The sequence below is a fragment of the Muscardinus avellanarius genome (genome assembly GCF_963383645.1).
Source record: "Muscardinus avellanarius genome assembly, chromosome: 20".
Classification (NCBI taxonomy): Eukaryota; Metazoa; Chordata; class Mammalia; order Rodentia; family Gliridae; genus Muscardinus; species Muscardinus avellanarius.
Window position 1 is genome coordinate 19,386,243 of NC_137806.1, and position 72,089 is coordinate 19,458,331.

The following is a 72,089-nucleotide window of genomic DNA, read 5'->3' on the forward strand; positions in this document are numbered from 1 at the left end:
GCAATTCTGTTCAAAATTAAACTTACCGGAAGTAATAGCCTGTTTTTCACAGCCGCCTCCCCACCATGTCTCTGTAGGCATCGTTTACATCTGACTCCGCATTTCCCATGCTCTGCACTGCAGAACTTTCTAGAGTTCTACCTCAAACTTGAATTATTCAACTGACTAGACAAAGACCACATACTGAGGAAAGTTTTATCCTTGCTCAGAGGATAATCTTCTTATTTGAAGATGTGTGGTCCAACCTTCTTAATTTTTATAACAGAATATTGTCTTTGTTGCTCACACAGATGTGTATTATCCTTCAAACAAGGCAGTAGTCACTTTAAACAACACAGTAGGACCCTCCATCTTGTTTTCTTAACTGACATTTACAAAGGAGAGCCCATACAAGTTTAGTGTTGGTGGTTTTAATTAACCATAAGAATGTTCAACATGCTTCTTCTCTGTTTTGCTTTTTTTTTTTTACCCTGAGCCCTTTTTATTTTGCTTTTTTAAATTTTAATATAATTAACTTATTAAATTTTTTTATTGGTGTACTGTATTCATACATCATAATGGGGTAAAAGACTTGTGTGGACATATATACACACATCACCCATCTAGCCCCCATCTTCTCTGGTTTTGCTGGATTAATGGCTATAATATAAATCTTATATATATGAGTTAGCTCTCCCCCTTGATTATAGATCCATGTTATTTAAAGGGAAAAATTGCTATATAAAACATTTTTTTTTTGGTGGTACTGGGGGTGGAACCCAGAGGCTTTCTACCTATGGGCTATACTCCCAGACCCATTTTATATTTTATTTGGAAACAGGGTCTCACTAAGTTGCTGAGAGCCTCACTGAGTACCTGAGGCTGGCTTCAAACCTGCGCGATCCTCCTGTCTCAGCCTCCCAAGCGCGGGGATTACAAGCGTGCGCCACCACGCCCGGCTATATAAAACATTTTTAAATTGGATTGTTTCTTATTAAGTTTTAAGAGTTCTTAATATATTTTATATGCAGCCTTTTATCAGATGTATCCTGTAAAGATTTTTCTCCCAGGATATGGCTTTAATTTTTATAAAAGTGTCAAGTCTATGCCTCGATTCTTATTTTTTTGCATGTGTATGACCAGTTGTGCCAGGACCATTTATTGAAACTCCCTTCTCCGTTGAATCGCATTTGTTCTTTTGTCAAAGATTAGTTAACTGTATTAGTGTAGGTTCTCTTTTCTGCATTCTGTTATATTTGTGAGAAGCAGAGAAAGCGGTGCTGAGAAGGAAATTTGTAGTACTGAATGTTTATATAGAAGAAAATATCTAAATCAGCAGGTTTCCATTTAGAAACTAGAAAAAAGAAAGAAAAAAACGAAGTGCAAAATAAGCAGAAGAGAAATAAAAAGGAAAGCAATGAAACTGAAACCAGGAATTCAGTTTAGGGATTGAACCTGGGGCCTCAGGATGCTCGGCAACTCTACCAATGACATGTCCAGCCCCAGGCTGATGTCTTGCCAGGGCCACACTGTCTAAATGTCCACCAACAGAAGAACAGATACAGAAAATGTGATAATGATGGAATATTATTCAGCCTTAAGAAATACATTGCCATATGTAACGATATGGATGAACCTTGAGGACATTTTGCTAAGTGAAATAAGCCGGTCACAGAAAGACAAGTACTTATATAAAGTATCTAAAGTAGTCGTTCACAGCAGCACAAGGTAGAGTGGGGGCTGCCAGGGCTGGGAGAGGGGGAGAAGGGGAATTGCTGTTCAGTGGCTATAGGGTATTGGTCATACAAGATAAAAAAATTCTAGAGATCTGCCAGAAATGATGTGCATATAGCTAATCTGCTGTACTGTAGACCTATGAATCTGTTAAGGGGAAAGACATCAGCCGGGCGTGGTGGCACACGCTTGTAATCCCCGCGCTTGGGAGGCGGGGACAGGAGGATCGTGCAGATTCGAAGCCAGCTGCATTGGTTTAAGAGACCCTGTTTCCAAATAAAATAAATATAAAAATAGGTCTGGGAGTGTAGCCCAGAGGTAGAAGGGTTTCCAGGAACCCCAGTACCACCAAAAAAAAAAAAAAAAAAAAAAAAGAGGGAAGACATCATGCTATGTGTTTTCATCCAACACGTACAAGATTTCGGAGGAGTGATTGACTGACAACATGGAGTAAAGCCTTTGAAGACATATCACACTAAAGGGATCAGACATACACAGCTTACACATAGTTTACTAAACTTTTTGACTGTCTTAAAACAACAGCCCTAATGTTTTTTGAAATATACAGAACATTTGTTACAGCTACTGCTTTGTGTCATAGACCAGTAAAGCTTATTCCTTCTAACTGAAACTCTGTCCCCCTGATCAGCAGCTCCCCTCACTCATCCTCCTTCCCACCTGCTGGTAACCCCCATGCTACTCTCAACGTCTGCATTCAGCCTTTTCAGTGAGATCATGTGGTATTTGTCTTTCTGTCTACTCATTTGACTTAACATGATGTCCTCCAGGTTTGTCCATTTTTGTCTCAGATGATAGATTTCCCCCTTTTTAAATCAGAATAGGATTTCTTTTTCTTTTTCTTTTTTTTTTTTGTGGTACTGGGGTTCCTGGAAGCCCTCTACCTCCGGGCTACACTCCCAGACCCATTTTTACATTTTTATTTGGAAACAGGGTCTCCTAAGCCAGCGTGTGGGGCTGGCTTCAGACCTGCGCGATCCTCCTGTCTCCGCCTCCCAAGCGCGGGGATTACAAGCGTGCGCCACCACGCCCGGCAGAATAGGATTTCATTGTGTGTGTACACCATATTTCCTTTGTCCAGTCATCTAGTGATGGGCACCTAGCTTCTGCCCTATCTTAGCCACGGTGAATAATGCTGCATTGAACACAGGACACAGGTATCTCTTTGACATTTTTAAAGTAACCATACGGAACCTGCCTTCATTTGTAATCCATTATCAAGCAAATGATTAAGTCACAAGCTTAACAAACCCACTTGTGTTGTGATTTCAGAGTCTGCACCTGCTGGATGCTCTTACTTGGATAAAGTAAAAGGATGTCCACACTAACTTAAGTGTGAGACCATTTAGTTTGCTTCTTTGTTTAGAATACTATAGAAATCAGTTTTCTCCAGTCTAAAATGGAGAAAACATTTATACTAGAATCTATAAATAAAAAATTAAAAGAAAACTGTTATCGTAATTTTAGAATATCTTTAACAAACATTCTCCCTTGAGTGTATTGTGAAGAATCTTTTAATCCAAATGTGTGTGTATGGAGTATTCTCTTGACATGAGGATAAAACTGTTCGGGGGGCATGAAGGTAACTAATTTGTTATCAGTTAACAGTAGAGTCAGTTGGCATGAATGAACTCTTGACTCATATTATATGCACATACAAGTATACATGCATATACGTACAAATGTGCATAACTAAGTTTGTCTAGGAGAGATCTTATGATAAAAACAAAGGGGCTCTCTTTCTCTTATATTTTTAGGACCTGATGCATACAAATATTATTTACTTTTATGGCTCATTTAGTACTATTTAGTGTGAAATATGGCAAATCCTTATCTATTCACATTCTTAGTAAGAGCAAGTTCGAACTTAAACATATACTGGTTTCTATGAAAGACACTTGCTCATATTTATCAAAGTAATAAACATCTCTTACAAGTGTTGAGCTTATGTTAAACTTAATGAGCTTAATACAGAAAATGCATGCTATGAAATTAGCCAATCATATATGAACAATGTAAAAGATTTATCAGCAAAATTTTATTCTGCAATACTACTTTTTGTGATTATGAGGATATAATTTGGTCTGGGAAAAAAACGGTTTTTCTTTTTAGAAATGAACAACGCTTTGCTGTACACGGCCATTATCTACAGTACAATGAGAGAATGAAGATGACTTCTCAACTGTGAGTGGCTATGAGAAATCCAGGGAAATTAACGTCATGTATGCCAAACATTTTTCAGTTTTCTTGATATTAACTGAAAGCTCAATGCCCAGATGAAAAGAGCCATATCGTAACTTTGCTACAATTACTGCTGCTGCAATAAAACTACAACATATGCAAAAATGTATAATTGAAAAGATGTGTTTTAAATGGAGGAGAAAAGATACCCTATAATTTACTTAAAAGCTACCTCAAAACATTTTTCCTGATCAAACCTGTGACTGCTTCATTTTTCCCCTGCCTCCTTCAAAGGTTCTTAAAATGTATCAGTCAGGTTTCTTCCATGTAATTCCATGAGCTCTGTCCCATGATGTCCCATGTGGATGAGCTGCGTGAACCCTGTAGTTACTCCAATAAATGGAACATAAAACCACTTAATTTATTGCCAGAGGGCGGTAGTTGAGGATTCTACTTTGTGCGTGCATGGAAACCCACAGGTGTTCTACTTAGCATAGATACATTTTTCTTTCTCCTAAAATAAATAGAAGGAGGCAAAACACTTGAGCGAGAACAAATAAGACAACAGCACAAGTTGTGGAGGAAAAACCTGATGTTTACCAACAGTTCTCGGGGAGGGGAGGCATTAATACTTAAATGATGCAGTCCATCACATGGATCTGTAAGGTGTCCATGTCAGGAAGAACTTCTCCGCATTTGGGGCAAGAGTGAATCGGAATACTCGGTGGTTGCTGTTGCCGCCAGCTCCTGTCCTCAGCTCCTAGGAATAAGCAGGAAATGAAATGTTCCATGAGCTCCTTCTTGCAAGCACCTCGACTCGATTTTAAAACATGATTAATGTGAACATCTGTTAAACTTTATAAGCAACACCCAGTGGGATACAGAAGTTTGGGTCTGTAATGGAAGTTATCACTGTGTGCAGACACATCTTCACAAGTAGCACTTGCTTCCCTGTAATCTCAGGATTTAAACCATATTTTGAGATCAAGGTCTTTGAAAATACATAGTTTCCGTTCTAAGTGCAGGATGATACATGTCCAGTAAAAACTAGAACAGGTGAGAGAAGCGATAGGGATGGAGCCTATATTGCTTGTTAATAAGAGCTGTATTAATTGCTAGTAAGAATAAGCTTTCATACTTAGGCAAAACAATGAAATCATTTTCTCTGCCTCTAAGCTGTCAACTAAGAGCTGCAGCCAGTATTGACCTCGGTCAGCTAAAAGTTAGCTGTTAGCCCAGCTAAACATGGAATGTTAAAACAAAGACTAAATTCTCAAGGTAGTTTAAAGTTAAGGGAACCCTATATTAATTATCAAGTACACAAAAGAGTTATAGCCCACAGCCTCCATACTTTAAAGACAAGTTTTCAACATAATAAATAACTTCTAAGCTGGGCATGGTGGCACATGCTTCTAATCCCAGCATTCGGGAGGCTGAGACAGGAGAATCGTGGTTTGAGGACAGCTTCAGCTACTTAGGCCCTTTGCAACTCAGTGAGACCCTGTTTCAAAATAAAGAATAAAAACTAGGGCAGGGGGTGTAGAATGCCCCTTGGTTTCATCCCCAGTACTGCAAAACAAAAACAAAAATAACTTCTAGCAGACAGAGACAAAAAAAGGCTAAAAACTCAAGGACATGGGTGGATGGTACAAGCCTTCCCCAAAGTGAGCACCTACCATGACCTTGTTAGCCAAGTAACACTTCTTGGTCATAAACCTAACAAGAAAGGCTTGCACCACGGATATGACTGGTTCACCTGTGCCTTCATTGGGTCAAGGGAGGCAAAAAGACAATTGGCTAAGCAGGATGGGAGGAAGGAGATGACGAATCCTTATAAAAACTGTTTTGTGTTCAAAACCTTCAGTGTCTTTCAAGGCACTCCACTGTCTCCCTCTGATGCAGTGCTTTGATGGTCTCTCCCTTCTTTCTACCTTTATAATAATAAATTTGCTTGAGCTTGCAGAAGTATAGTTCTGGATATTTTTTCTAAACTAGCTAAGAACATGAACCCTTTTAGACATCTCAAACTGTTACAAGAAGGATAAGGATATAAGCAGAAGCGGGAGAGACTGGAGGAGGAATCAGGTGCCGGGGAACAGTCTCCTGTAACTCAGAAGCAGGTGGCGCTCATGTGCTCAGCGGATCCTGTGAGCCCTCCGGGGGCAAGGGGCTCTGCCGTGCGGACGCTGAGGCGAGCACCAGCGAGAAGTGGCGGTGGGTGCGGTGAGCATAGTGTTAGTGCTGGGGATTCGGTGGGAATAAAAGGAGGGTCTGTGCCTGCGGCCTCGGTCTAGAAACCCTCCTGCACTAGGCCAGCTGCCCCTGAGGGCAGCCCCAGAAGGAGCAGGAGTTACCCAGGCAGAGCCAGTGAGGAGACATAACTAAACCACAGGTTCTGCCATCTCCCCCAAGTTTGGAGTTAAGCGGAGGCTGAAGCCTAGTCAGAATGTTCAGAATAAGCTCTGACTCTGGGTAGGCCCTACATCAATACTAACTGACTTGTCTTCTGCCTCCTAGGAATCTGTCTGACCTGACTCTTGGACCAGAGCAAAAGCATTGTGGTTTTTCAGAATCTCTGCCTAGAGTTGGTTCAGCCCCCAAACTTCACTTGGAGATTTTATTAAAGGTAACTTTTTTTTCCTACTGGGGATTGAACCTAGGGGCATTCTGCCTCTGAGCTACACCAGCAGGCCTTTTTACTTTTTATTTTGAAACAAGATCTCACAAAGTTGCTGAGGCTGGCCTTGAACCTGTGATCCTTCTGTCTCTGCCTCCCAAGTGAGGATCACAGGTGTGCACTACCACACCCAGCTTGAAAATAATCTGCTTTTTTTTGCTTTAAAGTACATTATTTGAATTTAATAATATGCACAACTGCTAGAAATAGTTGTGTTCCACAAACTAAAAGAGTTTTTTTTTTCTTTTTTGCAGTGCCAGGAATTGAACCCATGGCCTCGTGCTTGCCAGGCAAGCACTCGATTACTGAGCTTTACCTCCAGCCCAAGAAGCATTCTGAATAGGCATAGTCATCATAAAGCATGATTTCTGAAGCAGGGGACTTTCTAATTGTCCCATTGCTTGAGATTAGGGGTCCACAAACATTTTCTGTAAAGAGAAAAAAATATATAGGCTCTGCAAGTCATAAAATTTCTGCCACTGTGGCATGAAAACAGCCACAGATGATACGACTTACAAAAACCAATAAAACTTTATAAAAACAGCGACAGGCCAAGTTTTGCTGTGGGCTGTGGTGTGCGAAACCCCGTTCCAGGAGACATCCAGAGACACCAGCGCCATTGACTCTCCACCGAATGTTGCTGCTTGGACCTGGGCTCTTCTTTTTGTCCTGGAGCAGGTTGCAAGACCCACGCAGAGAGAGGCTGCACTGCCCTCTGCTCCTGCCTCCCCACTCTAAAAGGATGTAGCTTCGCAAGGCCAGCCCATCACGCTGACTTCCCTGGCCCTTTTACGAAGTCCTTATCTAAATCCTGGCCCCAGGCTTTCCTCCACTCACTGGGCCTTAGCGTTTCCACACTCTTATTACTTACCTGCTGTTTTGCACCGTGGATTCATCTTTTTACGTGCACATCCTGCCTCCCGCCAGGGCTCGCCCGTGCCTACGTGCCTACACCTTTCTCTTCCCTGTCCCTCTGCCGAGCGCCTGGCACACAGCGGCCAGATGGCTGCTGCTGACCACACTGAGGGCGCTATCAGGAGAGATGGTTGTTTACAGCGGCTTTGGGAGGAAACTAAGAAATCTCCAGCCAGTCCTCTGGAATGTCCACATAGCAATGAGTACTGAAATGGAACTGCAGTTTTATCAGCAGCAAGGGAACAGTACTAACAGAGTGAACTATTACGTCTTGGGGAATTTTTCTGAATACATTTTGTTTTTCCCCTCATCAATGGGGATGGAACCCAGGGGCATTCTGAGCTACACTCTCAGCCTATTTTTATTCTTTATTTTATTTATTTATTTATTTATTTATTTTTTGCGGGTCTGGGGATGGAACCCAGGGGCATTTGACCTCCGGGCTACACCCCCTGCCCTATTTTTTATTCTTTATTTTGAAACCGGGTCTCACTGAGTTGCAGAGGGCCTCACTAAGTAGCTGAGGCTGTCCGCGAACCGCGATCCTCCAGGTCTCAGCCTCCCGAATGCTGGGATTACATATTCTTTATTTTAAAACAGGGTCTCACAAAGTTGCGAAGGGCCTAAGTAGCTGAGGCTGGCCATGAACCTGCAATCCTCCTGTCTCAGCCTCCCAAGAACCAGGATTCCAAGTGTGTGCCACCACACCTAGCTCCTAATTTTTTTTTTTTTTTTTTTGCGGTACTGGGTATGGAACCCAGGGGCATTCTCCCTCTGAGCTACAACCCCAGCCCTAGTTTTTATTCTTTTATTTTGAAACAGGGTTTCACTGAGTTGCAAAGGGCCTCACTAAGTAGCTGAGGCTGTCCGCGAACCACGATCCTCCCGTGTCAGCCTCCCGAATGCTGGGATTACAAGCATGCGCCATCTCACCTGGCTCTAAATACATTTTTTTGTCTTCCATTTTTCTCCTTTCTCTACTTACTAAAGTTCTCTTGGAGGGAGGAAGAGAGGTCAGAGTAAATAGTAGAGACAGTGATTCAGGTTAAAAATAAGCACAGTATTATTCCTGGGGCATATGCAGAAGAGGTAGCAGGTGGCCCAACATAAACATTAGCCTTGGACATTTTTCAGCATCAGTGGTAAAGCTGTGGTTTTCTCTGAAAGCTGCATCCCCATAGAGAGTGATGCGGACCTTTTTCTCTAACCTGATCTTAAATATCCTAATACCTGTATACCTGATTTCTTGCTTTATTTATTTCCTTATCTTTTTGCAGTATGGGGGAATCAGACCCAAGGGCCCTCTACCCCTGATCTACATCCCCAGCCTTATTTGTTTGTTTGTTTGTTTGTTTATTTAGCGGTACTGGGGATTGAGCATAGGGGCGTTCTACATCCAAGCTACACCCTCAATCCTACTTTTTATTTTTATTTTGAAACAGGGTCTCATAGGTTGATGAGAGTCTCACTACTTGCTGATGCTGTCCTCAAATTTGTGATCCTCCAATCTCAGGCCTCCAAGTACTGGGATTACAAACTTGTGCCACCTCTACACTCTGCCCATCCCTTTTTTTTTTTTTTTTTTGCGATAGGGTCACACAAAGTTGCCCAAGCTGGCCTTAAACTTGGGATCCTCTGTCCCACCCTCCCCACGTTCCTGGGACTACAGGCATGTACCTTTGCCCCAGCTATATGCCCTATAAGACTGTCTTGGGTCTAAAGGTCAGTTTCTTGCATCTAGATTTATTTACTTATTTATGTATTTATTTCCTTCCATCCTTCTTTCTCCTCACCCGCCCTTTGGTTTTTAAATGCTTTACCAGTTAAGGAACCAGTTTTCTGTGATACTTAGGATGGCATCTAACTAAAGGTGGCATAAACCTGTAATCCCAGTATTGGGAGGCTGAGATAAGAGGGCACAGATCTGAGAAAAGCCTCAGCATCTTACTGAGCCTCATAGCAACCGAGCAAGATCCTGTCTTACAACAAAAAGTAAAAGGGGCTTAGAGTATAATTCAAAGGTAGAATGCCTCTGGGTTCAATTCCCAGTAAAAAACGACAACAATTAAAAAAAAAGGTGTCCTAAATCTAAACTCTTCTTAGTGATAATGGTATTAGCTTTTATTTGAGTTTTATTATTTTCATGTCTAGAATCAAGGACAGTATTTTCATTTCAGTGATTTGATATATATATATATATATATATATATATATATATATATATAGGTACTAGGAGTGGAACCCAGAGGCTTTCTACCTCCCTGCTATCCTCCCAGACCTATTTTATATTTTATTTGGAAACAGGGTCTCACTAAGTAGCTGAGGCTGACTTCGAACCTGCGCGATCCTCCTGTCTCAGCCTCCCAAGCGCGGGGATTACAAGCGTGCGCCACCACGCCCGCCTTTCAGTGATTTCTTATAAATTACAGAACATTAGTACAGTACTTAGACCCTGTTTCAAAATACAAAGGGCTGGGGGTGTAGCTTAAAGGTAGAATGCCCCTGTGTTCAGTCCCCCACACCAAAAAAAAAAAAAAAAAAAAAAAAAAAAAAGTGTGTTCACAGTTCCCCGGAAAGAGACCACAAGAAGACAGGGAAATGCAAAAGGGAAGGGCACCTGCATGCGGACACCAGGATGAGGTGGGGGGATGATGCAGTGGGTGACGGGTGGAGACTTGAGTACTGAGGAAGTAAGACTGAGGGTGCTGTATTTTTCGTAGCTTGATTTGGAATCCGTTCTATAGAATGCAGTGGAGTTTTTGTTCAAGCATTTTCTTTGTGGGATACTGTTACCCCCTAAAACCTCGACACACGGGACTCACCTCTCGGAAGGAGGTGAGCCTGCTGGTCTGGGCCGCTCGCTCTCGCCCCGTGCCGGCTCTGCATTTCCATCAAGGACTGCCTACGGGGAGGAAAGCAGCACTGTGTGATGTTCTACAACCCCACAGGACGACACCCAGCAGGCAGTCGGCAGAAGTGTGAGCAGAAGAGTCGAACTGCAACGTCGAGGCTCAAAAAAACCAGGATCTGAGCCCAATTTGATGTTTAAATATTACTGGACACTATGTAATAGGAGTAAATATGATTTAAAAAAATCAACTAGGAAATAAAACTGTTAACTGATAGGAGAATGGATTAGGAAACAATGGCATATTTGTACATCAAGATATGACACAGAAATTAAGTACAATGAATTCAATCTGCATGTGTTCAGAGTCCAGAATCACAGTGTTGTATAAATCAAGTCGCAGGGCAATGTCTACATGCCTGCTCTGTGACAGGTACAGAGAAATCAATATATTATCTTCTTTTAAGATACTATATAAAGGTGTGTGTGCGGATGGATTTGTGTGTAAAAGTATAATACTGATGGGGAGGCTGCCCACCCAATCCTTGTTCTATGAGGTAAGGGGAAAGGGATACAATGAGAGATGGCGAAGGAAAGGACACTTCACCTTTTCTGTAACTTTGTTTCCTTCTTTAAGCAGATAAATGTTAACTATCAATTCAGAATTGTACACATATTGCTGAAGGTTACTTTATTCTCAGTATTTTTCTATATTTTAAAACGTTCTCCAAATGACATATCAGAAGTAGTTTTAGAAGGATTTCCTTTTAAAACATACTTGAAAGTTTCAAGTGTTAGGAATATTTCATTTGGGGCAGTGGTGGGTAGAACGGGGGACACACTGGAGTTATGTCTTCACAGCTTATCTCAAAGCAAAGACCTCAAGCAGGTTGCCACACGTCTGCCAGGTTGTTGGGAGCTTCCCACGTGCAGGACACGCCAAGCCTTCCCTGCGGCTCCCCTAGTCTGAGGCCGTCCCTTCTGCCTCTCCCGCTGCCACACGCTACGCCTTCCTCTTGCTTCCCCTTACCTGCCTTCATCCTCAAAAACATTGTTCTCTTTCAGCAAGATTGCCAGCTGCAGGGCCAGTTGCTCCTTTTCTTCATGAATCTTCTCTCTTGCTGCTCTTTCAGCATGGAAATCAGAACAGTAAACTTCCATCTGTTAGAGGAAAACCGTAAAGAAGTCACTACTGAGATGAGCGTGGACTTTGCAGCTCACCTGCTGACGAGGTCAGGAGACAGTGCTGCGCCTTTGACAGGCTTCTGATTGACAAGTACATATTTCTGCTAGCAACTGGTACACTAACCTGACTCCAGCGACATTCACAGGGTAAAGCTGTGTGTACACGCGTGCTTTAAATAACCAGAAACCTGCAGTTGCACGGATACAGGTGGTTTAAGGCATGCGTGTAGCATTGATTTGAGAAAATACTTTAGCCCTGTCTTTAAAAAAATAATACTTGGGGCTGGATATGGTGGCACATGTCTATAATCCTTGTATTTGGGAGGCTGAAATAAAGTCAGCTTCAGCAACTCAGCGAGGCCCTCAGCAACCTAAGTGAGACAAACAGATAAACAAACAAACCATCCAGATAAAACAGGGCCGCAGGTGTAGCTCAGAGGTCGAACTTTCCTGGGTTCAATCCCTAGTACCACCCCTCCCCCAACATACACTAATATTTGGGATTAACTTAATACACTAACTGCTTTATCTACTTTGCCAGACATATTTAAGAATGCCGATCTTAACCTATATATATATTTTAAATATTAATAAGCCAGGCATGGTGGTGCAATCCCAGTACTTGGGAGGCTGAGACAGGAGGACTGCAGCTTTAAGAATAGCCTCAGCAAATAATGAGACCCTCGGCAACCTAGCGAGACCCTGCTTCAAAATAGGAATCAAATAGGGCTGGCAGTATAGCTCAGAAGCAGAGTGCCCCTGGATTCAATCCTCAGTGCCACACACACACACTAAGAATGAACAGAGGCTGCTAACTGAATTCTAAATATGTGTGAATTCTCTATGTTGGGTACTTATTTCACCTTATCAAAAATCCCGGGGTTTAGAATCTTTATCCTCATCATACAAATAAGTTCAATAGCTCTTAGTCTGGGGAAAATCTGCCAAACTGGCATTTGAATCCAAAGTACAGTCCATTTACCATGGACTCGTTTATTTGCCAAAGGATGGCCCCTGTGGCCACCGGCCTCCAAGGTGGCTCCGTAGCCTTCGCCTCTTGGACCCACACCCTCTGTGTCCCCACCACGCGCAGGGCCAGCTGTGTGGCACCAGGTGTTAGAAGTCACGGCGTTGGCTTCTGAAGCGAGCCCAGAGAGACGCCGGCTCCTGCGGTCCTCTGGATCCCTTGCTCTTCCTCTGGATCCCTTGCTCTGGGGAGGCCACGCCGTGCCTTTGCTCCGGTAACTCATGGTATTGCATTCTTGTCTCTACTGTAGCTACATTTTTTTTTTTTTTGCTACATTTTGTACACAGATGTTTGTCTTGGAGGATACTCAGTTCATTCACTTGGCAACTCTCTTTGAGCACCTATCATGGGTCAGATCTTGTTCCCCCTGGTAGGCATACAGGACTAGACAGAACAAAGACCCTGCTTTTATGCTTTCAAACAAACAACTAATAATAATTTAAAAAAAGTAAAGCTGGGCATGGTGGTGCACGCCTGTAATCCCAGTCCTTAAGAGGCTGAGGCAGGAGGATCGAAGGTTCAAAGCCAGCTTCAGCAACTTAGTGAGGCTCTTGGCAATCTAGTGAGACCCTGTTTCCAAATAAATAAAATCAGGCTGGGGGTGTAGCAGAGAGAGGCAGAATGCTCCTAGATTCAATTCCTAGAACCCAAAATAAATAAATAAAAGAAGGATTTTTACTAAATGATACCAAGTCAACTGAATATTCAAATTGGAAAAATATGAATTTATCTTATTTCATACATGAAAGCCAAGTTTAGATGGTCTGTAGATGTGTGTGTGTGTGTGTGTGTGTGTGTGTGTGTGTGTGTGTGTGTGGTGCTGGGGATTGAACCCAGCTACACCCCCAGCTCTATATTTTGAAACAGGGTCTCACTAAGTTGCGGAGGCCTCACTAAGTGGCCGAGGCTGGGTGAACCTGCGATCCTCCTGTCTCAGCCTCCTAAGTACTGGGATTACAAGCATGCGCCACCACGCCTGGCTGATGGTCTGTAGATCTTAATGTAAAAGGTAAAACAAAAAAGTTTTTAGAAGACAACACAGGAAAATATATTTATGGCTTTGGAGTAGTAAAGCTTTTCAAATAGGACATAACAGGCTTTAATCCTAAGTGGAAAGTCTGAGGACGACCTTAAAGTTAAGACCTTTTTTTTGAGTGTGAACATTGGTATGATCACTTTGGAAAACCGTTAAGCTCTTAAGCTGCGTAACACGCACGGCCTACGAGCCAGCGACTCCACTCTCGGGCGACTCGCCAGCAGGAAGGAGCACACGCGTAAACAGAGACAGACACGGAAGTGTCACAGCGACGTGGATCATAGTGTCACAGACTGGGACCAGCTCCTCTGCCCATCCATTGTAGAACAGATAAATAAATGTCTGCGCGCTCTCTCGCAGGCACGTGCACACTCACACACGTTGAACACCACTGTTTGCACTTGAGACCCTCGCCAGGTCTGAACCCCGCTCAGCCCAGCTTCGAGCATCTTGCCTGCGTCCTGAGGACGGCCATGGTCTCCAGGTCCTCCTCCTGCCTGGCGATGGTCTGCTTCATCTCGTCCATCTGCAACTGCTTGGACGCCAGGGCCCTCTCCGCCAGCTCCAGTTTTTCATGGAGTTCCTGCAGCACCGCCCTGTCCACTTTTTCTGACTGCAAAAGACAATTTTATTTTAGAAATGCCTGTGAAACAACATAGCCTATTTTGGTAAAATATTAGATAAAGGTTTACTTTTTAAGAATGATTGGCTCTGGAGCCGGGCGTGGTGGCGCATGTTTGGAATCCCAGCATTTGGGAGGTTGAACAGGAGGACTGCGGTTTGGAGGAAAGCCTCAGCCACTTAGTGAGGCCCTTTGCAGCTCAGTGAGACCCTGTTTCAAAATAAAGAATAAAAAATAGGGCTGAGGGTGTAGCTCGGAGATAGAATGTCCTTGGGTTCCATCCCCAGTACCGCCAAAAGAAGAAAAAAAGATTAGCTCTAAACTACTTATTTAGAATAATTATATTCATTTAATTTTTGCCTTGCAAATAATGGTTTCCTGACTAAAAAAAATTAGAGACAACACTGAAACAGGGATATAATAACAAACTCCAACCTTGATGAGATTGTGACTCACTGATATTGTTATTTTTCCACACGTTACTCTTTCTTTGTAAAATCAATGGAAAATAATTTGTGTGTGTGTGGTACTGGGGATGGAACCCAAGGGCATTCTAACTCCACACAACACCTCTAGCCCTATTTTTTATTATTTATTTTGAAACAGGGTCTCACTGAGTTGCAGAGGGCCTCACTAAGTAGCTGAGGCTGTCCGCAAACCGTGATCCCCGTATCAGCCTCCCTAATGCTGGGATTGCAAGCGTGCGCCATCATGCTTGGCTTGAAAAGAAACATGTTTAAAAATAAAATCTATTAGGTCCTAAAGAAGGCAAAAACATTGTATTTTAAAAAAGAAAAAAAAAACCAATGGGTATATTTATAAGAATATAAAATTTTAAGATTCTTTCTAATTCAAAGCTTCCATAGAGCCAGGCAAGGTGACACATACTTGCAATCCCAGCACTTGGGAGGCTGAGACCAAAGACTGCGGTTTATGGACTGTCTCAGCTACTTAGTGAGGCCCTTTGCAACTTAGTGAGACCCTGTTTCAAAATAAAGAATAAAAAATAGGGCAGGGGTTGTAGCTCAGAGGTAGAATGTCCCCAGGTTCCATCTCTATTAACCCCCCCTACACAGTTTCCATTGTCTATAAATGACCACACCATGCTGGGCATTATTACTAATTTAATTGCACAGGCCTGAGTCTGGGGTCCCTTGTTCCCTGCCGGCAGGCAGCTGGCCTTGCACGGTCCTGTGCAGCAGATGGTGCCGCCATCTCAGCCAGCTGCCCTACTGCGCACTGTGTTGCTAGGGGCCGTGCTCTTGTCTCTCCTACATACCGATCCCGAGATCCTGGGAGATACTAAAAGCTGACTTCCTGATTGTGGGACTGTAAGGCACATTATATATAAAAGTTATAAATATTCTGACACAAGAAATCAATTATAAACCATAACTTGAACTGAGAGTTAAGGCCTCAGGCAACATTTTAAAATATACAGAATGTTTCAAATATATTTTTTTCTGTGAATACCTCTTTCCTTGTGAGTGCCTCAATCGTTTTCAAGGCATTGTTGTGTTCTTGGAGAAGCCTGTTGTGCGTTGAGTGCAGGATGGCCAGCTTGGCCCTGTGGAGAACACATTGGCACATGGGACCTGGGGGAATGTTTCACAGAGCGCCATAACCTCGCCTCCCGGTCATTCTCTGAGCACTCAAGTTGCAACATCTCCTCGCCTACCTTTATCATTCCATCACCTACTAGCATTTTACTCTCAAAGAAAAACAAGAAAAAACAAGATCGAATGCAAATAACTTTCAAAATTTTGTCACAAAGAAACTTTACAATTTTATCCCTGTGAAGACTCTCCTAACATTCTTTCAAATAGGTTAGAAGAAAGCTGCCGGGCGTGGTGGCGCACGCTTGTAATCCCAGCATTCGGGAGGCTGAGACCTGGAGAATCACGGTTCGCAGACAGCCTTGGCTACTTAGTGAGGCCCTCTGCAACTCAGTGAGACCCGGTTTCAAAATAAAAAGAATAAAAACTAGGGCAGGGGGTGTAGCTTGGAGGTCGAATGCTCCTGGGTTCCACCCCCAAACCCGCAAAAAAAAAAAAAAAAAAAAAAAAAAGAAGAAAGCTGATGAATTAATTCTCGGCTCCTAATTTCCGCCTGGACTGGAAAGTCGCCCTTCTGGCTGGGTGGGAGCCTCCGGGCCGCGCACTCACCTTTCGTCCTCCGTCTTAGCCTGCTCCATTTTGATTTCCGACTGCATGCTTTCCACCTGCAGCTCCAGCTTCTTGTTGGCATACACCAGCTCTTGCTTCTCGCTCAGCTCTGACGGGGTTGCAGAATTTTTCCTCTCGAGGGCCTGGCACCTAAGAAAGATGGCGACTTCATGAAGATCCACGATGCCCTTTCACTTCTTAGTGAAAGAACCCCAAGGGTAGGGAAGTACAAAGAGCTTCAATAGCTGATTAAAATAACGGATTGAAATGGACATTTTCCAAAATAAACCTCATGCAACATTTTTATGCTCTTTCCAACTTTCTTTTAGGTTTCTTCGCATCAGTGTTGTCAGCCTAAGCCAGTCACAGCAGAGCTGGCTAGCCGCGCACACAGGGCTCACACAGGCCCAGGGAAAGTTCTCTGGTCCCCATTTTCTCAGATTAAGATGAGAATTCTTGCTTACACATTAACCTGTATATTAATGTTTTCTGAATACATATTCTACTTAGGTCTCTGTTTTTTGTTTTGTTTTGTTTTGTTTTGCAGTACTGGGGATGGTACCCAGGGGCATTCGACCTCTGAGCTACACCCCCAAACCTATTTTTTATTCTTTATTTTGAAATAGGGTCTCACTAAGTTGCAGAGGGCCTAAGTAGCTGAGGCTGTCTGCAAATCGTAATCCTCCTGTCTCAGCCTTCCGAACGCAGGGATTACAAGTGTGCGCCACAATACCCCACTTTAATAAAACAGTTTCCATACAGTAATATGCTTAGTAAAAAGGCATTTTAAGGGGGATAGAAATGACCCCTCGTTCTCACTTTTCTTGGAGTCTCTTCTTCATCAGCTCAGCTTCACTCAGTTTTGTATGAGCCTCCTGAAGCTCCTTAAACAGAGATGTCACTTGAAGATTCAACATTTCCACTTCACTTCCAACCTATTATACAAGGAATCCCAAACATTCACACATAATTATCATGACATTAAATGAATTCCCTTGTGATAAAACCGTCTACACCACTAGTATCCAAGTAAGACTGACTGGCGAACTAATTCCGCTGCCACAGTTACTATTCTAAATACAATTCCATTTCCTGATAAAGCATTAGCTAATCAATGTGGATGCGCTTCTGATCATGACATTATCACGACTGAAATTGACCCTGCTTTAACAGTTTAGGGATCACAGACCACAGAGGAGTTAAAGTGCAGCCCTGTTTGTCTGGCTAAAAACTTAGGCATGTATTTCCTTGCTAACTTGTGTTTCTAGTTTGTACAACTATTTTTGTTACACAGCATTTTTCCTGGCAGCCCTATAATTTATAAATGAATCCTATAATGTCTTGGGACTCCTGAAACGTCTAGATTACTGATTGTTGAGTTACTGTTCTTTAGTGGGGCTCTATTACACACTAGTGGTCTCTTCATCTCAGTTTCTTAAATGTTTTCCATTGTTTTGAAAGTAGGGAATTTAACCCCTTACATAGCAAACAGTAGGAATTTACTATATAATTTTTTAGTAAATCAATTAGTTAAATAGCTATTTTTATGCAAATACCTATCACTTGGCTTGACTAACTTTTCTACACTTAACACTCTGCAGATTCAAAGGTATACCTCTAAATTACCAGGCAACACAGATTATATACACACGAACCTTTTTCACTTAAACTAATTTGTTCTTACCAGTAGTGGAAGAGAACCAAGATCCATCCATCCATCCATCCATCCTTCCCTTTCTTTCTTTCTTTCTTTCTTTCTTTCTTTCTTTCTTTCGTGTGTGCATTTGCACTGGGGTTTGAATTCAGGGGCATTCTACCTTCAAGCTAAATCCCCGGCCTTTTTATTTTGAAACAGGGTCTCACTAGGTTGATGAAAGTCTCACTATTTGCTGAGGCTGTCCTTGAACCTGCAACCTGCCTGTCTCAGCCTCCCAAGTACTGGGATTACAAGTGTGTACTGCCAAGCCTGGCTGAACCAAGATCCTTCAGTCCTGCAAGTTCCTGAGTCATATCTCCAAATGAGCTCATTATAAAGTAGAAAAGTGGCGGGCGTGGTGGCACACGCTCGTAATCCCCACGCTTGGGAGGCAGAGACAGGAGGATCCCACAGGTTTAGAAGCCAGCCTCAGCTACTTAGTGAGGCTCTCAGCAACTTAGTGAGACCCTATTTCCAAATAAAGTATAAAATAGGTCTGGGAGTATAGCCTGGAGGTAGAAAAGCTCCTGGGTTCTACCCCCAGCACCACAAAAAAAAAAAAAATTAAAAAATTAAAAAAAGTAGAAAAGCTCCGTTTTCATTTAGTGGGCTTGCTCACATAAGGATTTAGGAGACAGTCAAGAGGAGATACAGGAGTGGTTTAGTAGAATATTAATAGCAACACGTCTCACTTATAATTAACAGGGAGTGAAGTTCAAACCCAGGACAAGAAAATACAAAAGAAATAGAACATATTAAACATTAATATTATTTCTGCATTTCTTTTTTTCCCCTGTAGTACTGGGCATCGAACCCGGGGCATTCTACCTCTGAGCTACATCCCCAGCTTTATTTTATTTCTCGCTAGGCTGATGAGACTCTCATTACTTGCTGAGGCTGTCCTCAAACCTGTCATCCTCCTGTCTCTGTCTCCCAAGTACAGGGATTACACTCACGTTCCACCATGCCCAGCTTTACTTCTGCAATTCTAAAGCAAGAGGCAATCACAAGGCTCGGCAGCTAGCCTCCTCTGCTGCCGCGGGTGTGCCAGCAGCCGGGGGTCTTGGTACTCACACGCTCTGTGCTGCCTTTTTCTTCTTCCATCTCTCTCTCTGTGCTCTCTTCTGTCTGGGTCTCAATCTCGCAATGATTACTTGCTTTATTTTCAAAATATGAAATTCTGAAAAATTACAGAATGTATAAAGGTTACTTGCTCTTTGTCTTTGAAAGGAATAGAAATCACAGAAGCACCGAAAAGAATACTGTTCAAACTCTGGGTCAAGGAGCAGTTTTCCAAATCTCTTTACATTTACTGCCTTAGCGTTGTTTTGTTTTGTTTTCTCTAAGACTGGCTTGAATTGATGTGGTTTGAGAGATGAATATACAGAAAGGTGAGACGGGAGCGCTTTGTTTTGAATGCTGCCCATTGTCATGTGGCTGCGCTATTTAGAGGTAGTTTTGAAATCTATTTTGTGGGCATGTGTTTGATGGGTGTGTGTATGTCCTATTTATTAAAATCTAGCAGAGAAGGAAAGATGTCCTTTTAGGATGTTCAAGTCCTTGAACAAACAAACGTAGCACCATTTTTACACTGAATCGTACTCACAAGAAAGCCATCCCAATATAAATGAAATAAATGGTTAAGGATGGTAGGTTGAGAAGTTGTATATAATTCTTCTCACACCTCAAACATTATGAAAATGACTTTCAAAAGGCTATTATATGCCTACAGGAACAACAAGATAGAGGAAATAATAGAAATAAAATGTGGACACTTTTTAAGAATGAGGTTTAGCATTTCAAAAAGGTGGACTACACCTGTAATCCCAGTACTTGGGAGGCTGAGACAGGAGAATCACAGTTCGCAGACAGCCTCAGCTACTTAGTGAGGCCCTTTGCAAGTCAGTGAGACTCTGTTTAAAAATAAAGAATAGGGCTGGGATTGTAGCTTGGAGGTTGAATGCTCCTGGGTTCCATCTCCAGTACCACAAAGAAAGAGAAAGAGAGAGAAAGAGAGAGAGAAAGGGAGAGAGGAGGGGGGAGATAGATTTTCTCACTGGGTGAAAGGGTGTGGGGAAACTTAGTGTTATGGTTTGAACGTCCCTCTTGGAACTCCTGCTGGAAGCCACTGCCCTCGGCACTGTGACAGCGCTGCGCTCACGGAGGCTCCGTCTTGGATGACCTTAGCTCTACTTTCTGTTGTTCATGCGTGCTTGCCCTTCACCACGTTACGACATAGCAAGCAGCCTCTTAGCAGAAGCAGCCCCTGATCCGCAACGTCCTGGCTCCCATAACCGTGAGCGGCTAGGCCTCGCCACTTATAACTGACCAGTCTGCAGAATTCTCCTACGGCAGCAGCAGATGAAGATACTAAGCGAGTTTTTTGTTTTTTTGTTTTGTGATGGGGAATTGACTCCAGGACTTCATGCATGCTAGGCAAGCACTTTACCACTGAGCCACACCCCAGCCCTTTTTAAAATTTCATTTTGAGACAGGTTCTCATCACCAGGCCAAGCAGCAAAATTTTAAAAAGGCAATTAGGCATAGACATTAAAAAGAACATTATGTAGCCAGGGTTGGTGGAGCAGGCTTATAATCCCAGCATTCAGGAGGCTGAGACCAGAGGATCGTGGTTCGCGGACAGCCTCAGCTACTTAGTGAGGCCCTCCGCAACTCAGTGAGACCCGGTTTCAAAATAAAGAATAAAAAATAGGGTAGGGGTTATGGCTTGGAGGTCAAATGCCCCTGGGTTCCATCCCCAAACCCTCAATAAAGAAAGAAAGAAAGAAAGAAAGAAAGAAAGAAAGAAAGAAAGGAAGAAAGAAAGAAAGAAAGAAAGAATAAAAAATAGGGCTGGAGGTGTAGCTCGGAGGTAGAATACCCCTGGGTTCCACCCCCAGTACCACACACAGACACAAAAGAACATTATGTAAAATATAGCCAGGCAGAGCCCGGCGTGGTGGCGCACGCTTGTAATCCCAGGGCTTGGGAGGCTGAGACAGGAGGATCACAGGGGTTCAAAGCCAGCCTCAGATACTTAGTGAGTACTTAGTGAGGCTTTCAGCAACGTAGTGAGACCCTGTTTCCAAATAAAAAAAAATATATAAAAAAAGGTCTGAGAGTATAGCCCGGAGGTAGAAAGCCTCTGGGTTCCACCCCCAGTACCACCAAAAAAAAAAAAAAAAAAAAATATATATATATATATATATATATATATATATACAGGCATGGTGGTGCATACTTCTAATCCCAGCATTCAGAAGGCTAAGACAGGAGGATCGTGGTTCGCAGACACCCTCAGCTACTTAGTGAGGCCCTTTGCAACTCAGTGAGACCCGGTTTCAAAATAAAGAATAAAAAATAGGACTTCCGGGAAGATGGCGACCGAGAAAAGCGGGGCTTAAGAGTCCCACTAACAACCAATCTCCATTACCACAAAAAGAGCGCCTTTCATAGCCAGAAAACACCATCACCAGAAAAACAAAAAAACCACCAGGCTCCAGAGAGAAAGCGGACTGAGAACAGAGCTCAGGGCCACAGAGGAGACACACGTGCCCGAGGACGCGGCAGCAGCGCCATACTGCCGGCGGCAGCGGCGAACTCAGCGGACGGCTACAGCAAGCCGAGGTGAGCCGATGCGGAACAGCCAGGCGGGATCTTTCGGCGCAGACAGCATTTAAAGCTCCCAGTGGCTGAGCTCAGCACACGCTGCAGGGATTCAGAGTGGAAATCAAAACCAGAGAAGAAAAAATACGCCAGCCTCATGGCCGAGGGCGTGGCAGAGGCGCCATATTGCCACCGGCGGCGGCAGCAGCAGTGAATTCACCGAGTCCAGTACAGCTACATCTACGTACTCAAGAACAGTGAGTCAAATTGCGGGCCACAGAGGAGAAATCCCAGTATTGTGCCTCCTGGGACTTGACCCAGTGAGGGAGTGGTGGTGGCAGAGATATCACACCATAGGAGAGCGTGCAACCTGGCACCCCCCATAGTTTAAAGCAGCCTCTATCGACTCCCTGGGTCGGAGACTCTGTGATACAACCCAGTAAAGGAGTAGTAGGGTCTGAGATAATACAGACTCGAGATCCAGAGCACCTTAAGTGAAGCCATAGTGACCCAAGGGAAGAACCCAGAGAAGGCACAAACCTCCGAAATCATGGGAAAGAGGAATAACACTGAAGTAATGAATGTGCACAACCCCACAACATCAGAACCTGATAAAACAGAAAATCAGAGATTTCTAGAAGATCAAATCAGGAAAATAACTGTAGAAATAATAGAGGTGTTTCGAAAAGAACTCAGAGAGAGCCAAAAAGAGATAAAGGATGCAATTAATGAAGTAAAGGCCTCAATTCAAAGCACAAACAACCGATTAGACCACATGGAGAACAGAATCTCACTCTTAGAAGATGAGCAATCCAAAAATGAATGCATAGTTTCTAATCTAGAAAAAGATATCCAACAGCAGGAATCTGACATTGAAGAAATATGGGCCCATCTTAAGAGAGCTAACCTAAGAATAATTGGAATAGAGGAGGGAAAAGAAAGTGATACCAAAGGGATCAACAATCTCTTCAAGGAAGTAATAGCAGAAAATTTTCCAAATATAGAGCAAGAGGTTGATACACAGATCCAGGAAACTTATAGAACTCCCTTTAGACAGGATCCGAGAAGAGGATCCCCACGCCATATAATTGTCAAAATGACCAATGTGGAAGCCAAGCAGAGAATCTTAAAGGCAACAAAAACAAAGGGCCAAGTGACATTCAGAGGCAAACCAATTAGAATCACTCCAGACTTCCCAAACCAAGTCATGAGAGCCAGAAGGGCTTGGAGTAACATATTCCAAACTCTGAAAGAAAACAACTTCCAGCCAAAAATTTCCTATCCAGCAAAACTTTCTATCAAATTAGATGGAGAAATAAGAAGCTTCCATGACAAACAGAAACTGAAGGAATTTATGTCTTCAAAACCAGCGCTAGAGAAAATACTCAAAGAGATTAACTACAAAGAAGAAATAGGTAACACTCACCAGAACCAGAGAAACAAGAGTTTCCATCCAACAGACAACTAAGATTGGTTATCTGTGGAGATTCATTATTTATGTTAGTCTTTTACCTATCTCTAAATTGTATTGTTTGCCTTTATTGTTGTTAATTTTTAGGATTTCTAGTTGGAATATTAATATACCTTCAGATATAGCATTTGGTAATATTTTATCCAATTCTATTAGTAACTTTTAACTCTGTTTACATTGTCTTTGGATATACAATATTTTCTTTTATTTTTTAGGGAGTTTGTATATTCTTCTGTTGCCTGTGCCATTGAAATCATATCCAAGAAATCACTGCCAATTTCAATGTTGTGAGGTTTTATGACCCAGATTTTCTCCTAAAAGTTTATAGTCTTAAGATTTATATTTAGGTCTTTTATCTAGTTTGAGTTAATACTTGTATGTAGGATTAGGTAAGGGTCCAATTTTATTCTTTTCCATGTAATTATTATTTTTCAACAATATTTAGTTAAAAGATTATTATTTCCACCACCAAATCTTCGTGGAAACCTTGTCCAAAATAACTTGACAATATAGGGAAGAAGTTAGCTCTAGGCTTGTATTTAACTCCAATGGTCTATATATCTGCCTTTAGAACAGTACTACACTGTTTCAATTATTGTAGCTTTATATGGTTTGAAATCAGAAAATATACATCTTCTAGCTTTGTTTTTGCTTCGAGATTGTTTTGGGTATCTAGAGTCCATATTCCATATCAGGATAGATTTTTTTCTGAAAAATAAATATATGATAGTTTCACCTAAAAAAAAAGAAAAAAATATTCTCTGGTAAGAAAGAAAGCAAAAAGAAATATTGAAATGTTATCTTTAAGTCATCAAAAGCTTGGTATCAGACAAATGAAACTGTTATGTGAGATTATCATTTTTAATTTTGGATAAATTGCTATAATACTAGATGTCAACCACTAAGCCAAGCATGGGAGGGAGGGATGGGGAGAGAATGGGGTGGGGATCGGGTGGGGGCTGACTGGGCGATGTGTGCATGTATGTCTACAAAAGTTTGTATCCCACTATGATGTATGAATACAGTGCACCAATAAAATAAAATTTAAAAAAAAAAAATAGGGCTGGGGGTGTAGCTCATAGGTAGAATGCTCCTGGGTTCTATCCCCAGTACCACACACACACACACACACACACACACACACACACAATATATATATATATATGTATATGTATATATATATATATATATATATATATATATATATGTATATCTCCAATTTCGTGTGTGCATAAGAAGAGGGATACAGAAGCATATGTGTTCACAATGATGGTGTAAGATTTAAAATCTTTTAAAAATTAATTAACTAATTAATTAATTAATTTTTTGCAGTACTAGGGATGGAGCCCAGGGACACTCTACCTCCAGGCTCCAACCCCAGCCATATTTTATATTCTTTATTTTGTAACAGGTTCTCACTGAGTTGCAGAGGACCTCATTAGGTAGCTGAGGCTGGCCGCGAACCTGTGATCCTCCGGTGTCAGCCTCCCAAGTACTGGGATTACAAGCCTGCACCGCCACCATGCTTGGCTATTTAAAAAATTTTAAATAACACTGGGTTTGGTAGCCAGCAACTCAGGAGGCTAAGGTAGGAATTTGAGGCCAGCTTGGGGAATTCAGCAAGACTCTGTCTCCAAATAAAAAAATGGGGCAGTGCCGGGTGTGGTGGCACACGCTTGTAATCCCTGCGCTTGGGAGGTGGAGACAGGAGAATCACGCCAGCGGCGCTGGTTTAAGAGACCCTGTTTCCAAAAATAAAATAGGTCTGGGAGTGTAGCCTGGAAGTAGAAGGGCTTCCAGGAACCCTAGTACCACCAAAAAAAAAAAAAAAAAAAAAAAAAAAAGCAAAGGGCTGGAGATGTAGCCTAGTGGTAGAGTGCCCCTGGGTTCAATCCCCAGTTTAAAAGAAAAAAAAAATTTAAGCCTGATATTTGGAGGTAAATATCAAAAAAATGAATTAAATATATTGAAAATGTTTAGGAAGCAGGGAAAAGTGGGCAGAGTGGGGGCTACTCAAAGAACTATTGTTTCTCCTAGGAAACTTATATACAATGAATACAATGAATTCATTATATGAATGTAAACCTGATTTTTAAACGGGAACCTAGTGATGATATAATGTAAAATAAATAACACTGGTATACATCACAGATTTCAAGCCTCATTTGTGGGAACTGTCTGTGGCTCAGTTGATAAATGGGTGAACAGCAGGTGGGGATGGGAACGCTGCTCACACAGGACACAGATCCTGACCTACATTTGAACTGCGCCTCATCTTAATCTTCTAGGGCAAATCTTCACCTCCAGCAGACTTTTCCCAGGTACTTTTGATTTTTCAGGGCTACCTTTTTTTTTTATTACAGTTTCCTTCTCCTTATAGGCCACCAGTGTACACTTGGGAAACACAGATTACATGAAATATTGGTCCTGGCAAAACAATGACAGAAAGCCAGATCCGTGGCTTCCTTTCCCAGATACCACTTGGAAAGTCTCCAGAGTCAACTAGGACGTCTATACCCTGTTTCCTGTGATCAGTGGACATGCTTGAAGCTGGACTTGTTTCAGACCCGTTAGGTCTTAGAGTGGTTTTTTTTTTCTTTTTGGTGGTACTGGGGTTCCTGGAAGCCCTTCTACCTCTGGGCTACACTCCCAGACCTATTTTTTACTTTTCTATGTGGAACAGGGTCTCTTAAGCCAGCGTGGCTGGCTTCGAACCTGCACAATCCTCCTGTCTCCGCCTCCCAAGCGCGGGGATTACAAGCGTGCGCCACCACGCCTGGCTTGGAGTGTGTTTTTATCACACCTGATTATGGTGCGTGTGAATCAAGCCAGGTTGTTCGCGTGTCACTGACTTTGTTTCTTGATTTCAGTACTGCCTTATCTGGGGGGAAATCATCATTCTCATTTCCATATAAAGAATGTCACTGGTCCTGGCAACTAATTACCAACTTGTTGGAGAAAGCCGCTCACAAAGTAGAGGTTGAATGCTATTGAGAAGGGACAGGAGCCAGGCGTGGGGCTGCGTAGTGGTGCGCGCCTGTAATCCCAGCTCTTGGGAGGCCAGGAGAGGAGGACTGTAGGTTGGAGGCTAGCCACAGCAATTTGGCAAGGTTCTCAGCAACTTAGAGAGATCCTCTTTCCTTAAAATTAAAACTAAATCAGGCCTGGGGCAGAGGGTGTAGCTCAGAGGTAGGACACCATGGTGGTAGTCTCCTAGGCTTCACCTTTCAATGTTCCTAAGAGAAATACAGTAGGATATGGACCCAAAACCGAGGATTTATGGCCACCATGCCCTTTCTATCTTTGAAAAAGTTAATTACCAAAAAAGTCATTGGATATAAGCTGACATGCCTTCTAGCTTACTTTCACATTTTTTTTTTAACAGTACTGGGAATTGAACCCAGGGGCATTCTACCTCCAAGCTACACCTTCAGAACTATTTTATCTTTTATTTTGAAACAGTCTCTCTATTTGCTGAGTCTTGCTAAATTGTTGAGGCTGTCCTTGAACTTGCAATCCTCCTGTCACAGCCTCCCGAGCACTGGGATTACAGGATGTGCCCATGCACCCAGCAAAAATCATAGTCAATCATTAGTATTCAGAATATGAAAAAAACTCATAACTTAATAATAAAAAGACCAGTCAAAACCTTTAAATGAGCAGAGAATTTGAATATTTGAATAGATATTTATCCAAAGAAGATGTCTAATGATGCTTAATGTCATTAATCATTAGAGAACTACAGGTCAAAATTATAATGAGATACTAATTCACATCTATTAGGATGGCTAAAAAAAATAGATAGATAGATAGATAGATAGATAGATAGATAGAATAACAAGTGTTGGTAGTGGAGAAAGTAGAATACTTATATACTTCTGTGGGAATACAAATTCCACTCGTACATTTATAGCTCAGAGAACTAAAAACTAAAAACATGTCCAATCAAAAACTTGTACAGAGGCATTACTCCTAATTGGCAAGAAGTGTAAACAGCACAAATGTTTATCAACTGATAATAGAAAAACAAAATGCCTCCTATCCATTCAGTAGAATATGATCCAGCAGCAACGAGGAATTCCACATTGGCTGAACCTCAAAAACACCGTGGCCAGGTGTGGTGACATGCACTGTAATCTCAGTACTTGGGAGGCAGAGAGAGGAGGAATGCAGGTTCGAGGCCACCCTCAGAGATTTAACAAGACCCTCAGCAACTTAGCAAGGCTCTGTTTCAAAGTAAGAAATAAAAGGGGATGAGATGTAGCTCAGAGGTAGAATGGCTCTGGGTTCAATCCTCAGTAGAAAAACAAAAGACTATGCTAAGTGAAAGAAACCAGTCACAAGAGACCACGTGTTTGACTCCATTTATATGAAATGTCCAGAATAGACAATCTACAGCGACAGGCAGTAGACTTCTGAGAGTGGGTATTACCTGCTGGTGGGTACTGGATTTTTTATGTGAGGGGAAAATGTTTTAATATTATCTTGTGGCAATGGTTGCACAGCCCTGTGAATATTCTAAAAACCTTGAAATGTACACTTTAAATATGTGAGCTGTGGTGCTATCTTAATTTTATTTCAATAAAGCTGTTGTAAAAAGCCACGTATACACAGTTCATGTCGATTTCTTTCATACCTTCCTTTGGCTTCTTTGAGTGCAGTTTCAAGTTTCTCCACCTTCTGGTTTCCTTCCCTTAGGCAAAGCAGGAGCTGGCTCACAGTTAATTCCTCAGATTCCAGATGATTCCTGGCACCTTCTGCCGATTTGTTCCTGCGGTAAGACACCAGTGCCGCCTTCAGTACAAAGGGTAAAGGTTTCAACCAGAAAGTGAAAATGTCAATGCTAAGAATCGAGTAGACCCTGGGCTCCATCCCCAGTACTGCAAAAAGAAAGAAAGAAAGAAGGAAAGAAATAAAGAAAGAAAGAAAGAAAGAAAGAAAGAAAGAAAGAAAGAAAGAAAGGAAAGAAGAAAGAAAACACAGTTGACCAGTGTAACTGAGACCAAATTAATGAACTGCTTTCCAGAACATTCTCCAGTGAATTCTCTCTCTCCTCTCTCTCTCTCACACACACACACACACACACACACACACACACACACACACACACACTGCCCCAACACAACTGGTCTGACCCTTAGTGCTGAGCTCCTCCATACTTTCTGGGGACAGTGTGGGGAACAGCAGTGAGGCTCCAGGGTAGGTGGCCTTAAAATGGAAGCGCTCACTTCCTTCAAATGGTCTGTGTACACAAGACCACAAACCCACAGAAATACTTCAGGAGCCCGGTGGAGGCGCAGACTCCGGAGAGCTACTCCCCAGAAGGCTGGCCCTTCTCTAGCCTGACAGAAACCATTTGCAGGTCGAGAAAAGAAAACCCCTTTTGTTTCAAATAATCAAAGAAATGTAGGCGTTGCTGTCGAACATTTTTCGTGATTCAAAATATGACTGAATGAAGCTGGGCGTGGGGTGCATCCCAGTCCTGGGACGGCTGAGACGGGAAGCCCGCAGGGCTGTGGCCTCAGCAACTTAGCAAGACCCTCTGCTAAGGGGTCTTAGTGAGACCCCGAGGTCTCTTAGTGACTAAGGTCTCTTAGTGAGACCTTGTTTCAAATTAAAAAACAAAATAGGGCTAGGAGTGTAGCATCTAGGCTCAATTTCTAGTTCTGTGCACACACCAAAAAAAAAAAAAGTATATATATATATATATATATATATATATATATATATACACACACATACACACACACACACACACACACACACACATGACTGAATCAAGATACATTTTAATGCCAAACAAAGCATGACCGCTGCTCCAACAGCAAAGCGTTCAGGGTGACTCTGATGCTGCTAATTAATCGAGACCAGTTTCATATTAACAAATAGCCATGATTAAATTCCAGTTAGCCGATGCCAAAACTGCAACTCCAAACCTAGAAATCCATCTCGGACTCTTATGATACGTACAGAGCAGTTATTAAAATTAAAAAAGTAGCGTGTGGCCTAAAAGAGGAAGTTATGTGTGCATGCGGCGCAGAGGAGGAGGAAGTGGCTTGACATTTTCAAATAGTTATCTTCCTTCCCTCTACTTCCAAGAAAGTCTTTTGATATAAAAATAGTAATTGGGGAGAAAGGTGAAGAATTACTAGCCAAAGAGAGAATCACATTTACTTATAAATGGCCTTGTCTGCAATATACTGTAAACCCAAAGCCAACATTATAGTGAATGGGGAAAAACTGCAAGAATTTCCGCTACAGTCAGGAACAAGACAAGGATGCCCACTATCACCACTCCTTTTCAACATAGTCCTTGAAACTCTTGCTGCAGCAATCAGACAAGAGAAGGAAATCAAAGGAATTCACATAGGAAGAGAGGAATTAAAATTATCCTTATTCGCAGATGACATGATCCTTTATCTGGAAGATCCAAATAACTCAACCAAAACACTTCTGGAGCTGATTGACAAATTCAGCAAAGTCTCAGGTTACAAAATCAACCTAAAGAAATCAGTGGCTTTTCTTTATGCCAACAACGAATCCACAATGAAAGAAACAAAGAAAACAATTCCATTCACTATAACCTCAAAACCAATAAAATACCTAGGAATTAATCTAACCCAAGATGTAAAAGACCTCTACAACAAAAACTATAAAACATTAAAGAAAGAAATTGAAGAAGACCTTGGAAGGTGGAAAGATCTCCCGTGCTCATGGATAGGCAGAATAAACATCATCAAAATGGCCATTCTGCCAAAACTGATCTACAGATTCAATGCAATTCCCATTAAAATACCAGCAACATTCTTCAGAGACCTAGAAAAAGCAATCATGAAATTTATATGGAGAAAGAAAAGACCTAGAATAGCTAAAGCCATTCTCAGCAATAAGAAACATGCAGGAGGCATCACAATCCCAGACTTCCAATTATACTATAGAGCAATAGTAGTAAAAACAGCATGGTACTGGCACAAAAACAGATATACTGACCAGTGGATTAGAATAGAAGATACAGAAACAAACTCACACATCTTTAGTCAATTAATCTTTGACAAAGGGGCCAAACTCATACACTGGAGAAAAGACAGCCTTTTCAACAAATGGTGCTGGGAGAACTGGCTAACCATTTGTAAAAAGATGAATCTAAACCCCTATATCTCACCAAACACAGGAATCAACTCAAGATGGATCAAAGACTTAGTAATTAGACCTGAGACTGTGAATTTAGTAGAGGAGAGCATAGGCTCAACACTACAACATATTGGCACAGGCAGTAACTTTCTCAACAAAACCTCCAAAGCTCAGGAAATTAAAGCAAGAATTAACAAGTGGGATAGCATCAAACTAAAAAGTTTCTTCTCATCAAAGGAAACTATCAATAACCTAAAGAGGAAGCCTACAGAATGGGAAAAGATCTTTACCAGCCACCACTCTGATAGAGGGCTAATATCCAGAATATATAAAGAGCTCAAAAGACTCTACACTAGCAAAACAAACAACCCAATCAAGAAATGGGCAAATGAACTAAATAGACACTTCACAAAAGAAGAGATACAAAGGGCCAATAGATACATGAAAAGATGTTCTACATCACTGGCCATCAGGGAGATGCAAATCAAAACTACACTGAGATTCCATCTAACCCCAGTCAGAGTGGCAAACATAAAGAAATCAAACAACAACAAATGCTGGCGAGGATGTGGGGAAAGAGGAACTCTTTTACACTGTTGGTGGGAATGCAAACTAGTTCAGCCACTATGGAGATCTGTGTGGAGATTCCTAAGAAAGCTAGGAATAGATCCACCATACGATCCAGCCCTACCACTCCTGGGTATTTTTCCAAAAGGGTTGAATTCAGAGAACTATAGCAACATATGCATACCTATGTTCATAGCAGCACAATTTGTAATAGCCAAAATATGGAACCAACCCAGATCTCCATCAACAGATGAATGGATAGCAAAACTGTGGGAAATACACACAATGGAATTCTATTCAGCCATAAAGAAGAACAAAATTATATCATTTGCAAGAAGATGGAAAGCCCTGGAGAGCATTATGTTAAGTGAGATCAGCCAAGCACAGAAGGAGAAGGTACATATGTTCCCTCTAATATGCCCAAACTAGGGAACGTAGAGGATACCAGTGGTACTCCAGATAATGGAGGGGAAATACCAGCAAAGCTTGAATGGAAAGATAGGGGAGGAGGAAGACTGAACTTGATTAATGAGGGTCTACATCCGAATATGTGTAAAATTATGAATATGGCATGGTTACCCTGGACAATCATTGGTGGGGGGGGAGGGAAAACAGGGCAGGGGGGGAGAGGGCACCAAGTATAATTTAAATGTATACCACTTATGTTCAATAAAGAAAAAAAAACTAAATAAAAAAAGAAAATGCAAAAAAAAAGAAAAAAAATGGCCTTGTCTGATGAAAGAATATGATCTTATACTTATTTTCACCCTGATAAGATGGCTTGAGGACACAGTTGAATTTTTTTACCTTGTATTTATGAAGTTATAGAAAAAACAGTGCATTTATTTAGTGTGTATTTATTTAGTGTGTATTTTTAGCCATATCTGGCTAAAAAATGGTCTGAAGCATCTATGAGGAGCTGGGGTGCAGCCCAGTCAGTGGCAGGGCACTTGCTTTGTTAAGTGTAGCACCCTGGATTCGATCCCCAGCTCCAAAAAGAAAAGAAAAAAGAAAAAGAAAAAGAAAAAGACCCAAAAAACAAAAAGCAAGCAAGAAAGAAAGAAAACTCCCAAAAGAGCCAGGCATGGTGGCATACACTTGTAGTCTCAGTATGTGGGAGGCTGAGACAGGAGGATCGCAGGTTTGCAGCCTCAACTCCTAAGTGAGGCCCTTCCCAGCATAGTGATTAGTGAGACCCTATTTCAAAATAAATAATAAAAAATAGGGCTGGGCATGGTGGTGCGTGTTTGTGATCTCAGTATGTGGGAGGCTGAGACAAGAGAATCACAGGTTTGCAGCCAAACCCAGCAACTTAGTGAGGCCCTGCACAACTTAGTGAGACCCTGTTTCAAAAACAAAGAATAAAAAATAGTGCTGGGGGTGTACCCTAGAGGTAGAATGTCCCTGGGTTCTATCTCCAGCACAATATACACATACATGAAAAGTCTGAGGGTGGAGACCCATGCCAGTAATCCCAGTACTTGGGAGGCTGAGACAGGAGGATTATAAGTTCAAGGCCAGCCTCAGCAACTTAGCAAGATCTTTTCAAAATATAAGATAATAATGAAAAGGGCTAGTGGTATAGCTTGGGTAGAATACTGTTGGGTTTAGTACCCCCCCTAAAACAAAGTAAAGAAAACTTATAAGTTACTGGGCATGGTGATCCATACCTGTAGTGCAAGCTACTCTGGAGGCGGAGGGAGATTCAAGGCTAGCCTTGGCAATTTAGCAAGACCTTGTCTCGCCCTTTCAATATTGAAGATATCTGTTTCTAGCATCTACGTTGGACAAGTCAGCTTGAGACTCCACAGTGATTAGGATCACTAATCATAAGATTACAGAGGATCACCAGTATTGGTCACCTGGCTTGCAACTGGGAATGAACAAGGAGAGAAAACAGACGCATCTCACTTCTGGAAGCTGGGCAGCCTGGCCCGGGCCAGACAGCACTGGCCAACTAGTTAGCAAGCACAGGTCTTTAGACAAAAAACAAATATCTTCTTTTGATGAAGGATGGGTTTGTTCTCACTTCTAATCTGATGGAGATGAAACACCTGTAAGGGTGGTCAGTGTCAGTTACCCTAGAAAGGCACCAAGCATCCTTTCTATTCTCTGCTAGTTTGCAACATTACACAACATTGGAACTGAATATTATTTAATTTAATTTTATTTTATTTATTTATTTTTGCGGGTCTGAAGATGGAACCCAGGGGCATTTGATCTCCGAGCTACTCCCCTGCCCTAGTTTTTATTCTTTATTTTGAAACAGGGTCTCACTGAGTTACAAAGGGCCTAAGTAGCTGAGGCTGTCCTCAAACCACGATCCTCCTGTCTTAGCCTTCTGAATGCTGGGATTACAAGCGGGCACCACCACGCCCGGCTTTATATTTTGTGTGTGTGGTTCTCGGCGTAGTGGTGCACACTTATAACCTCAGTGCTTGGGAGGCTGAGACAGAAGAATAAAAAGCAGGTTTGAGGCCAGCCCTCAAGAACTTAGTGAGACCCTGTTTCAAAATAAAATAAAATAAAATGAGTTCTCTGGATGTAGCTCAGAGGTAGAATGTCCCTGGGTTCAATTACTAGTTTCACAAAAGAAGAAGAAGAAAAAAAAAAAAACTGTGTGGTATTGGGGATTGACCCCAAGGCACTGTACCACTGAGCAACGTCCCTAGCCCTTTTTATTTTTGACTTTTGATGTGCTGGGGATTGAACCCAAGACTACATCCCAGCCTTTTAGAAATTTATTTGTATTTTTCTTCTCTTTTATTTTTTATTTTTGAAACCCAGTCTCATAAGGGTTGTAGAGGGCCTTAAGTTGCAGAGGCTGGCCTCACCCTGAGATCCTCCTGTCTCAGCTTTCCAGGTACTAACATTACAGGCATGTACCACCAACCCTGGATCTTTTTATATTTTTTATTTGGAAACAGGGTCTCAGTTGCTGAGAGCCTTGCTGAGTTACTGAGGCTGGCCTGTGATTCTACTGTCTCAGCCTCCCAAGTTCTGGGATATTTATTTATTTATTTAATTTTTGGTGGTACTGGGGTCCCTGGAAACCCTTCTACCTCCGGGCTACACTCCCAGACCCATTGTTTTATATTTTTATTTCGAAACAGGGTCTCTTAAGCCAGTGCGGCTGGCTTCGAACCTGTGCGATCCTCCTGTCTCCGCCTCCCAAGCGCGGGGATTATAAGCGTGCGCCACCACGGCCGGCCAAGTACTGGGACTTGAACCCACTTTATTTTGGGTTTTGAGTTGGGTTTGCTCAGCTGTCCAGACTGGCCTCAAACTTGGGATCCTCCGACTTCAGCCTCCAGTGTCACTCTGATCATGCCCCTGTGAATATTCTTGAAAGGTTCATAAGTCAGCTCATCATGTTTGCTCTCTGGTGACAGGGTCAAAGTGTGTGACGGCCCTGCCCTCTGCCTGACACTTCTGCTGTTTGATCACTTACTTGTCAATGGAGTCTGTTCTTTTGGGCCCAGGACTATTCTTCGTTTCTTTCAATACCCCATCTGCGTCTCCTTCCTGCAAAAGCAAAAATGAAAGAGACTTATATGTCTGCAAGACAAACTGTTTGTCAAAAGAAAAAAAAATCACAAAAGAGCAAGAATTTTGATAACAGCTATCCAACATGTGAATGTGAAATGATTAAACTGGGTCACTCAAATGGAATGAAAGTTGACTCTTCCCTGAGCCCGTACACCCAGTCCAGATGATAAATATCTAGACTGAGATGTCAAGGTCAGTCTCCTCCATGGAGCACACTCGGCCTGACTCCATAAACACGAAAGCTTAGCTCTTCCTTGCCTTGGCAGTTCTCTCTTTCTCTAGGTTAAAGCCACACAGATAAGTTCTCACGACTTTCTTGGACTTTCCTGCAGTCCCTTTAAATGCAAAACGCTAGAACTTGCTGAAGCAAATTTCAAAAAGAGGCAGTTTTCTGTGGATGAGGCTTACAAAGCAACATTGCTGCCAGGGTGGCTCCCATTAGAAATCTGCACAACCCGGATGTGGAGGCGCACGCTTGAAATCCCAGTACTTGGGAGGCTGAGACAGGAGGACCGCAGGTTCACGGACAGCATCAGCTACTTAGTGAGGCCTCTGCAACTTAGTGAGACCTTGTTTCAAAAGAAAGAATAAAAATAGGGCTGGGGGTGTAGCTCAGAGGTAGAATGCTCCTGGGTTCAATCCCCAGTACCTAAAAAAAAAAAAAAAAAAAAAAAAGAAAGAAAAAAAGAAAAAGAAAAGAAAAAGAAAGAAATTTGCATGTACCATGGGCCATTTAAGGAATAAGAAGGCCAAACTAAGCCTTACAGTGTTTGAAAGGCAGTTACATTCTAATAAGGTAATGGGGAATATCTTTAAAAATGAACAAACATTATTTTAGGTATTTTGGAAACTCTTCCTAAAATCATGGCAGTATTTTCCAGCTCACAGGAACAAAGCAAGCAAAGCAGGCACACGCGGATAATACCTTCACTCATCTGTGACGCAAAGGACACTGCTAACTAGGAAAGAAAAAGGCCTCAGCTGGAGAATTCTGATAATCTGTTTGGGCTTCCTGAATTTTATCAGTTAATTGCCGAAGGACAAAGCTCTTTGATCAAACTTGCATTTTAGTTATCTTGCAGAAAGGATACTCTGGCAATTTCAAATCTTGATTTCTCCTGATTCTGGTTACTAATGCATCTATAATTTATGAGAAAATGTGGCTGGTAAGGTTATTAAACATCACTTTCCAATTATATTAATTTTTTTTGGGGGGGTCTGGTAATGGAACCCGGGGGCATTCAACCTCCAAGCTACGGCCCCTGCCCTATTTTTTTTTTTAAAGTATTCTTTATTTTGAAGCCAGGTCTCACTGAGTTGCAGAGGGCCTCACTAAGTAGCTGAGGCTGTCTGCGAACCGCCATCCTACGGTCTCAGCTTCCTGAATGCTGGGATTACAAGCGTGTGCCACCACGCCTGGCTAATTATATTAATCTTTAGTCCAGCAAGTGGTTAGGATGTCCCATGGCTGATGCCGAAGACATGCCTCCTAGCTTAGCTGTGTCGCAGGTCACTCCTCCATCCCCTGGGCCTTTCTACAAAGTCCATTTCTCTCTTTCAATGCACAATTCATCTTTTTCTTTATCAGATCTGTACTTTGACAAAGCTAAAATGACCTCCTGTGACACAGAGGATTTTGCCCTCTGTGTCTCTCACGGCCCCTTTTGTTTTTAGTAGCATCAAAGAAGAGGCCCTAACAAGGCTGACTCACTGCTGTACTCCAGCAGTTCTGACATACATCCAGGCCCAGCCACAACAGACACTTCTCAAGAGCTCAGGGATCAATACACACCACCCTAGCCAGGAGTGGTGGCCCAAGCTTGAAAACCCAGCAATTGGAGGCTGAGACAGGAGGATGGCAAGTTTGTGGCCTGCCGCGGCAACTTAGTGAGGCCTTCTGAAACTTAGTGAGATGCCTTTCAAACTAAAAAATAAAATAGGGCTTGGGGTATAACTCAGAGATAGAATGCCCCTGGATTTAATCCCCAGTACCACACACACACACACACACACACACACACACACACACACACAAACAAAAACTTAGCCCACTCTATTTTGGGTTACATTGAATTTTGAGTTTGATAGCGCTGGTTTCAAATTCAGTTCTCAGAGGTTTCTGAGTAGCTGCCGTTAGGAGAGAGGAAAAAAACTAGAAACCCTTCAGCCTACTACTAGAGCAGCGCAGCCTTTTCTTTTCCCCTCTTCTCGTTTTTAATTACTGTAGTTCCCCATAAGACTTCGAAAAGAGGGTCCTGCAACTAAACAGTATTTATTTTTTATTTTTTTTTTGTGGTACTGGGGTTGAAACTCAGGCGTATTTTACCTCTTGGCCACATTCCTGGCCATATTTTATTTTTCATTTTGCAATAGGGTCTCAATAGGTTGCTGAGAGTCCCACTACGTGCTGAACTTGTCCTTGAGCCTGCGATCCTCCTAGCTCAGCCTACCAAGTACTGGATGACACACATGCACCACCGTGTCCGGCTCTGAAAGGTATTTAAAAGCCATTTGTTCGCCACATTCGTTTGTAGTTCTACCTATTTAAGTGCATTTCTCAACATGGCTTTGAAACTTGGTATAAAAAAATTACCAGAAAACTCATGCTTGTGGTTTTGTTTTTGTTTTAGGTGGGTCATGAAAATGTCTGATTTGCCAGGACAAGTTAGGAAGAAAAATAAGTACATCTTTTGTCATAAAAGGTAATAATTTTTTTTTAATTTTTTAATTAATTATTTATTTATTTATTTTTTGGTGGTCCTGGGAATGGAACCCAGGGGCCCTCTACCTCTGGGCTACACTCCTAGACCTATTCTATATTTTATTTGGAGACAGGGTTTCTTAAGCCAGCTGAGGCTGGCGCGATCCTCCTGTCTCCGCCGCCCAAGCGCGGGGATTCCAAGCGTGCGCCCCCACGCCCGGCTGGTAATGATTTTTTTTTTAAATTTTGGCTACGACAACCCTCGCAAGCATGGTGCTGGACTTTGAAAATGGGAAGCCAATTTATCTTTGCTACACTGGAATTTTCTCATTAGTTGGCTTCTGGTGTCGGCAGGAAATCATCTGTCTAGATGAGGCTTTATAGTTTACATAAAACAAAACAAAACAAAAAGCCAAACTCTTACCGCCATCCTAATTTCAACAAAGGAGTCTTCGCAGGAGCCGCTGGAGTTGAGCTGGAGCTGCAGCTCAGACACGATGCCCAGCAGGTCGGCCTTCTCCGCCTGCAGGCGGGCCACCTGGGTCCTCAGCTGCTCCACTTCCTGCTCTGCCTCCACCTTCGGAGGCCTGGAGACGCCAGCGGGGTCCTGGGAACGCAGGAATAAAGCGCATGAACAGGCCCAGTGCAGGGCCCGGCCTCCAAACACATGGCCCTGCACCCACAGACAGGGCGGTCTCTCAAGATCAAGGTCTTCTATGCTTCAGTACAAACTTCTAGCTCTTACTTGCCATGATTTATTTTGATATAACATTTAATATGGAAAACTTCATTTATTTATCATTATTTTGCAAGTACTGAGGATTGAACCCGGAGCTACTTTACCACCAAGCTTCATGTCCTGTCTTTTTGAGACAGGGTCTTGCTAAGTTACCCAGGCTGGCCTTGAACTTGTGATCCTCCTGCCTCAAGCTCCCAAGTAGCTGGGATTATTATCTTGTGGTACTCAAATAATAGAAACCTATAATAACTTTGTGACAATAAAGACACTCTCTCACAGCACATTGGAATAAGAGGATGTTATGAAGAGGAACCAATCAGACCTTGGGAATGGTGACCTCTAAGTTCTAGCACAATATGCTAGAAACCAAGGGGAAAAGCCACCGTCATTCAACCTGCACTTTTTCCTCCCACAGATGTGCACTATCCCCTCTCCCCACACCCGCCGTGTCTAATTAGAAGAAAAAGCATTAAGGACTCCTGGGCCCTTAATGGTAAAACTAGCACCCAGTACCTGTTGTGTTTACCTCTTGCAAACCATGAATGATAAAACCATAGGAGAAAGACCCTGTTCAGAAGTGGGTTTCACTTGGGAGAAGAGAGAACAGATCCCGTCTCTAGTCTGACAATCACTGGGAATATGGCCTTAGCGGACTAACTCAAATTCCTGCCTCTGCCCGGAGTGGTGGTGCACGCTTGTAATCCCCGCGCTTGGGAGGCTGAGACAGGAGGATCGCACGGGTTCGAAGCCAGCCTCAGCTACTTAGTGAGGCTCTCAGCAACTTAGTGAGACCCTGTTTCCAAATAAAATATAAAATAGGTATGGGAGTGTAGCCTGGAGGTAGGAAGTCTCTGGGTTTTACCCCCAGTACCACCAAAAAAAAAAAAAAAAAAAAAAAAAAAATCCCTGCCCCTGGGTTTCTTGGTTAGAGGAGACTGCGCCCTGCCCTCCGGTGGTGACCCCCAGGTCTTCTGGGTTCCCTCTCTGTGGTGACACCAGACTTCAGTTCTTTTCAAACTGGAAATACAGATACTTAAGAGCACCAGAGCAAAAGCTCCATTTCCCTCCGGAGTCTATAACATGACTAAACATATCTACATATTCTCTAAACAAGTTAAAACAAGGTATTTACTTACGTATCTTTGTGTAGCACTGGGGATTGGGTCCAGGGGCATCCCACCTACAGCTATGCCCCCAGCCATATTTTTGGTTTTATTTGGAAACAGGGAATGGCTTTTTTGATGAGTCTCACTACTTGCTGAGGCTGTCCTCAAACCTGCAATCCTTCTGTCTCAGCCTCCTAAATACTGAGATTACAGGTGTGTGAGACCACGCCCGGCCAAACAAGCAATTTAAAGAAGCGAGCTCTAATTTGTAGTTTACATTGTCCTTTCCCTTTCCCTGTCGATTCTAAAAGATTTCTCAAGGGACAAAAAAGAGGCCCAAAGACTCATAGTGGAACTAGAGTAGCATCAGAAACACACGTGGATGGACCAGGGACCATGGACCCGCCGATTCGTCGGCTCTCACAACCTGCCCTGCCCCTCCCACTCCGGGGCTAGTGCTCTGCCTCCACACGGTCTCGCTGGGGAGCAACCACGCCTCAGAGAAAAGCAACTCACATGACCCGGAGAGGTAGGTCTGCAAAGAAAGCTCGGAAGTCTGTGCAACCTCCCTAAAATACCCCCCCTCCAGTACTGGGGATTGAACCCAGGGGCATTTTACTTCTGAGCTACACACCCAACCCTATTTTTTCTTCTTTATTTTGAAACAGGGTCTCACTAAGTTGGGAAGGGCCTCACTAAGTACCTGAGACTGGCTGTGAACCTGTGATCCTCCTGTCTCAGCCTCCCAAGTACTGGGAATACAAGCATGCATTGCCATGCCTGGTTCAAAAACTTTTTTTTTTTTTTTTTTGGTGGTACTGGGGTTCCTGGAAGTCCTTCTACCTCCGGGCTACACTCCCAGACCTACTTTATATTTTTGAAACAGGGTCTCTTAAGCCAGCGCGGCTGGCTACGAACCTGCGCGATCCTCCTGTCTCCGCCTCCCAAGTGCCGGGATTACAAGCGTGGGCCACCACACCCGGCTTTTTTTTTTTTTTTTTTTTTTTTTAGGCATTGGGGCTAGAACCCAGAGGCATTCTACCTCCGAGCTAAATACCCAGCCTGATTTTATTTCTTATTTGGAAACAGGGTCCCACTAAGTTGTTGAAGCTGGCTTCAAACCTGCAATCTTCCTGTCTCAGTCTCCCAAGTACTGGGATTACAAGCGTGCACCACTATAAAAGCTTCAAAAGCCTTTAAGGAATGAAAACAACAAAGAACAGGTCCCGCCCAGCCTAGAACCAGGAAGTAGCTTAGGCAGGACTATGCCTTATTAGGAATCTTCTCAGGCACCCTCTTGATCTCTCTAAAGACATTTGTGTGTGTGTGTGGTACTGGGGGTGGAACCCAGGGTCTTTTCTACCTCCGGGCTATACTCCCAGACCTATTTTTATACTTGATTTGGAAACAGGGTCTCACTAAATTGCTGAGAGCCTCACTAAGTAGCTGAGGCTGGCTCTCAGTCTCCCAAGTACCGACATTACAGGCATGCCCCACCACACCCTGCTGGAAATAGAGCTTTTTTTTTTTTTATAGTCAAATCACTTTATTTTCCTCTTTTATTTGCTTTATATCTTTCTTTAAAAAGTTATGAAATTCACAGCTTTATACCCAAATGCAAGAATGCTAGGCTATTTGCTTATAGACATTTTTGCAGCCAAGTGTCATCTTATTTCATCCTTTTAATCCATGTTCAATATTAAAAAAAAAATCTAAAACCAAGGGTGCTGGAGCAGCTCCAGGGCATGTATTTCTCTTTAATAGGACAAAGACTGGAAATAGAGTTTTAGAGTTCTAAACAAGTATTTGAGGACCAAGGATATAAATCAGTGACTCTAGAATATCAGATTAATAGCCGGGTGTGGTGGTTTGTAATCCCAGCATTTGGGAGGCCGAGACAGGAGGATTGTGGTTTGTAGACAGCCTCAGCTACTTAGTGAGGCCCTCCACAACTCAGTGAGACCCTGTTTCAAAATAAAGAAAAAAAAAAAATAAGGCTAGAGGTGTAGCTCTGGGGTAGAATGCCCCTGGGCTCCATCCCTAGTAGCCCAAAAATAAATAAGAAGGAATGAAAGAAATAGAATATCATATTATCTGGCTAATTTTCTTTTTCTAATTTTCTGTGAATTGTGAGAAAAGTTGAAGGATAAGGCATAATAAATCTTACCAATAATGAAACACTTCCAATACAAATCAAACTTTACCAAAGCAGAATGCTCATCATTCATAAGCAAAGGTTGGTAAGTAGTATCACTGATACGAACTATAGATTTTTTAAAATAACTTTTTATTCTACATGATTTCTACTTTTCTATTATTTTTTATTCATTTTATTTCTTTGTTTCCATTCTTTAGTCATCTGAGAAAATAGAGATCAACAAAGTTCTAGGTATAAATTTCAGGAAAAATCACTGATATATGTTTATTTGTTTTGTTTTGGGTACTGGGGATTGAACCCAGGGGAGTTCTATCTCTGAGCTACACACCTAGCCCTTTAAAAAAAAAACAAACAACTTATTTCTTAAGGTCTCACTAAGTTGCTGAGGGTGGCTTTGAACCTACAATCCTCCTGTCTCAGGCTCCCAAGTACTAGGATTAAAGAAATACCTGGCAAACAAACACACCCCATTGATATCTGGAATAAATCCTCCCTTAACCAGCACAGTACTCCATCCCTCAAAGGGTTAAGTGCCAGGCTTGAAAAAAAGCAGACAGCAGATGTCCACCCAAATGAACACCAGGCGGTGGTCCTCAGACCCAGCGGTCCTCGGCAGGGACCACGGATGCGTTGTGGCTTGGTTTTCACTAACACCTTTGACATCCACTTTCAGGTATGAACACATTTCCCAAGTTCTTTGGATCAAAAAAAGTGAGTCTATCTGGATGTGGTGGCACACGCTTGCAATCCTAGTACTTGGAAGGCGGAGACAGGAGGACTGCGGGTTCACAGCCAGCCTCGGCCACTTAGGGAGACCTTGTTCAAAATAAAAAAGATAAAACCGTGCTGGGGGTGTTGCTCAGAGGTAAAATGCCCCTGGGCTCAACCCCAGCAACACACACACACACACACACACACACCCCAAGTGGGTCTATTTCTCTCTTTAACCATGGCAACCCTACATCCAGCTTCTTATCAGAACATGGCATTTGCCAAGTCATTTTCAAAAGGCAATGTTAAGTGATTAATCTCTATTGTAGACTGGGGTAAAGGACAAGGCCGATAAGTAAACATTCTGGGTAATATATTTCTTTTTATTTTTGTAGTACTGGGGGTTAAACCTTGGGGCATTCTACCTCCAAGCTACACCCCTAGCCCTATTTGAGTTTTATTTTGAAACAGGATCTTAGTAGAGTCTCAGCACTTGCTGAGGCTGTCCTCAAACCTGCGATCTTCTTGTCTCAGCCTCCCAAGTCCTGGAATTATAGGCGTGTGCCACCAAGCCTGGCCAAGAGATTTATTACATGTAATTTTATACGAGAAACATACACCAAAAACTAACAACTGGATGGCTCCAGGCACAGGTTCACCTGCATTCCTGCCACGAACACAAAGCACCGATAGACAACCTTAATATTTTTCGACTGTAATCATATGGTAAAGCCTTACACATTTCTTTCCTCCAACAGAGACTATACATGACCCTTAAAACAGCAGTCAACCTTTTCATCAAAAGCACTTCCTCTAAGGCGTGTAGAACCAGCCCAGCCTGATCCGTGGAATGAAGGTTTGATCTAGGAGTTTAGACAAGTTACGAGTCTACTGAAAATACTGAAGCGAAAGCCGAGCTTCCGCGCCTGCTCACCTCCGCGGGCCCTCCTGGGTGCCCTCGTAGTTTTCCCAGCTCTCCCCTCAGCCGCTCGTTCTCACGACTCAAGGCCACCAGGCGCTCTTTGTCTTCTTTGCTCTGAATCTCAAAAAGCTGGCGCTCCTCCTTCTGTTTCTCTGTCCAGGCCGAAAGCTCCTCGAAGCGCCCTTTCATAGCTTGGTTGTTTAGCTTCATGGCTTCTGCGTGGGGTTCAGAATGAGGGAGTCACACACCAGGACAGTGGACAGAGCTTCGTGAATCACGCCTGCCCCGATCCACTTTAGCACATGATCTGAGTCTAAACAGGCCAGGCTCGGCCCGGGCCACGGGTCAGCAGAGAAAAGACCGTAAAAGGGCGAGTGGCTTTTGCTTCGGACAGGATTAGTGGGTCTAACATCACTTTTAGCCTTCAAAGTCCTGAGAAAATGAAACTGATTTGGGTGTGGGCATCATAGCACAAATTCCCATTAATAACTAGGGGACAGAGGAAGGTCTGATCGCTCCTTGATTAGAACACTGGCCCTGCCCAAAGCCACATCAGAATAAGGTATCAGAATGCTTTCTATGAACACACAGTATTTAGGACTCAGTCTGCATTCTGCATTCAAAATAACTCCCACCCTTTCCCTTTTGTGGTGCTAGAGATTGAACCCAGGGGCATCTACCTCCGAGCTGTACCCCCAGCCCTATTTTTTTTTTTTTTTTTTAATTTGGAAACAAGATTTGCTATGTCGCTGAGAGCCTTGATAAATTGCTGGGGCTGGCTTTGAACCTGTGATCCTCTGGTCTCGGCCTCCCAAGTACTGGGATTAAAGGCCTGCTCCACCACACCCAGCTCCCCCCCACTACCACCACTTAATGGACTAAATGCCATTATGCTATTTCTCTGAGATACAATTCTGTTTCTGCAGTACTGAAGATCCATCCTGCGGCCTCATGCACGCTAGGCAAACACTCTAGCTCTACCACCGAGCGACATCTCCACTCCCCAGACGGGATACTCTTTATTTTTATCTGTATCCAGAAGCAAACAACAAAATGTGTTCCAGCTCTACCCAAAGCCACCCGCGCTGCCTCTTCCTCCAGGAGACCACAGAGGAAGCTCAGCGTGGAGGCGGGGGGCGGGGAGCCGCTGCTTACCTTTGAGCTGGTGATTCTCCACCAGAAGCTCCTTCATCTGCCGCAGCAGCTCCTCTGGGGTGAACATGTCCAGGTTGGGGTGAGCCAGACTCGGGGGGCCATTTCCTGTGTTCTCACGGGGACTGTCTCCCTTTTCAGTCAGGCAGCTGAGAGGCTGGTGTGACATAGCAGAAGTTCCTACGGAGAAAGCACACACCGAGAATATACCTGTCCCCGCTGCCCGCCCGGCATCTCCTGGGTTCCGCACAGCCACGAGTAATTACCAGGATTTATTCCTAGAGTTGCCAACTTTCTGTCTGATTGCACTGAGCTTTGTGTGTGTGGAATTGGGGATTGCACCCAGGGGCATTTTACCTCTGAGCTATACCCTCTACCTTTTTTATTTTTGTGTGGTACTGTGGATGGAACCCAGGAGCCTACTACCTCCGGGCCACACCCCTAGATTATTTTATTTTTTAATTGGAAACAGGGTCACAATAAATTGCTGAGAGCCTCACCAAGTTGCTGAGGCTGGCTTTGAACTGCAATTCCAAGTACTGGGATTACAGGCAAGCGTCACCAGGCCCAGCCTATTTTTTTGTTTGTTTTATTTTGTTTTGCTTTTTTGGTACTTGGGGTGGAACCCAGGGGCTTTTCTACCTCCGGGCTATTCTCCCAGACCTATTTTATACTTGATTTGGAAACAGGGTCTCACTAAGTTGCTGAGAGCCTCACTACATAGCTAAGGCTGGCTTTGAAGCTGTGCGATCCTCCTGTCTCAGCCTCCCAAGCACTGGGATTACCACGCCCAGCTTTTTGTTGTTGTTTTGAAACAGAGTCTTGCTAGGTTGCTGAGACTGTTGCTAAGTTGCTAAGGCCGGCCTCAAACCTGTGATCCTCCTGTCTCAGCCTCCCAAGTAAGTACTAGGATCACAAGTGTGCACCACCATGATGTTTATTCTTTCTTTGAAACAAAAGGCATATATACTAGCTTCAGAAACGTATGAGCATATGTATGCATGTCTGTGCACAAGGGGGGCAGCGAGGAGCTGAAGTGGAGGAAGAAGGGTGTGAAGACACGATGATCAGGTCAGTATTTACGGACACGGGTAAAGTCTCACTAAATACATTTTCTCACGTAAATCTTATGTTCCGATCTCCTTACTTTGAGTGAACTGTATGTTACGGGAATCATATTTTAGTAAAACTGAGTCCATATTTTATTTCTTGTATTTTTGGTTAAAAAGAAGGGATGAGTTAATGATTTTTCCGGCGCTTCCTCTGTGCTGGAACACCACCCTGGCATGCCATTCTCTCTACATTCTTCATTAAAACACAACTAGGTGGCTGCTGTACTGGTCAGGAAGCTGAGTTCATGGAGGCTTACAGCTTCTTCACTGCCAAAGAGTGGCACAAACAGGTATCAAAGATGAGTCCTAAAGCCAGGCACGGTAGCAAATGCCTGTAATCCCAGTATTTAGGAGGCTGAGACAGGAGGATCGCAGATTTGAGGCCATGGCATGCCAGGGTGGGTGTTCCGGCACAGAGGAAGCACTGGAAAAAATGTTAACTCATCCCTTCTTTTTAACCAAAAATACAAGAAATAAAATATGGACTCAGTTTTACTAAAATATAAATAGGGCTGGGAATATAATTCAGAGGTAGAATTTCCCCTGGGTTCAATCCCCAGTCTACCTCCTGACCCCCCCCCCCCCAAATCCAACCCTGTAATATTATATAATAAAGGTACTACTGAATACTTAGGTTTCAATATATTTTTCAGAGCGTGCACGTGAACTAAGACAGCTTGTTTAGTTTTTGCATATTCTGCAAATATTTATTTCTCTTTTTTTTGTGGTACTAGGGATGGAGCCCAGGGGCACTCTACCCCCGAGCTCCACCCCCAGCCCTATTTTTTATTCTTTATTTTGAAACAGCGTCTTGCTGAGTTGCAGAGGGCCTCACTAAGTAGCTGAGGCTGGCTATGAACGGCTGTCCTCCTGTCTCAGCCTCCCAAATGCTGAGATTACAAGCGTGTGCCACCACGCCTGGCTCTGCAAATATTTCTATACATACTGCTTTATTTTTAGAGGAGCCAGTGTGGACATATAAACAGTAGGATACAAGCAACTCCCAATTCCACTTCTTCTATTACATACTATCCAGTAAACAGACATTGTTCTCGTGACCAGTTACAAGCTCGAGCAGAATTCTCATCTTCATGTCTTATGAAAATGAAAAGTTTTCCCACCAAGAGCTGACGTGAGCGGATTATAAAGCAATACAAAGTAAAGGTAACTCCCCCATCCCCCGTAACCTCTATTCTAAAAACATAACAAGTGGCTAATAATGTCCAGAGAAATGCCTGGAAAAACAAAGTATTATTTCCAATAAGTAATATGATTACAAGATAAGTTTTTATGGTACTAGAGATTGAACCCAGGGGCCACATCCGCAGCTCTATTTTATGTCTTGTTTTGAAACAGGGTCTTGCTAAGTTGCTTAGAGTATTGCTAGGTTGCGGAGGCTGGCTTTGAACCCGTGATTCTCCTGTCTCAGCCTCCCGAATACTGGAAATACAGGCATGCTCCACCACACCTGGCTACAAGATAATTTTTAACCCATCTAGCCAACAACCAGGCACCAGGCACCAGTGTTCGCTATGCATCTGTGATAAAGCAGAAAGCTACTGACACCCCACCAGGCCCTGGGGTGAAGAAGGCCCTTGGACGCGGGCAGCCCATTCCTCGTGGGGAAGGCATAATATCTCCGTTAGCACCGTCAGCATCTCATGAATATAGGACCTGCGCGGCCCCTTCAGATTGCAGAGTCCAACATGCATGAAGTCAATCACATAAGACGGGCACGAGAACTGCCTCCCCTGACACATAGCCGTATTTAAGTATCAGTGTGTGTGTGCTCGGTATCCCCCTGACAGTGAGAACAGACACAGGGAATGCGGTGCTACTTCCCAAGCTGACGGGAGGCAGGGACGGGCTCTCTGAGGGTCTCCGGAACCCAGAGCCTGCTGTCCTGCTGTTGGTGCAAGGACCTTGTAGGTGAGGGGGACAGAGGTCCCGCAGCACACCGCCTGGTGACTTCTCCCTGACCGTGTTCTCCTGCAGCATGTAAGGGGGGCTGCGGATCTGCTAGGGGAAGGTTGACAGGCCTGCTTTATCTGTGCTTTTCATAACCAAATTGATTTAGGAAAGAGGTGTCAAGTGGAAATGTTCTGGCAGGGAGCCATAGGTGACTAAAACAGACCACTTTTCTTTTTTACCCCCCTCAAAAGAAATTTGGATAAACTGCCAGTTTCTGACTTTTCATAAAGTCATTTTTATACAGAATGATCTAGGTGCTAACATTTAATGGAGATGTACTAAATAATGGTGTCTCTAACCTATTTTGCAGAGGAATAATAAAATTCTGGGTAATATGACTAAAGATAAAATCATTGTAATATATATCATTTACCTACTGACATAAAATTTCCTTAGGCATTCAGTGATCATTCTATACTTTTAAAAGGCCATGGAATCCTTTATTTTTATTTTATTTTATTTTATTTTGTGGCACTAGGGATCGAACCCAGAGGCATTCTACATCTGAGTTATACCCTCAGCCTTTTTTTTTGTTGTTGTTGTTATCAAGTTGTTGAGAACCTCACTAAGCTTTTGAGGCTGGCCATGAACCTGTGATCTTCCTGTCTCAGCCTCCGAAGCTCTGGAATTACAAGCATAGGCTACTACACCCAGCTCACATGGAAACATCTAACAGGTTTTTAAATTTTATTTTATTTTATTTTAACAATGTTGGCGATCAACCCCAGGGCCTTGTGCATGCTAGGCAAGCCCTCTACCACTGAGCTTCACAACCTCCCAGGCCAATAGATTTTTTAAGTTTCTAAATACATATCTGGAGATATGTTTGTTTTCATCTTTTTAAGTGCACAAATTTCCCCTTTATGGCTTTTTTAAGAGAGAAGGAAAAAGAGAGAGAAGAGGAAGTGGGGGGGGGTTGGAGGGAAAAGAGAGGGGAGAAGGGAAAAGAAGGGGAAGGAAGAAAAAGGAGAGGGATGTTCCCCTGAAAACTGTTTGGACTTTCTTCCTCCTTGATCATCTTATTTTACACCTTTACCAAGCCTATAGATACAATCCTAATAAAGTTAAAATTGGTTCTAGTTGTTTTTATCAGTGCTTCTAAATTTTTCAGGTTGCCCAGATTTTATAAGGGCATTGCAAAAGAGTAGGGTTGTTCTAAGAAGGCCGTAGAAAAATCTCTTTTACCACTGGCCAACTGTATGACCTTGGGAAGTCACTTGACCTTTTGTAATTATTTAGGATTCCTGTTGTAGATGGTGATCCTGATGACTGCTCTCACTAAGCAACCCTGGGAAAGATGTTCTTAAGCTTCTGCTAAGATCGTGGGCTACTTCCACCTCAACACAGACGCACCCAATGCCCCCCCCTACCCTCTCACTTTTATGTAGACCTATCCTAGTTACAGCAAATTCTTTGTTATCCTGTATTGTCTGTATTGTCAAGAAAGTTATTTTGTGGCTGGGTGTGGTGGCACACACTTGTAATCCCAGTACTTGGGAGGCTGAGACAGGAGGATCGAGGTTCGTGGCCAGCCTTAGCCACTTAGTGAGACCCTGTTTCAAAATAAAGAATAAAAAATAGGGCTGGGGTGTGTAACTTAAACAACAAAAAAAAGAAAGTTATTTTGTAATTCAAATGCCATGGTAATTTAGTTAGCATATATGGAAAACTTAAACGTATAAATAGTTAATATCAATTTTTCTTAAAAGTAGCTGGGCATAGTAACCCATACCTGTAATCCCAGTACTTGGGAAGCTGGGACAGGAAGATCCAAGGTTCACACTAGTCCCAGAAACTTATGAGGGCCTCAAACAACTTTGCAAGACCCTGTTTCAAAATAAAAAATAAAATAGGGCTGGGGTATAGCTCAGAGGTAGAAGGCTCCTGGATTCAACACCCAGTACCACAGTGAGTGAATGAATGAATGAATGAATGAAGCAAAACATTTCCTAAGAGTAATTCAAAGTTATTTGGATGACTTAAAGGGCACTTTATGATTTTCCAGTATTTTGGAGGTGCCATCACATTACCACTGTACAGTGCACATGTGAATCACCTGTTAGTGATAATAATGCCAGTTAGAGAAAGCTTAATTCTATAAGTTTTTAACATCAACACAGCGATACATTATAAATCTTTGCACATAGCTTGGAAGGTTATGGAAATTTGTAACAAAACCATCTGGGCTCCATGTAATAACGGTTTGATCTGGACCTGAAGTGTGTCATTTGTAAGTGGAGGTGATATTTAACAGTGGAAGCCTAGCTGGTGGCACAGGCCTATAATCCCCATTACTTGGGAGGCACAGACATCTTAGAAGTCAACCTCAGCAATTCAACGAGACCCTGTTCTTAAATTAAAAAAAAAAAAAACAAACACAGTGTTGGGGGATGTAGCTTAGAAATAGAATGCTCCCGGGTTCAATTCCCAGCTTAAAAAAATAAAGCATAGAAGGATATATTAATTGTACACAGAACTGTCAAAATTTCACCTTTGAGGAAGATTGAAAACCGCCAGGTCAAAAGCAAAATCTCCTAGATTTTATCCCCAAATTTGCCATCTGAATTCCTAACAATATACATTCTTATTCTTAATTCCAGAGGTCAAGTCATTATAGCAATGGCTTGACTTTGACTTTGTAACACAGACATTAAGTCTCACTCCTGAGTTGGCCTTAGAGATTACTTAGTCCAGTTTACTCAACACGGGAACGTCTTAGAAAATCTTAGATTCTAAGATTGCATAAACTAAACCCGTCACTACAAGTGGAGTAAAAGAAGCCTCACCACTATATTCTAGAAACGCTAGTGTGATTTTCCAGCTGTCAAGGCAAGCACCTGGCAGTAGGAATGTTCGCGTCTTCCCACTCCCTCTTCTCCCAAGTCTAAAGGGCTGAGCTCAGGCAAGCCCTTATTCTGTCTGGACCTTGGCATTGTTATCCTCAGGAGAGCAGTGATGGTTTTTTCCTACGTCATCTATTGCTGTATCCTTTACACTGAGACCATTACATGACACATACAGGGAAAGACTCAGTAGATAATTATTGAATTTTTGTTGTTGTTGTTGTTGTTGTTAGTATTGGGATTGAACTCAGGATATTCTGCCTCTGAGACACATCCCAGCCCCTTTTAATTTTAAACCAGCTTCTAGTTAAGTTACTGAGACTGGTCTTAACCTTCTGTCTCAGCCCATGCCACCACGCCTAGATACTGAATGCATTTTCAGCCTTCCTAAGTGGTCTGCCTTTTATTTCTTTCCATTTCAATACCATCGCCTACCTGGTGGAGATAATTTCCCTGAATACAACCATTCTCATTCAAGATAGTTTTACTTTTTTATTTTTTGTGGTCCTAGCGATTAAACTCAGAGGCATTCTACCTCTAACCTACATGCCCATCCCTATTGTATTTATATTTTGAAACAGGGTCTTGCTAGGTTGATGAGAGTCTCATTACTTGCTGAGGCTTTCCTCAAACCTGTGATCCTCCTGTCAGCCTTCCAAATACTGGCATTACGGGCGTGAGCCACCGTGCCTGGCCAAGATAGTTTTAGTAAAACAAATATGGCTTTTCAGTTCTGGGTCCAACTTACCTCTTCTGGGGCAAGGAAGAGTTCATTTGTGACCAGTGTCATTTCCTATCACCAGACCGCTTGTATCCAAAGCACATCAAAGGGCTCACAGTTCCCAGAACTCTCAGCCTCAGTGCCCCATCTCTCCTTGGTCCTCAGCCTGAAATGTCTGACTCCTGTTTAGCCCTGGCAACTTTCACTGGGCAGTTCAGCTCAAGTATACCATCTTGTGTAAAATGAACGCTTCCTTGCCCCAGAACTCTAGAGCAATTTGCCTCTTTACTTCCTTGGCTCTTCCTGCAATTACTGCCATCTTCTTCTGCCTGTCTATTTTCTCCCGTGCTATTCTTACTAGAGACTGGCACTCAGCAGGCTCTCGCTAAGTGTTTGCTGAAATGAAATAAACATACAGCATAATGGGGTATTTTTAAGTCTAACACCTGTAAAATGCTTTCTGCTGTGTAAGTGACAAACCCCACATGGTAGTGTTGTTACGAGTTTCCTTACAGCTCTATGGCATTCATTTCCAGATTCTTGAAGTCAACTTTTAAGACTTATCTTAAAAATCACAACTGCTAGTCACAAATGAACTCTTCCTTGCCCCAGAACTCTAGAGCAATTTGCCTCTTTACTTCCTTGGCTCTTCCACGCTAGTCAGGCATGGTGGTACACGCTTGTAATCCCAGTACTTGGGAGGCTGAAACAGGAGACTTGCAGGTTTGAGGCCAGCCGTAGAAATTTAGTGAGACCTTCAGCAATTTAGTGAGACCCTGGTTCAAAATGAAAAGTAAAATAGGGCTGGGGCTGTAGCTCAGAGGTAGAAAGCCCCTAGGTTTAATCCCCAGTACCACGAAAACAAAACAAAATTAAAAAAAATTTCAGACTGCTTTTTATATAACAGCAGAGGCACCTGGATACATTTCATAACATATTCTTTTTTTTTTTTTTTTTTTTTTTTGGTGGTACTGGGGGTGGAACCCAGAGGCTTTCTACCTCCGGGCTATACTCCCAGACCTATTTTATACTTTATTTGGAAACAGGGTCTCACTAAGTTGCTGAGAGCCTCACTAAGTAGCTGAGGCTGGCTTTGAACCTGTGCGATCCCCTTGTCTCAGCCTACCAAGTGCAGGGATTACAAGCGTGCGCCACCACGCCTGGCCCCTTTCATAACATATTCTAAGACTCCACTGTCATACACAGGTCAAAGTAGAAATGACAAATACTTTTAAAATAATAGATTTTTAAGTCAGGCGTGGTGGCACATGCTTGTAATCCCAGCATTTGGGAGGCTGAGACCAGAGGATCGCGGTTCATGGACAGCCTTAGCTACTTAGTGAGGCTCTTTGCAACTCAGTGAGACCCTGTTTCAAAATAAAGAACAAAAAATAGGGCAGGGGGTATAGCTCAAAAGTTGAATGCCCCTGGGTTCCATCCCCAGACACACACACACACACACACACACACACACACACACACACACACACAAGATTTTAAAGCCAGGCACAGTGGCACATGCTTGTAATCCCAGTACTTGGGAGGCTGAAACAGGAGGATCACAGGTTCTTGGCCAGCCTCAGCAATTTATTATGGACCTCCACAATTTAGTGAGACCTTGTTTCAAAATTAAAAAAAAAAAATAGGGCTGGGGTGTAGCTCAGAGCTCAGAGGTAGAATGCCCCTAGTTCCATCCCCAGTACTGCAAAAGTAAATAAAGCAAATAAATAAAATAATATATTTTATTTTTAAAAGAGTTAAATTTCTTCCTTTTCTTTTGGATTTGGTTTTGTAATTCCATAAATTCTAAAGAACTTATTAATTATGCCAAATCTCTATAAAACTCAGGAAAGTAGGCTTGGGAACCAGGAGGTATATTTCATGGCCAGAATACCTATGTGCTAATACTTACGGGAGGAGGTTCAGAAGGAGGGTAATATATTGGCCAGTTCTTCTCAGAAAGTTTATTTGGGGGCAGAGGTCAGTTAGATTCTGTAGCATAACATGCAAACTAAGGGTCTGTTGTAAAAAAGATGCCATCGCTTTTACTGTATTGTATACAATATATAAAGGACTCCTAAAACTGGCTCCATGGAAGAACAGCTCAAAACACCCCACAGACTCAAACCAATCCTTGTCCTGTCTCAACAGGCCGCACTGAGACTTCACTCGTCCATTCCATGGCAGTCCCTGGCCTGGCCTTTTCTCTGGGCCAACATGAACCGGGTCTGTGGGGAGGCAGCGGTCTCGGGCCTCTCGGGTCCCTAGGTAAAATGAGCAAGGCGCTGCCTCGCCGGTTGCCAGCCAGTCCTGCCCGCATCGTCCGGTGGCACGCATTTCTCTAGGGTGTCTCCTAAGGCTTTCGTTTTCACTCCATCCTTAAACACCCGTGGGCCATACATTCCCACACAACAGGACTCCTGGTGGCCCAGTCCAGGAGGAGGCTCCATTTCCTCAGAGACTTCTTTTCACTGCCTCACCTTACATATTTCAGATGGTAAAAGCAATTCCTTTGAGGTTCTCAGCCTCATTAAATATTCTTTCATTCTCTCTCTCTCTCTGTTGTCGATATACAGCTATATACACAGACATATACAGACAGCTAGATATTGACATCTCTCTCTCTCTCTCTCTCTCTCTCTATATATATATATATATATATATATATATAGCTGTCAGTATCTAGATACTGCATCTATATGTGTAAATATATAGACCACTCTCTACTTAGCTCTATCTACTATACAGCAGAGAGACAGATCACACTCTCCTAGACATAGCCAGCCCACCTTGGAGAGAGGTCACTGGTGCTCCCCGCCCCTGGGCACCTCGTTACTGGGCACCTCGTTAAGGTAGTGTTCTCAAGTGACTGAAGGTGAACCTTTAACTGCTTCCTCCTTACTGAGGAATTGGCTGCATAATCATTCCCGACCTGCGAGAGCACGTCACCCCGGAGTGCCTGGGTGACCCGCGGAGGAGGAGGGGGGCACCTGCGGCCGGCCAGGCGGTGTTTATTCCGTTCTGGGGCCGGGACTCTTCGGGTGGGTGGCCGCCCGGTGCCCTTTCACACCGGGTCAGGACCCGCGGGCCTGGACACCCTCCCAGGGCAGCCTCCCCCCGGAGGGAGCCCCACGCCTCGCCGGGCAGGCTCGGGCGGCAGGGGTCGGCGGCGGGACCCCTCCCCGCGGAGAGCGGCCCCCCGCCCGGTCCCCGCGCCCCCCCGCCCCGCTCACCGGCCGCCCGCGATCCGCTTCGCCAGGGGTCACTGCTTCTTCGGCATCCTGCCCTGGAGGACAGCTCCGGACCCGGATGTGGACGCCGGCCAGGGGACCGGCCGGGGACGCCGGCGGGGGCCGCGGGCTCGGGCTGACGCGCGGCCTCCAGACCCGCCCGGCGCCGCTCAGCTGACCGCAGCGCCGGCTCCGGCCTCCGCCAGGGATTTTCCCAGGCCCCGCCCAGCCCCGGCCACGCCCACCTCAGGCCACGCCCACCAGCCACGCCCACAACGTCCCGTCCGCCTCCCTGCTGGCGCCTGGAGTTCCATCCCGCGGCCTGCTTAGGGTTAAGCCCCCGTACGCGAATGAACTGAACCCAAAGTGTCAGACAGACGGTGGAAACGGAAATAAACGACTAGTTGGAAGAAGCCTGAGGAGTCGGGCCCCCTTGTGACTTCCTGAGGCGGCTCTAGAAGACCAGAGCCACAGGAGGTCGCTGCGACCCGCAGAAAGAGGAGGAGGGACCCAGGCATCCTCAAAAGGAGGCCTTCATCTGTTTCAAGACAGCCTTTTGAGCGTAGTTAGCAGCATATATTGCTTTCTGTCCTATTTTGATCTCCCCCCAACCTTAAATTTTTTGCCTTAATTAAAAAACAAGAATCCAGCAGGATGCTTCTGGGCTCTTGTTCTCCCAGATCTGTTAACACCTGGGCGCTTCAGATGCCCCAGGCAGGTGTGATTCATGGATGGACCTGGATCATAACTGACACGCAGTCTTTGCTGCTGTGGAAGTATCGATCTCTTGTACCAGAGGAAGAAAGCTGCCTCCGCATTAGTAGAATGAAAGGGTAGGGAACAATAGGAGCAGCGCAGGAGAACCTCCCTGGCTCGCATTAGGAACGCCCGCCGAGTCATTGAGGACCGTCATGGATGCAACTGCCTCGAATCTGGAGAGTAAGATTTCCCTCAAAGTGTTGCTGGGGACCATGGGATCCCAGGGCAAGACACGGAAACAGAAATTAGGACAGTGTCCCATGTGGTCTGAAGAGAGGCTGTGAGCAGGCTCGTGGTCACGGCCAAAAAGGATGTCATAGGAAAGAACGTGATTTAGCTGCCGACACTGCTTACCTCAGTGGGACCAGGCAGCATGGAGTTGCTGGTCCACACCACCCAGGAACTGCAAGCAAACAAAATCCCAGTCCTTGCCAGGAGCTGGTATCTGTGATCCCAGCTACACCATAACCCCAGCCACTTGGAAGGCTGAGACAGGAGGGATGCTGAGGCAGGAAAATAGACGGTTCAACTTAGACCCTGTCTCAGAAAGATCCAGATACAGCGGCCCATGTCTATAACACCAGTACTTGGGTTGCAGGTTCAAGGCTAGTTTCAGCAATTTAGACCTCTGTTTCAAAACAAAAAACACAAAAAAGCTGGTTTGTGGCTCTGAGGTAGAAAGCCCCTGCGTTCAATTCTCTGTATCAAAAATAAAGTAAAAAGGGCTGGCTGGGCGTGGTGGCGCACGCTTGCAATCCCTGCACTTGGGAGGCTGAGACAGGAGGATGGCACAGGCTCGAAGCCAGCCTCAGCTACGTAGTGAGGCTCTCAGCAACTTAATGAGACCCTGTTTCCAAATAAAATATAAAATAGGTCTGGGAGTATAGCCTGGAGGTAGAAAGCCTCTGGGTTCCACTCCCAGTATCACCACACACACACACACACACACACACACACACACACACAGAGTAAAAAGGGCGGGGTCGCACCTGTGTGGTGGAGAATCCCTAGGTTCCATCTCCAGCACCACAATAAATAAATAAGCCAGGAGTGGTGGAACGTGTCTGTAATTCAATACTTGGGAGGCTGAGACAGGAAGACCATAGATTTGAGAATAGTCTCAGGAAATAGTGAGACATCATCAAATTAGCAAGACCCTAGTCAAAATAAAAAATAAAATAGGGTTGGGTGTATAGCTCAGAGGTAGAATACCCCTGGGTTCAATCCCCAGGAACACACACAAAAAATTAATTAAAATGAAATTTCTTAATCCAAAAAGGAAAAAGACAGACATACCCTCTTTTTGTACACTAGAAAAGTATAGTGTTCTAAGCAGATTTAGATAGTAGAAAACAACGTAGTCTCAATCATTTCAAGAACATTTATTGTCATTGTGACCAAACAGATTATTTATTAAAATGCCACACCATCTTTATACAACTTATGCTATTTTTAGGGCAGAGAGAAAGGTAGAGATATTAGTATAGCCTGGGAAGCAGATTGAGCTATTCATTTACCAGGGAGCGCAGCTGGCTGTGTCGGGTCCTGGGTCCAGGTCATTTGGGAGCTGGTCCCTCTCTTCAAGCCTGACCTTACCCAGTGCTCAACCAGAACCGAAAGCGAAGGATTGCCCAACAGCTATCAGCACAGCCCTGGGGCACACACTCATCCTCTTTATCATGGGGGGAATGGCTGCTGGCAGGGCTCCTTGGCAGACGCAGCTGCTGGGTTTTAGGTGCTGACAATCATGGTCCTCAGGTTGCTAGGGACTCCACGTGGTCATCAGGGTGCTCCTGGTTAGTGCCTGGGTTTGCCTATCATGCCGGGGTATTGCACCTTGTGCCTGGTGCCTGCGTGCTGCCCTGATACCTTGGGTGTGCTGTGCCATGCCTGTGCACTGCGAGAGTTACATTTGCACACTGCATGTCATGTGTGAACCACACCCAGCTGTGCTTTGGGAGTTAAGTCCCTTTGGTTTTAATGGAGTCCCTTTTGAAACATACATGCTTTCTACATTTAGTTTTACTGTCCAGACCACCTGCTGTCTGGCTCTCAAAACTGCAACTGATGTTAACCCTGCGAGCTGTGGTATGTGGGCAGGGGTTGTCTGAGATTACAGGGAAAAACAAAGTCAGTTATAAATTGGAGTTCTCAGGATCCCCTCCTTGTGTTTTATTAATTTCCTAGAGCAGCTCATATAACTCTCTAGGAGATAGTTATAATTACTGCTTATTACAATTTTTTTTTTTTTGCAAGTCTGGGGATGGAACCCAGGGCCATTTGACCTCCAAGATACATTCCCTGCCCTAATTTTTTAATTCTTTTTATTTTGAAACAGGGTCTCACTGAGTTGCAGGGGGCCTCACTAAGTAGCTGAGGCTGTCCGCAAACCGGGATCCTCCGGGCTCAGTCTCCCAAATGCTGGGATTACAAGCGTGTGCCACCATGCCCAGCTTACAAAACGTATTTTTTGTGGTGCTAGGAATCGAACCCTGGGGGCATTCTACTTCTGGGCTACACCCATAGCCCTATGTTACCTTTAATTAATTAATTAATTTTGGTGGTACTGGGAATAGAACCCAGGGGCTTTTCTATTTCTGGGCTATACTCCCAGACCTATTTTATACTTTTATTTGGAAACAGAGTCTCACTAAGTTGCTGAGCACCTCAGTAAGTAGCTGAGGCTGGCTTTGGACCGGTGTGGTCCTCCTGTCTCAGCCTCCCAAGTGCTGGGATTATAAGCATGCGCCACCACACCGGTTTTACTTTTTATTTTGAAATAGGGTTTCAGTAAATTGCTGAGGCTGTCCTTGAACTGGGGATCCTTCTGTCTCAGCCTCCCAAGGACTGGGATTACAGGTGAGTGCCACTATGTCCAGCTTGCAAATGTACTTTTTTTGTGTGTGTTTGTGTGGTACTAGGGATTAAACCCAGGGGCATTTTACCTCTGAACTACACCCCTAGCCCTATTTTCTATTCTTTATTTTGAAACAGGGTCTCACTAAGTTGTGGAGAATCTTGCTAGATTGCTGAGACTTTCTATCCTAGAACCTGTGATCCTTCTGTCTCAGCCCCCCAAGGACTGGGATTGATTACAGGCATGTGCCACCATGTCCAGCTTACAATTTTTTTGGGGGGGGGGTACTGGGCATGGGACCCAGGGACATTTTATCTTTGAGCTACACACCCAGCCATATTTTTTATTTTTGAAACAGTGTCTCACTGAGTTGCAAAGGGCCTCACTAAGTAGCTGAGGCTGTCCTCGAACCTCAATTCTCCTGTCTCAGCCTCCCAAATGCTGAGATTATAAGCATGCACCACCATGCCCAGCTATAAATGTATTTTTAAGGATATAAATAAATATCCAGATGAGGGGACACATAGGGCAAGATCTGAAAGGGTCCCTAGGTGCAGAAGCTTCTGTGCTATGGAGTTGGGCTACACCACGGTCCCCATCCACACGTCCTTGTCCACCTTCCTGGAAGCCCCCAGGTGTTCAGATATCCAAAACTCTTTGAACCCTGTCTTTTGGGTTTTTATGGAGGCTTCAGTACAGAGACATTATTAATTAGATCATTGGCTACTGGTTGTCAACTTCACCTTCCACCTCCTTTTCTTCCCAGAGGTTGGGGGATGGGGCTGATCGTCCCAACCCTCTCATCCTGCCCTGGTCTCTCTGGTGACTAGACCCCCTTCCATCTTCTGTTGGTATCTAGCAACATAAAAAAGGATATTTATTATCTAGAAAATTACAAGGAATTGGGAAGTTATATGTCAAGAAATGGGGATAAAGATCGACCATGTATGGACTGAACCGTGGGGAGGGGCAGCAAAGTGGGAGTTTGACAAGTCGGCACCTTGCAGAACTGATACCGTTCATGAGTTCATGAAGAAGAAGGGGGAGGGAGGAAGAGAGAGAAGAGAGATATTATAAAGTCTTCGAGTTTTTTTTGTTAACTCCTGGGCCTGTTAAATGTACCTGGTATGAGTGACCTGCTGTTAAATAAAGATTATAGGCGGCCATTGTTTTGGACTAAGCTCTTGTTCTAGGAGACCAGGCTCAAAATACAAACGGAGTCACTCTTGGTAAAATGCCACTCACTGAGCCGGGCGTGGTGGCGCACGCTTGTAATCCCAGCGTTCGGGAGGCTGAGACCCGAGGATCGCTGTTCACGGCCAGCCTCGGCTACTTAGTGAGGCCCTCTGCAACTCAGTGAGACCCTGTTTCAAAATAAAGAATAAAAAATAGGGCAGGGGGTGTAGCTCGGAGGTCAAATGCCCCCGGGTTCCACCCCCAGACCTGAAAAAAAAAAAGCCACTCACTGAGCATAAACTAACCTGTTTATCCCACCCGAGGAGTCTCTATTAGAGAAAGAAGGGCCAAATTTCTCAAGCAGTCTAATGAAGTTCTCTCAGCCCTTACACACAGAAAAATTAACTTGATGTTAATCAATCAATTATTTTCTCTAGTTTTCTGTCTCCCTGTCGCTGCCTTTCGGGGAAAGTAACTTTGAAATGGTCAATCCACTGTTTGGTTTGGTTTTGTTCGATTCTGCTTATCAGCCCTTTTCTGTCTATAAAACTAATCTCTTACAGCTCAGCTCAACAGAACGCTTATTCTGTTTCATGAAATGAATTACTGCTGGTTCTAGAATTTAAAAAATATGCTGGGCATGGTGGCGCACACCCTGTACTTGGGAGGCTGAGACTGGAGGGTCACGGGTGTGTAGCCAGCCTCAGCAATTTAGCAAGGCGTTAAGATTTAGCACTTTAGTGAGACCTGTTTCAAAATAAAAAATAAAAAAGGGCTGGGGATCCAGTTCAGCGGTAGAATGGCCCTGGATTCAATCCTCAGTCACACACACACACACACACACACACACACACACACACACACACACACAGTTTTAATTTATCTGGTGCTATTTCCAGTCTCTAGACCCTTTGATGTGATCATTTGTTTTATTAGAGGATCGTTAGTTTGTATGCACATTATATTACATTTCTAAAATCCTAAAAGTTCTGAATTTTGAAATAGAGCTGCTCCAAAGGCTTTGGATAAGGCTTTGTTCCTACAGCACCTCCCTGAGGATGTGGTGAGGACGAAGGGATAAAATGCAGAAAGCACGTAGGGGAAGGCCTGCCTGCCCCCACCACACACACTTCCATGAGTAGCTGGGCTCAGGCCACTCCTGGCATTTCACCGTGCTTTGCTGGTCCACTCGGTGCTCTGGCGGGAGGTCGATGCACAGCCCCACACTGTGCTTGTGAGATGTCCATCCATGTGTCCTGATCCTTGTGCTCCTCCCACCCTGACGCCCTGTTTTGATTTAGTAGCAGGTTCCCTTGTGTTTCCTACCTCAAAGACACCTATGGGATTCTTAGCCACAAGCAACTCTTAGAAAAAAGCCTTTCTTGTTGTCTTTGAGAAAGGCAGATCTCAGTAGATGCATGATGCCCTCCAGGCGTCCCAGAGGGAGAGGGAGGAGCCAGGGGAGGCTGGGGGTTCTGCGGTAGCTGGTGAAGCGACGCCCCCAGCTGGGGAGAGGGGAGCACCCAGGAGTCAAGCTGTATCCCCGCTGCTCTGCGGCAGGTGGGGAGCCCTCGGAAGGACACAGCCATGGAATGTGTCTGTTGGCCTCTTTGGCAGATTCTGGTGAGCAGGCTGGTCAGAAAAAATAGCCGGGCAGCCTCTCTGCTCCCTAGAACGCTGTGTGGGATAAGGAGGGTATTAGCGCCAGGCTGATGAGCTGCTGAACAAAGGCCCGCACTCCAAGGGGCGCCCTGACCCTCCTGGGTTTGGTTTTCATCTTGCTCACACTATCATTTGCAGCCCAGCTCAGCCTCCTCCTGAGGCTGCTTTTTTTTTTTTTTTTTTTTTACCTCTTTCTGTGGAGATCAAAAGACTGAACACAACAAAAGCTGACTGTACACACATACACACACACACACACACACACACGTTCACACACGCACATGGGTGGATGTTGCTTTTTTCTTTTTTTTCTTCATCTTTCTTTTTTGATTTTGGGTTTTTTTTCTTTCACCTTTTAAAATTGTTTTAATTTTTTTTAAATCTTCCTATCTTTATAAAAAGACATCCCTGGGAGGTTGAGACAGGAGGATCACAGGTTTGAGAACAACTTGAGCAGCTTAGTGAGACCCTTAGCGACCTCGCGAGACCCCCCCAAAAAAAAAAGTCTGTGGTAGAAGGCCCTGGGTTAAATCCCCATTAAACACACACACACACACACACACACACACACACACACACACACACACACCAAAAAAAACCAGACATTCCTTTTCTTAAAACACATACTAATGTAGTGGAAAAAAGAAAATCATGAAATGAAACATAAACCCAAACAACTGGAAGTCGCCCGGTCTGACTCAGGGGTAAGGAGTGCGGTCTTGTGGGTGTGATGGCGACGCCTGTCATCTCGGTACTTGGTAGGTTGAGACTGGAGGATCGCGAGTTTGAGGCCAACCTGGGCGACTTATCAAGACACTCTCAAAATAAAAAATAAACAGGGCTGGGCGTATAGATTGGTGGCAAAGCACCCTGGGGTTCAATCCTGTGTGTGTGTGTGTGTGTTTCACTGGGGATTGAGCCTAGGGACATTCTACCTTCAAGCTGCCTACCCAGCCCTCTCCCTTCCTTTGTGGTACTGGTGATGGAATGCAGGGGCATTCTACTTCTGAGCTACACCTCTAGCGCTATTTAATTTTTATTTTAAAACAGTGTCTCACTGGGTTGATGAGTCTCACTACTTGCTGAGGCTGTTCTTGAACTTGTGACCCTCCTGTCTCAGCCTCCCAAGTAATGAGATTATAGTCATGCACCACCACTCCCGGCTACTCCCAGCTCTTCTTTTTGTTTGGAGACAGGGTGTCTCTAGGTTGCTGAGAGTCTCATATGTTGAGGCTGGCCTCCAATCTACGATTCTCCTGTGTCAGCCTCCCAAGTACTAGGATTACAGGCATTACCACCACACCCGTCTCCCAGTACTGAAATTTAAAAAAAAAAAAAAAAAGCCAGGAAGTCCTAGACTCCTGCCTGATATCTTACTAAACAGAGATTAACTTGCAGGTAGAGACCAAAGGTCTGACTTCCCCCGAGAGAGACTTTGCTACTAGTAACCATCTGCTCTACTCTGGGAGGGCGGCTACCCCAGGACTGTATTTGCAGAGCCGATGCCTTTGTTTACCTGGCCAGCCTTCCCCTGCCTTCCCACAGGAGGCACCACCTGCTCCCAGAAGCCTCAGGCCTCCATGGCTTTCTGTAGCTGCTGCAGCTCCCTAAGCTTAAACCCTGACCCCGTCTTTGAGCTCCTTGTTTTGTGTGGCTCCCCGTGCACACACACATAATAAATTTGTAGTATGCCTTTTTTCCTGGTAATGTGTATAGTTTTTTGATACAGGGTGCAGAGAGTGAACCCAGAGAAATTTAAAAAACCTCTGAGCTATACCCTCAGCCCTTATTACTACTACTACTACTACTACTACTACTACTACTACTACCACCACCACCACCACCACTGTGCTAGGGATTGAGCCCCCAGCCCTTTTTATTTCTTATTTGGAAACAGGGTCTCACTAAATTACTGAGGCTGGCTTTTGAACCTGTCTCAGCCTCCCAAGTACTGGGATTACAGGCACGCACCACAGTGCCCGGCTTCCTAAGGTGTTTATCGTCAGTGTATTTCAGCAGAACTCAGATAATGATCAGAGAGCGAAGGGGACGTTCCCTTTCCCCTGCACGTTTCCCTTTCTCTCCTGTTTGATGGTGACAGAGAGGACCAGGTGGGGCGGGGCACCTGGGACTAGCAGAGGAGGCCAGCGTTGGGAGTTGGAGGAGGGCCAGAGCTGGGTTCCCCAGGGGAGATACCGAGCGTCTGGGGCAGGAGGGGACAGCTGCCTTTGTGCTTACACGCAGTGGCAGGGTGGGAGGCCACAGCACGTGCCCCTGGGGACCCCGGGAGCAGACAGTGGGTTCTGTGTGGGAAACAGGGGAATGCTGGGCCTGCAGTTCTTGAGGCTTGCTCCTGCCTGCCGTGGTCCTCCAAGCCTTCCAGGCTTCAGCGGGCCTCAGGTATCAGATGAGCAGTTTTCCCCAGGCAGGCAGCAGGGGAAGCCGGGGGAGGTGGGAGCCGAGGATGGAGCAGCAGGCCCCAGGACGAGGGCCTCAGCAAGCACCGACGTGGAAACCACAGGATGCGGCCATCCCAAGCTACCTGCGTCTTGTGGCACACGTTCCTTCCTCTCAGGCCTCTGTCCTTCTCGCCCTTTTTGTCCTGGCCACTTCTAACCCAGGTGCTTTTTTGTTGTTGTTGTTGTTGTTTGTTTTAGTTATTTTTTTGGCATTCTGCCTCTGAGCTATACTCCCAGTCCGATTCTTATCTGGAAACAGAGTCTCACTAGGTTGCTGAGAGCCTTGTTAAGTTGCCGAGGTTGGCTTTGAACCTGTGATCCTCCTGTCTCAGCCTCCCAAGGATTGGAATTACAGGCAGGCACCACCATGCCTGGCCTATTTTTTATTTGGAAACAAGGTCTTGTTACATTGCTGAGGCTAGCCCCAAACCTGTGATTCTCCTGTTTGGGCCTTCCAAGCACCAGGATTACAGGCGTGCACCTGGCTTACTCTAGTTTATCAGCATCCTCCTGGTCTGTGTCCTGTCTTCCTTGGAAATAGGGCCTGGGAGCTCAGCATATGCGATAAGAAGAGGCCAGTGCTGCCCCACAGCCCTACAGTAGTGGGGCGGGGGCAGGGCCAGATCATACAGAGGGAGAGCCGGCGCGGGCTCGCAGCCTCTGGCTGATGATGGAGTCCAGCTCAGGAGCAGGGGCCTGCCTGGCCCCGCCTGGCTCCTGAACTTGCAGCTGAGGCTCTTGTTACCAGAGTCCTATGTCAGCAGCCCAGCTCCGGTGGGTGCCAACAAATCGGTCAGGTTACTTGCTCAAAACACCAAGCAGAAAAAGTAATGGTGAGGCCGGGTGTGGTGATGCATGCCTGTAATCCTAGTACTTGGGAGACGGAGACAGGAGGATCACGGATTTGAGGCCAGCCTCAGCAACTGAGTGAGCTCTTGTCTCAAAATAAAAAATAAAATAGGGCTGAGGGTATAGCTGGGAGGTAGACTGCCCCTGGGTTCAGCCTCCAGTGTAACAACAATAACAACAAAAAGTAATGGAGCAAAGTAGGAAAGGAACTTTAATGAGTATGGTCGTATTGGGAAGGCAAAATGAGATCAAGCATCCAGCCCTGCCTGCATTTAAATATATTGTTCAATTACATTGTTTGAATTTTCTGTATGTGTATATGTATTGTTGAAGTTGGTTCTGTTTTATTAAAGTGTTATATAACTTAAAAAAGAGAGAAAGGAGCTGGGTGTGGTGGCTCACACTTATAATCCCTGAGTTTGGGAGGGTGAGGCAGGAGGATCGCACAGGTTCGAAGCCAGCCTCAGCTACTTAGTGAGGCTTTCAGCAACTTAGTGAGACCGTTTCCAAATAAAATATACAAAAAAAAAAAATTGGTCTGGGAGTATAGGCTGGAGGTAGAAAACCTCTGGATTCCACCCCCAGTACCACCAAAAAAAAAAAAAAAAGGGCTGGGGATGTAGCCCAGTGGTAGAATGCCCCTGGGTTCACTCCCTAGCACCAGTAAAAACAAAGAACAAACAAATAAAAAAAAAACAAAGGAAGTCGGGTGTGGTGGCGCACGCTTGTAATCCTAGCATTCAGGAGGCTGACACAGGAGGATCGCGGTTCACGGCCAGCCTCAGTTACCTAGTGAGGCCCTTTGCAACTCTGTGAGACCCTGTTTCATAATAAAGAATAAAAAATAGGGCCGGGGGTATAGCTTGGAGGTAGAATGCCCCTGGGTTCCATCCTGAGTACTGCAAAAAATAAAAAATAAAAAAATAAAAGACTATAGCTGGCCAGATGTGGTGCTGCACACCTGTGATCTCCGTATTTGGATGGATAGATAGATAGATAGATAGATAGATGGATGGATGGATAGATAGATGATAGATAGATAGATAAATTGATAGAATGGGAGCGTAGGTGAGTACAGAGTGAGTCTCTGCGTCTTACTCTGCAGTTCTAATATTCAGAGTTTCCGGGGTCTAGACTAGAGGTGGAGTCAGGGAGGGGCTTATGCAGTTTCACCCGGGTTCTCCTTGCCTCAGACCTGAGAAGTCGTGGTCCTCTACTTTCTTCCTGTCTGGACGTTCTTTCATCAGCCTGAGCAAGCTGCTGTAAAGGGCCTGAGCTGGTTCGCTTGCAAGTTTCCTGTTGTGAATTCCAAGGGCTCTTGGGTGTTTCTCTTTTGACACTCAGTGGTTTTCTTTTTTTCTTTTTTCTTTCCTCTATCTCTAAATTTCTTTCTCAGTCTGCTCTAGTAGGCCACTATTCACATGTGGTACATCAGATTCCACACACATTAAGCGTCCAGAAAAGGGAGCTATAGAAAGACAGAATGCAGACCAGTAGTTGTCTGGGATTGAGGGTGGCTTTGACTGCAAACAAATTCAAGGAAATTTAGGAGGAGGATGGGAATATTCTAAAACTGGGTCGCAGTGGAAGCATCACAACTCTGTAAATGTAATAAAAAAATTTTTGAGTTGTATTCTTACAATGGGGTGAATTTTTATGACATGTCAATGTTAAACCAAAGCTCTTGAGACTAAGGGAGTTCTGAAATAAGGTGTTTTTTGAAGCTGGCTGTGGTGGCACACATCTATAATCCTAATACTTGGAAGGCTAAGACGGAAGGATTGCAGGTTCATGGCTAGCTTCAGCAACTTAGCAAGGCCCTCTACCACTTAGTGAGACCCTGTTTCAAAATAAATAATAAAATAGGGCCGGGGATGTAGCTCAGAGGTACAATGCCTCTGGGTTCAATCTGGAGTACATGAATAATACATAAATAAATAGTGTATTGAAGCGGATTTGGTGGTGCATGCCTGCAATTCCAGCTGCTTGGGAGGCTAGGCAGGAGGATTTAAAGTTTGAGGACAGTATGTTTTGTCTTATGAGTGGAAACTAGAGAGGAAAAAGGAAACGTTTTTAAAAAGAGATCTCCTGAAAATAGAAGGGGGACCAGTAGAGTAGAGGAAGGGGACCCCAGGGGGGGAGGAGGAGAGGTAGAGGAAGGGTACTGGAGAGTGAAATTGACCAAATTGTGTTACGTGCCCGCACAAACATGTGATGAAGGATCCTACTGCCATGTCTAAGCCTAATGTACCAATAAAAATGAAAATGGCCGGGCGTGGTGGCGCACGCTTGTAATCCCGCGCTTGGGAGGCTGAGACAGGAGGATCACGCAGGTTCGAAGCCAGCCTCAGCTACTGAGTGAGGCTCTCGGCAACTTAGTGAGACCCTGTTTCCAAATATAGTATAAAGCCGGGCGTGGTGGTGCACGCTTGTAATCCCCTTGGGAGGCGGAGACAGGAGGATCACGCTGGTTTGAAGCCAGCCGCGCTGGCATAAGAGACCCTGTTTCAAAAAGTATAAAATAGGTCTGGGAGTGTAGCCCGGAGGAAGAAAAGCCCCTAGGTTCCACCCTCAGTACCACAAAATAATAAATAAAATAAAAATGAAAATGAATTTTTCTCACATTCAATTAACATGATGCATGTTAATTCTTCAAGAAAATAAAGTTAGAGGACGGCCTGGGCAACTTGGAGAGAACCTGTAAAAAAAAAAAAAAAAAAAAGCTGGGTATGGAGGTGCATGCTTGAAATACCAGTATTTGGGAGGCTGAGACAGGAGGATCGCGGTTCGTGGCCAGCATCAGCTACTCAGTGAAGCCCTCTGCAACTTAGTGAGACCCTGTTTCAAAATAAAGAATAAAAAAAGAGGACTGTGGGTGTAGCTTTTGTTTGGTAGCTGAGTGAGGAGCTAGCCCAGCCTGCAGGGAGCTTGGGCTGGATGTTACTGCCACACACACAACACATACCAGGGCAGCAATGCCACCTATCAGTTCCACCCACTCCTTCCCCATCATGTGTAGACGGGCGCCATGGAGTCTCTGCCATCCCATTTTTTTTTTCTTTTTTTACTCAAGTCAAAGCAGGGCATAGATGAAATATAGGATTCTTGCTTACTCCTTTTGCTATAAAACTGTTGAGTTCCTGGAGCAAAATTTATCTGTAAAAGCATTAATTATCCAGAGCTTGTGATTTGGAAAAATAATCCTCATAATACCCACCCCATCTGAAAATTTTTGTCCTCATCTGATAAATATTGCCGTTATTTTCTTTTCTTGGCTGAGGAATGAGAAACGACTGAGGTGTCTTAATTTTACATAAAGTTTTAGCTTCTTGCTTCAGATTAAATAATTGATCTCTCGTGGGGAAGCATACCTGACTTGTCTTTTTTTCCCCATCTCATTTATTTTTTCAAAAGTGAGATGCCTGATTTTTCCTGAGAAACATGTGGTGGAGTGCGGAACACTGAGGGTTGGGGTGTTAGACCCGCCGGGCTCAAGCTGAGCCCCCAGGACGGGGCAGAGGACCCTGGCTTCCCCATCAGAAAGGCAGCGCAGGGGCTGGGCGGGGCTGGGACGGGCACCTCTCAGCTTCAGTCCATGAAAAACATTGAAATTCCTTTTGGTTTATTATATTTGACATGCCTCTTTTTTATTGTGCTAGGGATTGAACCCAGGGGCATTCTACCTCTGAGCCACAGCTACACCCTGATTAGGTGTGTGTGTGTGTGTGTGTGTGTGTGTGTGTGTGTGTGTTGTGTATATGTGTGTGGTGCTAGACATGGAACCTACAGGCACTATTCTACCTCCAAGCTACATTCCCAGCCCTTTTTGTTTTTTATTTTTTATTTTATTTTATTTTTTTGGGTGGTACTGGGGGTGGAACCCAGAGGCTTTCTACCTCCAGGCTATACTCCCAGACCTTTTTTATATTTTATTTGGAAACAGGGTCTCACTAAGTAGCTGAGGCTGGCTTCCAACCTGCGCGATCCTCCTGTCTCCGCCTCCCAAGTGCAGGGATTACAAGTGTGCGCCACCACGCCCGGCTGTTTTTTATTTTGAAATAAGGTCTCGCTAAGTTGCTGAGGCTGGGCTTGAGCCCGCGATCCTCCTGTCTCAGCGTCCCAAGTACTGGGATTATAAGTGTGCACCTGGCTCGGTATATTATTTTTTATTTTTTATTTTTTTTTGTGTGTGTGGTACTGGGGAACCCAGAGCTGCTCGCAGGCAAATACTCTACCACAGAGCCACATCCCATCCCTTTTCTTTCCTTTTTCCTCTTTTTTTTTCTTCTTACTGTGATAATGGGGAAATTAAACTCAGGGGCATTCTACCTCTGAGCCACACCCTTCTTTTTGTGGGGGCATGCTGGGATAGAACTGGGCTATATCCCCAGCCATAGCTTTTTTTTTTTTTTTTTAATTTGTAAACAAGGTCTCACTAAATTGTTGAAGCTGGCTTTGAACCTACAGTCTTCTATCTCTGAACACCCCAGCCTTATTTTGTTCTTTTATTTTGAAACAGAGCCTCATTAAGTTGTGAGGCTAGCTTCAAATATATGATCCTCCTGTCTCAGCCTCCCATGCACTAGGATTACAACTCTGCTACCATACCTGGCTTACTCTTTGTTTTGAAACAGGGTTTCACTAGGTTGCTGAGAGTCTATAAGTTGCCGAGGCAGGCCTCGAACCTGTGATCCTCCTGTTTCAGCCTCCCAAGAACTGGGATTACAGGTGTGTGCCACCATGCCTGGTCTCCCCAGCCCTTTTCTTCACCATCCCCATCCCCATCCCCATTGTTTTAATTTTGAGACAATGTCTTACTAAATTGCCCATGCTAACCTTGAACTTGCGGCCCTTCTGACTCAGCAGAGTAGCTGGGATCACAGGTGTGCGCCACCGTGCCCGACATATTTGGTATACCGTTTGAGTACTTGCTTGGTTAACTTCATTTCAGTGTAGGCGTCCTTCCTTTTAGAGTGTCTGACCTAATGCTTGGCTAGTTACGTGCTCATCAATGATTCTGTGAGTTGAAAAGTCAGTAAGCGCTCTGCTTTTGTAAGAAAATGTCTTCGTATATGGCTTTTGAGTAGACTCCAGCAAACCTGCCTCGCTGGACTGACTATACCCGTGGGCATACAACGTTCAACCCACCTGGCAGCATTACGCCTCTTCTGGTTTGCGGCCAGAATTCCCATTTCCCTGTCGTAGGACAGTAGACGGGCGCTGACATTGTAAACAGTTCACCTTAAGAGCAGCGGGACGACTTTCTCTGGGGCTGGTCTCTTTAGATCTTCCCTGCTGGATGGTAGGTGTCTGTTTCTTTCCATCGGTCCATGGTTAATTCTCCAGCCATCTATTCCCCCCTCCCTCCCTCCTTTTCTTTCTTTTTTCTGGTGCAGGGGATAGAACCCAGAACCCCCTGCGTGCTAGGCAAGCGCTGTACCATGGAGCACTCCCAGCCACTGCCCTATCTTTAAATTTTGCAAATGAGCTGGACATGGTGGTGCATGCTTATAATCCCAGTATTTGGGAGGCTGAGACAGGAGGGGTTCAAGACCAGGGTCAGCAACATAGCAAGACCCTCAGAAACTTCATGGGACCCTGTTTCAACATAAAAAATAAAATAGGACTAGGGGTGTAGTTCAGAGGTAGAATGTCCCTGGGTTCAATGCCCAGTACTGGAAAAATAATTGCAAATGTCACCCCCCCTGTCACTCCTGACCTCATCCTGTCCCCGTCTGGATTCATTCAGGATTATGAGAGGAAATCACTTCCATTATGCCAGAGTTATTCCAATGCGTTGTCTTCATACGAAGCCGTTCTCACCGAGTACATCTGACCCGACCCAGGGTGGCAGGAAGAAGCCCCAGCCCCAGCCACTTCTGGCAGAGACAGTGGGGCCTTCGTGGGCTGTGTGGCAGCGGTGGCCAGGCTGTGGAGCGCTGGCTGAGACGCTCCAAGAGGAAGGTCATCTGTGAACTTGGGAGCGCCCCGGCGCTATTTCCCCCTACAACGATTTTGGAGGCTTCAAGAGCAGATCTCACCTAAATTTAGACTCACCCTTTTCATTGTATCTTATTATAATTCTAGGAAGCAGCTTCATTCTATTTGGCACAGAAACAGGGGCAGAATCTCCGAATCTTTTTATAACCCCTTTCCTGTCTACCTTGGCTCCCATCCCTTGTGGGCTTAAAAAAAAAAAAAAAAACAACAACAAAAACACCTATTTACCTCTAGTGCAAAAGTGTCTTCTTATGGAATCTGGCTGGGCACACTTTCTTTGTCTCTGTGTTTGTGAAGGGCCACCTCGGCTCGCTACCTGCACCCTGACTTCCTCTGGGCCCCACCCCCAGCCTCTGATTTTCTACCTTCAAATCTTCCCATCGCCCCCTTCGCTGGAAGGCTGTGTGATAGAGCATCAGCACAGAGGGGTGCTCAGTTTAAAGGGTCACCTTTCCTCAATGTCTGGCACTTAGGATTGTTTCTAATTTTATAATAAAAGCTTTGTCTGTTACCCAGGCTCAGTGGTGCACGCCTATACTCTCAGTAACTTGGGAGGCTGAGGCAGGAGGATAGTTTGAGGTCAGCCTCAGCAATTTAGTGAGACAGACCCTGTCTCAAAATAATCATTTTATTTTATTTTATTTTTGTGGTACTGGGGGTGGAACCCAGGGCCTTTTCTACCTCTGGGCTATACTCTCAGACCTATTTTATATTTTATTTGGAAACCGGGTCTTGCTAAGTTGCTGTGAGCCTCACTAAGTAGCTTAGAACCTGTGTGATCCTCTTGTCTCAGCCTCTCAAACCCTGGGATTACAAGCATGTGCCACCACACTGGCTAAAAACGGTCATTTTAAAAGGGATGGGGATGTAGCAAAATGATGGAATACCCCTGGATTCAATCCCCAGTATAGAAAAAAAAAATCCACCTATTCCCTATCTATCTATCTATCTATCTATCTATCTATCTATCTATCTATCTCTATCTATCTAAATATCAACTAGGGGGATATAGCTCAGTGGTCGAGTACTTGCCTAGCATGCATAAGGTTCTGGGTTTGAACCCCAGTATGACAAAAATAAATAGCTCCTCAAAAACTTTGTCTGCTGGAGGAGAGATCGGCTATGAGGGAGGGATGTCTTTCTCACTCTCCTTTCTACATCTTCAACTTCCTACATGTGCTAAGCATGTTCTCTACCACAGAGCCACCTCCCTGGCCACTGGGGCTGAGTTTCCACCCTTAGTGTTCATGTTGTCAGGTGTGGGGGGCACCCTGTGATCCTAGTACGTGGGAGGCTGAGGAGGAGGGTCGCAGGTTCCGGGCTAGTGCAGTAACTTAGGGAGACCTTGTTCCAAATTAAAAGTGTAAAAGGGCTGGGAGTGTAGCTCAGAGGTAGAACGCCCGGGGCTCAATCCTCAGTACCACGACAAAACAAAACACCTAGTCATCACTCGAATTCATTTGGTGTGGAGGTGTGTGTTTACGACAGTTGGAGGGGCCTTTGCCGGATTTTTGGTGATATCATTTTACCATTTTATGACATCTCTTTCTGGTCTTTATAAACACCTGTTTCAACTCATATCTTCTTGTCACTCATTCAAAGATTTATATCAGTCCCGTGGAACTGGAATCTCTGTCTTAGAAGTAGTCTTCCTTCCTTCATTTCTTCCTTTCTTTCTTGGTACTAGGGAATGAACCTAGGGACATTCTTATGAGCTACATCCTATTTTACTTTTTAAAAAAATTTTGAAACACGGTCTCACGAAGTTGTAGAGCCCTTGTGAAGCTGCCGAGGCTGGCGTCAAACCTGAGATCCTCCTGTCTTAGCCTCCCGAGTCCTGGGATTTCAGGTGTGCACCACGGTGCCTGGCATATGTAATCCCTTCTATCCTGACACTATTTCTAAACTCTTGAGTCTGTTTTGTTTTTGCTTGTTTTTTTTTGTTGTTTGTTTTTGTTTGTTTGTTTGTTTGTTTTTGAGACAGGGTCTCACTATCTTGCCCAGAGAGATCTCAAACGCCGAGGCTCTAAATAATTTAGAATAATTTTTCTAAATTAATGATAAAACTGACATTTATTTATTGATTGATCTTTGTGGTACTGGGAATTCAACCCAAGGGCATTTTACCTATGAGCTATACCCCAAACTTACTTTTTATTTTTTATTTTTATTTTTATTTATTTTTTTGTTTTGAAGTGAGGTCTTGCTAGGTTGCTGAGAGTCTTGGTACCTTGCTGAGGCTGTCCTCGGACCTGCCATCCTCCTGTCTCAGCCTCCAATATACTGGGATTACAGGCGTGCACCACCATGTCCAGCTCTGACACTTATTTATTTATTTATTTATTTATTGCAGGTCTAGGGATGGAACCCAGGGGCATTTGACCTCCGAGCTACAGCCCCTGCCCTATTTTTTATTCTTTATTTTGAAACCGGGTCTCACTGAGTTGCACAGGGCCTCACTAAGTAGCTGAGGCTGTCCGCGAACCGCGATCCTCCAGGTCTCAGCCTCCCGAATGCTGGGATTACAGGCGTGTGCCACCACGCCCGGCTCTGA

General features: G+C 44.2%; 1 protein-coding gene across 2 annotated transcripts; it reads right to left on the minus strand.

Annotated features, from left to right (window-relative positions):
* Positions 1–4,544: 4,544 nt before the first annotated feature.
* OPTN (optineurin) lies at positions 4,545–44,119 on the minus strand (the record flags this gene model as incomplete). 2 transcript variants are annotated; one of them, XM_080717148.1, is made up of 13 exons in its annotated part: positions 43,900–44,119; positions 42,757–42,959; positions 37,533–37,715; positions 34,310–34,383; positions 27,797–27,931; positions 19,158–19,263; positions 17,207–17,322; positions 16,388–16,537; positions 15,696–15,789; positions 14,055–14,213; positions 11,383–11,513; positions 10,327–10,406; positions 4,545–4,672 (listed from the first exon to the last, which is right to left on the minus strand). In XM_080717148.1, exons 1-13 carry the CDS (start codon positions 44,063–44,065, stop codon positions 4,545–4,547), a joined length of 1,725 nt encoding a protein of 574 aa, XP_080573274.1. In that variant the 5' UTR covers positions 44,066–44,119. The 2 variants fall into 2 exon arrangements, with proteins under 2 accessions (XP_080573274.1, XP_080573273.1); XM_080717147.1 differs by having other exon boundaries at positions 27,797–28,021.
* Between the last annotated feature and the right edge of the window lie 27,970 nt (positions 44,120–72,089).